A 69,249-nucleotide genomic window follows, 5' to 3' on the forward strand; every position below is an offset into this window, starting at 1 on the left:
CTGCTGGAAGGACCACACAGGTTTTCTAAATCAAGTTCACTTTATTTGAAACTTTTCACATGCCACAAATTTACATGAAAATACCCATTCAAAATGTAGCTGGAACGCGAAATTCAGGAGTGGCCTCACCAGAGGACAGGAGGTCTGTCATCAAAAGGCAGGGGACGTGTATTCGGTCGTTTAGCACCTGGTCACGCACGTGCCGTGAGAAACCCTGGCAACTCACCTCACCCCTCTTACCACTGGCAACGTGCTGAGCGAGACTGTCCGGTCAGAGGGGCAGGCAGATGGGCGATGGTCAGAGGGCAGCGGTCCCGGGGCTGAGCGCCGCCGGTGGCTGCGGGGTGCCACGTGCCCACGGCCACACGTGCGAAAGCACCCTCACCTCTCGTACCCCCGCCAGCGCAGCGGGCACAGCGGGGAGGCCTCGGGGCCGGCCGGCTTGGAGTCTGGCGCAGTGGGTGCCCTGACCCTGTGACATCAATGCAAAACCTCACACTTTACTGGCTTTTGAAAGAGCTTTAGAAAGTAATTTAGACGATGTGGGTTGGCCTGTGTCGGACCGCAGTTTGTTTGAATTCCTGTGGGTATCTGCTCATCCCGCCCAGTGGAATCCTGCGCCCTAGATGCAGACAAGACCGGCAACCATCCCCCGAGCCCCTCGGCACAACCCCGCCCCTATCCTGTCAGAGGGGGAGGGGGACTGGGGCTGAGGCCACAAGGACCACAGGGGTCAGCGTCCATGTCCCCCTCACCTCGGGTTTTGCGGCTGAAGCCGTGGGGGGGGCCTGCTGCCCCGGCCGCGCTGCACCATCCTCACCCACGAACTTCTCTTACTGCTTCTCACAAGGTCTCAGCAATTTTCAAATCCTAAAGGAACAAACAGTGAGAACAAGAGGAAGCAGGAGGCGGCCGGCTGCCCCGGTGCCACTCAGAGGAGGACGCGAGGGTGGGCCCATCAGGGCAGGTCCCCTTCCTGCCAGGCGGGGCCGGGTGGGGGAGAGGGGCCTGAGACCTGCCGCCTTCCTGGCCGTGCACCCAGGGAGGTCACTGACGCAGTAAGGCTGCGACTGCTGGCTTCAGATCCCCCGGCCAACAGGGACCCGGGTGCCCCGGTTACCCCCGCCCAACTTTCCCAGCCCTGGCCCCTGGCAAGCTTCTGCCCCCTGGGCTGGGCGGCCTGCAGCTCTGGATCCTGGCGCAGGGGGGTTAAGGGAGTGTCACCCTCAGCACCCAGCCCTGCAGACCTGCCCAAGGAGGGGCGTCGTCCCAGGCCTGAGTGGAGAGGCCCTCGGAGGCCTTGCGGAGGAGGGACCCTCAGACCTGTCTCCTTGGGTCCTCGGAAGGGCAGCTGACAGGTGGGGATAAAATCCGTCCCCTTGTTGTATGAGCGTGAAGTGCCCTTAATCCAGCCTCCTCAGCTCGGAAATAAAAACACTCGCACGTGACAAAGAGAAAAGCCACCGACAGCAGGGAAGGGGGCCTGCGGGTCTCTACTCTCCTCAGGCTCAAGAAGCCTCCCTGGGGGAGCACCTTCAGGCCTGGCCAGCTAGGCTGCCTGATGGTGCGGCGGCAAAGCCACAGCCCTGGGAGCAGGCAGGGCCGAGGGGTCTAGGGGCGAGGAGGGGGCACAGGCAGAGGGGCGGCCTCAGGAGGCCGGGGGTTTTCTCTTTTTAACAGAGAGATCTCCCTGATCCCCTCCTTCCTAATTCCCACCTCCCCCAGTGTCTGCCTCATGCACACAGCGTGCACACACACACGTGCACACCAGGAACAAGAGCCCGTCCACAGCAGACTACACTCACACGTATAGGCGCACAGACGTCCATGCATGCACCATGCACATGCACACACGCATACACACGCACACACGCATACACACACACACATGCAGGCGCCAGTGCTGACCAGGCCCCTCTCAGCAGGCAGCATATGGTCCGTCGCTTAACAGCCCAGTTCTGCCAATTGGGGACCATTAGGGTGGGTTCTTTTCCCAGCATAAAACGCTGCAGAATATAAATTGCAATTAACACCGGTGCCAAAATAGCACTTAGCGAGAATAAGCACATTATTAACATCTGGTGAATCCTGACTTGGGTGGAGAAGCAGCGGAAATTCTTGCTCTAAGTAAAGGATGGTTGAGGGAGACACTAAAAATACAAGGCCTCTTGTTTGGGGGCTGCTTTCCAAGGCAGCTCGTGCCCCAGCCTTTCGTGAACGGCCCCTCCCAGCCCTGTTTGCTGGCATAAATGACACTGCTGGTTAAAACTGCTTGCTCATGAGAACAGGCCATCCGGGCCAGAGCACGAAAACCATGGCAGCCTGTGGATAAATTCTTAGTGGAACGATCATCCTCTGGCCCGAGCCCGGGTTGCTCTGGACGAAAGGAGATGTGTACCCAGGGCCCCAGGGGTCCCGGGGTCGGCCAGACCACCTGCCCCCATCCGGGGCCGCGTCCCCCCGCCGGTCGGGCTGTAACTGGCCACGCTCCTGCTGTGACGGCAACGAGCAGTCAGTCCCCACATCACCCTCCCGGTGGTCTCAAGGCGCAACTGAAAGACATGCCCAGAAATGGGGTGGGGGACTCCCACCGCCTCTCAGACCCTCATCTACAGCGTGCGGCCCTAACGAGGGCCTTGGCCTTGTCTCTCCAGGGCCCAGGGCAGCCTGGCCTGCGGCCTGCACGGCCAGAGGAGCGGGCCCGGTTGTGACTCTCAGGCCAGGTCAGGACTGCGGAGGTGAGGGCTGCAGGTCTGGTGGGGGTCCCAGCTGGGGGCAGCTGGCAGACTGGTCCCTCTGGGCAGGAGGCGAAGAGCCGCCAGCGGCAGCTGGGGAGGGAGGAGGGCACCCCACGCTCCAGAGAGGAGACAACTGCACCCTCGGCAAGAAAACCACAGCGCAGGGGGAGGAGCCCCAGCTCCACCCGGTGCCGTGGGGAGGTGAGAGCAGGGCCAGGGCCGCGGGGACGGGTGGAGGCCGCCAGACAGACTGCGCTTAGGAAGAATCGACCGGAGCACTCGGGGGCCTGTGTGCGTCCCGAGACCCTGGCCCTACGAGCACTTCCACCATCAGAAGGCCTCCTGGACCCCCTCGGCCTGGCAGGGTGGGGGCTGCTGAACTGTCTGCCCCTTGAGAACCCAGGGAAGGGCAGGCGAACGCAGGCCCAGGGTCCAGGTACCGGGCCCTGCAACAGGCAAACTATAGGACACGCTACATGACACGGGGGCGACCATCACACGGAACAGAGTGGGAAGTGGGCTGGGCTGGGGGCCACTGAGCGGACGGCAGCCGAGACGGGCCGCAGCGGTGAGGAGGGCCTGGGGGACCTGCACCCCCAGCCCAGAGGGAGAGGGAGGCCGGGGCGAGATGGGCCCAGCCCCTGGCGCCCTGGGGAGGCAGCCTCGCGGAGACCCAGGTGCCCCCGGCTGGAAGCTGCCCCGACGCCACCCAGCCTTCCCTGGAAGTCTCCAGGAGCGTCACCGGGAGCATTGGGGCAAGACGCTGGGTGGAGGGAACCCAACCGGGGCCCCTCAGAAGCCCACCAGCCGCAGGGATGACGGCTCTGGGGGGAGTCTCGCGGCTGACAAGGCAGAAGCACTGGGCGGCACGTGGCGGGAGGCCCAGGACACTGGGAGGACATCCCTCGTTTTGGGAATAGCTGCGTTGCATTTTTTTAAAGTGCTAAATAAAGCTATCTGAAACGGGGTAATGTGATCACTCCTCCAGCCCCACGCGTCCCTTCTGGGTTTTAATATTTCAAGGTTTTCTAATGAAGCAGGTCTATCCGTGTTTCCCCAGAAACACAGACCTTCACAGGGACCTGCAGCTTCCCTGCCCAGCAACCCGCTGCCGGCCCGAACCTGTCTGATGTCACCTGGCTGGACGCATACCAGAGGCGTAACTGGGTTAAATGGAAGGAGGGGAGAGCCCCAAATCTGCCACAGCACCTGCAAGCTCCTCCCCGCCTCGGGCTCACAGCCGCCCCCCCCACAGAGCCCGGGGCAGGTGACCAGGAGCACAGGAGCGAAGGGCCACCCCTGGGGGCCGGGGGGCAGCCGTGGGGTCACGTGGCGCTCTGGGGACCAGGCCCCCAAGGAGTCAGCACCCCGGCGATGCGTGTCGCAGCCCTGGAGCACGCCGGCCAGGCCCGCAGGTCGCCCTCCCGCCGGCCCTCCCGCCGGCCCTCCTCACGCATCTCAGCCAGAGCGTCACCGAGCACAGGCTCTCCACCAGAGGAAGCCCTAAGGGCTGCGGAGGGGGCGGTGGCCCACCGGGGGTCCGGGGTCCTCGGGCAGGGGAGCAGCCGCGGCGGCCGTGGCACAGGCCGGAAGCCACACACCTGTCCGGGGCAGTCCTGCCTCCTCGGCCACGGAGGCGCAGCGGCCACAGGCGGCGACGGGCAGGTGGGGGCCCACTCCGGTCACCACCACAGATTTGGCGGCTCCTCGGCCACTCTGCTTTTAAATAAGGTGACCTCGTCCAGGTGCACCATGGGAACGTCTCGGATGACATCGGTCAGGCCCTCGTGGAGCAGAGGGAAGATGACGACGTTCAGCGCGGGCCGCTCGGCCTGGAAACTGAACCAGAGGCAGGCTGTTAGCAGGACCACGGAGTGGGGGGGGTGCCGGGCTTGGGGCGTGCAGGCGGCCAGGGCCAGGCTGCGTCCCGGAGCACCGGCCGACGCAGGAACGTGCCTCCGGGGCCCCTCACGCTGAGGCCCCAGGGAGCGGGCAGGAGGGCAGCCTGTCGGGGCGGGTCCCTGCCTTTCCGGGCAGCGGGGGTCCCTGAAGGTAACACCCAGCAGCTGCAGAAGCAGCATCTGTGGTCACTGGAGGCCCCACAGCCAGGACACCCGCAGGGGAGTGGAGAGAGGGGACAGGCGGCCAGACCCGCATGCCCACAGGCCACCCTCGAGGGACATGAACACCCAAGTCAGGTGAGGCAGCCACTCCGCCAGGAGACCAAAGCAAGGCGGCCGCCGGCAGCCACGAGCCTTTGTCTGAACACGTGACAAGGAACTGTCAGACGACCCTCCCACCTTCCGCACCCACGGGCAACAGGCTCCACCCCGTGGGGTGCGTGACAATATCCACAGAGCATCTGCCAGGCCAGGCACCACACTGGAGCTGGCCCCAGTGGCCGGCCAGTGAGGTGACCATCTCCCTTTCCATCTGGAACCCAAGGTGACTCTGGTCATGGGAGAACTTCCATCCCATGGGGCTCGAAGGGCGAGAGGCAGGAAGGTGCCCACACAATTTGCCAAAACTAAAGCCAGGTCCCAAGTCCCGCGCCTGCTTCAAGGAACAAGGAAACTGCAGTCCCAGCCTCCCCCTGCCCCCGGCCCCCCGGCAACACTGAGCTGGATTTGCTGGATTTACGACATATGTAAAATGAACGCCAGAAAGGCACTCATAAAACTTCATGTTTTGGCAATAAAAATGCCGAGGAAACACCTCCCGGTTCTGTGCGCTGCGTTCTGCTGCCGGCAGCGGCGTCTGTGACCGTGAACCGGCAAGCCCTCACCTGCAAACCCGCTGTGCGACCTACTCTACTTGAAACAAAATATTCTCAGGTGTGGGATGTGCGTGCAAGGCTCCTGCCTGCCTGCCATCCTGAGGCTCTTAACGAGCTGCTGTCAAGATGCTGAAGGGGGATTAATTTCTCACCAAAAGCCAGGAATGAGGCGGCGTGCTGTCCCTTCCCCGCCGCCCTGACCGCCGACGCGCACGCAGGGTGGAGGGGCCGCCCCAGAATCAAACTGACTTCCTTCTCAAGGCTTTCTCCACGGTCGGCACCCGGGTCAGCTCGGAGCTGGGCAGGGCTGAGGGTCCTCGCCCGCACCCGCCTCTCTGTAAAGCCCTCCCCGGCCCAAGGAGCCGGCGCGCTCCCCCAGCTGCAGCCTCTCTGTCCCCACCCAGAGTGAAGCCTGGAGTCGGTGACGGGACAGAGGACAAGGGGCAAAGGCAGAGAGCGCGATCACTCCCTTCCGAGTGCAGGGCTGGGGCTCCCCCGAGCGGAAGGAGGCAAGTTCTCAAGTTCTCGGCTGCGGCTCGTGTGCGGGCCGAGCGCTCCGCGGGTTCTGCTGCATCACCTGCACACGTGTTCTAATGTTCATTTGTGCGATTCAAATACAGTTTGAGATTTAGGTAAATAGACGCAATGAAATAAAATAAAACTCCTTCCAGCTACCCACGTTCAGAACTAGCCTGATGACCGACAGCAGGACAGGTCACCTCTTGGGACCACTCCCCTGACCAGGGCTAATCACATTACTAAAGACCCGAGGCTGCAGCCTCTGGCCTGGAGTCACGAGGACAAGGCCAGGCCTGCAAGGTCCATGGGTTCACCTTCAGGCACAGGCGTGCGTTCCCTCTTGGTGCACTCCCCCCTCCCTGGGCACCCTCCCGTACACGCACTCCCCAGGCCCAGCTCTGCACTCGGCTGCCCCTGATGCTGCCCCTGATGCCGTCCTGGGCAGCAGAGAAGGCAGAGCCCTGCCCCCGCAACCGTGCTAGCCTGGATCCCATCTGGGGGCGAAAGAGGCAAGATCTACAGAGCCCACACGCTAAGCCCGCGACAGGGGCCGCTCACTCGCTCTGAAACCTGCAGAACGAGCTGCAGACGCCACCTTGGAGACGCCCCTCCCCGAAGGGTCTGAGGGTGACTCAGGGCTTTCAAAAACACAGAGGTTCAGGAAAGTTCAACCATACTTACTCTCTGCCATTTGTAACAGCCGGAAGGGAGATACCACATTGAAGAAAATTTTCTACCTGAGGCTGTTAAAAACACACCAGGGGATTTCAAATGGGGCCTTTGGCTATCTGAAAAACCAGCTGCCCAAAATACGTTCCTTCTCTGAGCCTCCAGGAAGCAGGCAAGATTTTGCTTGTTTTAAAACCATTGTTTTGGGCTTCCCTGGTGGTGCAGTGGTTAAGAATCCACCAGCCAATGCAGGGGACACGGGTTCCAGCCCTGGTCTGGGAAGATCCCACATGCAGAACAACTAAGCCCGTGCGCCACAACTACTGAGCCTGCGTGCCTAGAGCCCGTGCTCCACAACAAGAGAAGCCACCGCAATGAGAAGCCCGCGCACTGCAACGAAGAGTAGCCCCCGCTCACCGCAACTAGAGAAAGCTTGCGCACAGCAACAAAGACCCAACGCAGCCAAAAATAAATTAATTAATTAAATTTTTTAAAAAAAAGCACTGTTTTGTTTAGGGAGAAAATACTATAGAGAAAGCGCAAAGGAGAGCGCGGGGGCCTCCCACCACACCCACTGCCCAGCGGCTCTAACAGCCCCTTCCCCCCTTCCCCGTAGCCCTACACACTCTCCTGCTGTGCTGAGCATATTCTTTCTAGACACGTCTCAAAATGTCGACAGCCTGAGTCAGGTTTGGTGAATTTCCTTGTCCACTCCGCCCCCAAAGCAACAAAACACCCCGCGACCACCTCCTCCCACGGTCCCGCCCGGCCAGCAGGGCGCCACACCTGCCTGGCCACTTCTCTAGGGGACGCAACTTAGGGAGCCCTTTAACTATCATACGGATAAACATCCTTTAATACAGCACAATCACAACTGTGCTTTGAGTTGTTTCTTCAGAATAAATTCCAGAAATAGGGTCACTGGGTCAAAATGCATGAACACTTTTACACTTGAAAAGGCAGGTCTACAAAGCACTCGGGGCCGCACTTCAGGGCCACAGCGAGAAGCCAGCTGAGCACCTGCCCCAACGGGGCCGCGAGAACGCTGCTGCAGAGCTACCAGAGGGAAGGAGGACGGGAGGGACTGCCCACTTCACGCCTGCCTGTGACCATCGTGGAGGAGCAGAGAACTGGCCTGGCCAGGAGGGCTGGGCTCCAACTCGTCACAGACACAGGCAGACGCACGGCAGCTGCAGCCCCCAGGACCTCAGGCCGGCCACTGCACGGAAGACACGGAAAGGGGTGTCCCGCACAGTCACCATGCTGGCAGCAGCTCTGAGCCCGACGCCCCCCGAGTGCGTGAAGGGGGTCCTGGGGACCTCAGTCTCTGCACCTGGTCCTGCGGGTCCCGCAGAGCTGGAAGGGCTCTGGGAGGGGCCGGCTGGGGACGCTGTCTGGAAGCAGCACTGGCTCAATCATTTAAGATCTGAACACGTGCTGGGTTTGTTTCTTTGCCTGAGAAATTAGAAAAAAAATTAAAGTTGACAGCCTCTTCCTCCGCAAATAAAGGTCTTATAGAAAAGCCAAAGTCAGAAGATATTTTATAAAAGCCACTCGCACTATGACAACTATCTTCAAGAAGCACAGAGGCGGGCGGTGGCCAAGAATAAAACATCCGTCAAAGGTTCACAGAACTCAGACAATGCCCCGGGCAGGCGTGTGGGGTGCGCCCTTCTCAGCTCCCCCCCAAACTTGCTGGGACCCACAGGGCACCTCGGAGCGGCCTGGAATCTGCCCTCGCGCAGAGGAAGGGGGTGGGAGAGACCCTCGGTGTCAGTTGTCATGGTCCGAGGCGGCCCCCAGGTCCCATGTGGGACAGGACTGTAAATCCGCGGGCCTGACCCCTGGAGCCCCTGGGGCCGGTAACTCCAGTGCGAGGCTCTGTCACCAGAAAGGCCTGAAGGACAAAGGCCAGGACAAAACAGAATACAGAGGAGCAGGTTTGGGACGTCCCCAGGGCTCCTCCCCTTCCCCCCCCACCCCCCGCCAAAGACGCTGCCAGGGCCTCTCCCCAGGAACGACAACATAGATTTCTCGTATCCTTCCAGAAACACTTTATGCACGTGCCAGCAGAGAAACAGATTACGCCCCTGCTTTTGTTTGAGGCACACTTTGAAAGATTCCCTTTGGTGACCCCAAGTGCTTCCTCGTTCTTTTATTAGCTGCATTTCATTCCATCAACTGGAGGCATCATAATTTATTTCCCAGTCTCCTACCAATGGACACTTGGGTTGTTTTCAATCTTTTGTTAAATCGAACAGCACCGCCATGAAGAGCTCTATGCAAACCCCACGGATAAGCCCGTCCGTAGAACCGAAGCCTTAAGGCGGGAGCTTAGTTGGGTCAGGGGTGTGAGTTCAGATCCACAGAGGTGGCCCACCTACCTTGGGCCACGGGCTGGTCTCCTCCCTCCACTAACACAAGCGGGCTTTGCCTGAGGGGGTGGAAAACGTTATACTGAAGTGCACCCCGGGCAGTGCAGCCCCATGGGACCAGCACCCGCACGAGACACAGGAACCATGCCCCAGAAGCCCCGGGCCCCCCGGGGCAGTCACCTCCTCGACCCCTACCTGAGCGGACCACTGCCTGCTTTTGAACTCTCCAGAAACACAGTTGTTCTCGCTGTAATTCAGTTCCTGTGTTTCTCACGGGGGAGGCTGGGTGCTTTCTCTTAGTTAAGAATCACCTGCAACCCCTGTCCTGTGCCCTCAGACCCCTGCCTGGTTTGAACGGTGCTACTGGTCCTGTCCTCACTGCTGGGCAGGCAGGAGACCAGGACAACCCGACCTCTGGCAGTGACAGGACCTGCAGATCATTCTCCTAGTTTGTCATTTTCTGTAAATGATTTTTAAAAACACGCAAAGATATTCAACTTCATTCACAAAAAGTGAGTTGAAAACCACAGTAAGTGTCAACAGACGAAAGGACAAACAAAATATGACCCATCCATACACTGGAATATCACTCGGCCTTAAAAGGAAGGGAATTCTGACACGTGCTACAGCATGGATGAACCTCGAGGATATTATGCTAAGTGGAATAAACCAGACATCAATGGACAAATACTGTAGGATTCTGCTTCCGGGAAGTACCTACAGGGGTCAAGGTCATGAGAGCAGAACGGTGCTTAGCAGGAGTTGAGGGAAAGAGGAGAAGGGGGGTATTGTTTAACGCATATGGAGTTGCTGTTTGGGACGATAAAAAGGTTTTGGGTATAGACTGTGGTGATAGGTACACCACAGCATTTAATGCCACTGAACTGTATACTTACAAATGGCTAAAATGATAACTATTATGTTATAGATGTTTTACCACAATAAAAAATTTAAAAGGAAGGAACAGAATCTGCCTTCAGAGAAATGGAGAGATGCCCAACGCTCGGAACTACCCTGGTGACCTGGCACCGCACGTCGCCCGCCCTCGCCTCCCACAGGGCTGATGCCGCCAGCTGGGGACTCATGCCAGCCTTCCGCAGCCCAAAGCCAGGAATACCAGGCATCACTGTCCCCAGGCCTTCGCTGGAATCAATCCCCCAAGAGACCCCTAAGAAAAGGGAGGTGTGCGAACCACGGCAGAGACAGGACGACAGAACAGAGCTGCGTTCTCGTCACAGAAAAGACAGCCACCCTACGCCGTCCTCGAGGGAGGGACCCTCAGGAATGCGAAGCACGGCCCGGCGTCCAGTAGGTCCCCAGGGACGTTCCGTGCTGTTGCAGCATGAACACCAGCAGGAGCCCAGAGCCTGACCGCAGATCGAAGCCTCGGGCCCGGCCCCAGAGACCTTGCCTGGAAAACGAGGGGCTCCAGTGACAATGGAAGAATTCCTCTTCTGGAGAATTCCGCCGCTCTACGCCCAAATCGCCAAGAAAGGCTGCCCGGCGGTGGGAAGAGGCCTCGTGCCCGGCAGCAGGTGCAGCCACCGCCCTCGCCCCCCCCTCGGTGGCCTGGACAGCCCTGACCACAGGAGATCCTACGCAGCGAACGTCTTCCACACTGATCAGTCGCCGGGGCTGCAGTCGCGCCCCTGACGTTCCCCGCTGGCTGCTGCACTGGGGCCCACGGCGCGCGGCCTGAGCCCTGCCGCCTCCCAGACCAGCCTCTTGGGCGTCCACCACAAATGGAGCCAGAACTCGCCGGCCAGTGAGCCCTGCGTCAAGGCCACGGATTCCCCCAGTTGAGCCTGCAGCGGCGAAACCCTGCTGGCCTAGTATTTTTTGTGGCACTCCCAGATCACCATTCCAGGCAGGAAGGACAAACGGACCCCAGAGACCCGTCCCGCGCGGCAGTGAGCTGAGGACCCAAGATGGGGTTCCGCTGCCCCTTTAATGCAATTGCGGTGGCAACACAGCACGCTAACGCTGCATTTCAGAATCCACTTTCAATTCTGAAGCTCCCAGTGTGCCCTAGACTTAAACAATGCATCCCTGTATCTGTAAACTTCGCTGGTTCTACACTCGTATCCCTGTATCTGTAAACTTCCCTGGTTCTACACTCGCGTGCAGAACACAAACACAGAGGGGCGGGAAGCGCTACATCTGGGCGGGAGGCCCTGGAGCCCAGGCGCCCACCAGCAGCACGGCTGCCTCTGTCTGCTCAGGTCTGGGCCGCTGCCTCTTGGCCTCGCGGGCCCACATTCCTCGCCGGCAGGAGACCGTGTGGGCAGCAGTCCAGGGGGAGGGGAGGAATTTCCACATGGGCTCCAGAGACGTGACCCCGTCCAGTGGGATGCTGGGCCTAGGGGGACGGAGGATCAAGCCCGCTCCCGCCCCAGGGTCGGGGTCCGCCCCACACTCCTGAGAAAGGGGGCTGCGGCCAGTCAACACGTGTGGCCTGGAGCGGACGAGACCCCCGAGGGCGCGGCCCGGGAAGGCCCCGCCTTGTGGAAAGTGCTCAGCCCACTTCAGAACCAGCGCGTCCTCACCCCGGATGGCTCGGCTCAGACAGGGACACGTCAGAGTGAGAGCCTTTTCCTCCCCACCATCCTGCTTCCTCGAAATAAGCGCCTATGCCCCTCGGACTGGGCTCCGTGGGTTATTACAGGAGGTGGCAGAGGGTGGCAGAACGCCTGCTGGGCCATTTGCCCTCGGGACGGGACGACCAGGACGCCCCCAAACCTCACGGAGCTGGGCCGCCTCTTCTGTCAAGGGGGGAGAACGCACCGCCACCAGGCGATCGTAGGGGACCCCGAGCAACGCCACCAAGGCGGGCACAGACAGTCGGCAGCGAGCCACCACCAGGAGACAGCGGCGCCGGGAAGCAGGGACGATGGCTGCTGGTTTACAGACAGGACACTGGTCTCAGAGAGGGAAGTGATGGGTTCAAAGTCACAGAGCAACGAGGCCAGGAGGTGAGCATGGCGTGGGATCTGAGGGTGCAGGGCGGGTCTGACCTCAGCGGGACACCACGTGTCACCCCACGTACTACTGACACCGCCCTCACCCAGCCCAGAGTTCACGAGGCCTCGCAGGGAACTTTCAGGAATGTGAGAGTCAAAGGAAATCGAGAAAGCTCTGAAATCCCTGGGAAGGGCGCCCCACCCGCTGCATGTCCAGGAGAAATTGGACAGCAGAGGCGTGGCTGGGTGCACAGCACGGAGACGCCCAGGGCACCCCCGCGACGGGCCACAGGGCCCGGCTCCGGCTCCTGACCGGGCCAGACGGCTCCTCGGTGGGTCAGGCGGTACTGACTTGGCCAGGAATGGCGACTCAGGGTTCCTAGAAGAGACAGGAAGTGAAACAGACAGAGAGGCTGGCTGTGCTCACTGGGGAGGGTGTCCCCGAGGCCAGGTGGTCGGGGGAGCCCAATGGGAACCCAGGGAACTCAGGGTGTTCCCAGGGCAGGAGCAGGGAGGGAGGCCGGCGGGAGAGCTGCTCCCCGGGGCAGCCACAAGGCGTCGCTGCTCTCAGCGGCACTCGCCCAAACGAGGTCCAGCCTGGCGCTGGGGCCACCAGAAGGGCCCAAGGTGAGGGAAGATGCAGAAGAAAGCTGCTCCAAAACCTCGTGGAGGCCGCCTGCCACCGGACGTCCCGAGAAAGGTCCAGAGGCTTACGTTTCAAACTTGAAAGAGCAAAGTCAAGATCCAGGAGATAAAAAAAGAGAACGAATGCTGATCAGGACACCACTGTACACACAGCACCTCCCACCTGGGCCTGCCGTGAACTCACATTACGAGGGAGGAAACTGAGGCAGCCCATCTGAGGCCACCGCCACCTGAGAGGTCCCGGCGGAGCAGGGACCCAGAGCTGCAGGTCTCGGTGCCAAACCCACAGAGGGCACGACAACAAGAAGAAACAACTGCCGATGCCCACCGGCTGAGACGTATCTCCACGTGGGGCAGGCATGGGAACCGGAAGGAAGTGCTGACCCGGGGAGAGGCACACCTTCCTAGGGACAGGCCTGCAGACACAACACCAGCCCCACTGGCTGAGTCACAGGAAACAGGGGGGCCTCTCAATGCCACACGGGTGAGTGGGCAGGTGCCTCAATAGTCCTCTGAGCTTGAGGCAGGGAAAAGGGTGAGAAGAAAGAAACGCATCAGAAAAAGTGACAACAGGGGTTTCCCTGGTGGCGCAGTGGTTGAGAATCCGCCTGCCAATGCAGGGGACACGGGTTCGAGCCCTGGTCCGGAAAGATCCCACATGCCGCGGAGCAACTAAGCCCATGTGCCACAACTACTGAGCCTGCGTTCTAGAGCCCGTGGGCCACAACTACTGAGCCTGCGTTCTAGAGCCCGTGGGCCACAACTACTGAAGCCCGCGGGCCACAACTACTGAAGTCCGCGCGCCTGGAGCCCATGCTCTCCAACAAGAGAAGCCACCGCAGTGAGAAGCCCGCACACTGCAACGAAGAGTAGCCCCTGCTCGCTGCAACTAGAGAAAGCCTGCATGCAGCAACAAAGACCCAACACAGACATAAATAAATAAATAAATAAATTTATTTTTTAAAAAAGAAAGAAAAAGCGACAACAACTCCAGCCTCTCCTTTTCATGCGCCCCCGGGGTGGAATGCGGGCCTGCTGTGAAGCCCCGGAAGCGCCAGGCAGGCCGGTTACCGTGAGCCACAGCACCACCTGCTGGGCGCCTCGCAGAAAAGCAGCTGGGACCCCACTGCACCACAGCAAAGGCCTGAGGGGAACACAAACACTGTCCTTCCAGTGCTGGGGTCCTGCTGCACCATCACCAGCCTCTCGGAGCCTCACTTTCCCCACCTGAATGCTGGGGCTTAGGGCGTGTAGCTCAAAGGGCTTTTGGAGGTGAGAACAACAGAGAGTACACAGCACCGGCACCAATGGAGCGCTGGTGAAGAGGCACTAGCGCGGCCCCTGGCATCCAGGACAGGGCCCAGGGCAGGGGCTGGAAGAATGCTGGCTGGAGGGGCCCACAAAGGGGGCCATGCCCCAACACACACAGGGCTCCCAGCACCTCAGCCGGCACCAGGCGCTCAGAGGGTCCCCGCCACGGCCCAGGCCTGTGCCAGGGCTGGGACACGGGGGACAGAGGGGCTGGCACAGCTTCCGCCCAGGAAGTCCACTTAACCAATGCCAGCCTCAGGCCTGGTCTCGAATACCGTGCACCGAGGACCCAGAAGGAAAAAAGAGCTATTGCACGCTGGCCTTCAAAAAACTCATCATCTAAAGGGGGATGCAAAGAACGCAATAATTTTGGGGGGAAAGTGCTATGCGCCCTAGGAAAGGGGCAGGTGTGTGCTGTCTGAGAGGCCAGAGGAGGGAGCTCCCAGCCCAGCGAGAGGCTGCACTTGCGTGGGCCCCGCAGACAGGAGCAGGCTGCAGGCAGGAAGAAGGCTGGCAGACAGGGACCTCGTGAGCACAAGACTCCCAGGGCAGGGACCCACACCTAGTGCCAAGTCCGATCAACTGGCCTGGAGCCCTGTGTTGAGATGGATTCTGAGGATCAGGAAAGGACAGAGCAGCTTCGTCAGCCAGCAACGCCCGTGAGGGATGCTCCCACCCTCCCCTCTCCATCACAAGCACAGCTCTTCTGAACTGCCTGGTGACCTTGGATGTCCTCCACTTTGGGGAAGGCTCCTGTGTGTACACACGGTGGGAAAACCAGCAGTGCCCAAAGCTGGTCCCCCCACTGCAGGAAGTCACCCTTCAAGGCTGAGAAGTGACCGAATCCTACACGGGTCTCGGAGCCCCTGGAGCAGAACTCATCCACCAGGGAGGTGTCAGCTCCCAGGAGAGGAGCCCCCGTGAACGTGACCTACTGCAGGTTTGCGAGGGTGAGGGGTATCAAGGTTCCTCCCAGCCGCTTCGAGGGCAGAGGCAGGCACAGCAACAATGACGTCACGATCGCCACACCCGAGAAAAGCAGGTTCCACCTCCTCACACACCCATCGCCAGCCCAGTGGGCAGAGAGCAGGAGGGAGAGAGCGCTGGGAGGAGCGGCCACACCACCTGCCCGGCACCCTGTTTTCCAGACAGCTACCGTCTGTCCCAGAGCCCGCGTGCCTGGGCGCCGTACAGCCTGTATCCACGTAGCCCACCAGCTAAATTTAGCATCAGCTCCATCGCAGAAAACGGGGACGCCGAGGGGTGGATACACGACGGTGAGCGGTGAGCGGGCCCCTTCCCCAGGGGCCCCAGTCGGGAAAACCCAGGCCGAAGTAAAGGAAAGTCAAGAGTACGCAGAGTTAGCTGTGTCGGCCAGACCAGAATCACCACAACGTCCTGTAACGGATACCAAACGGCATAAAAAATAACTGTTTGCAGCTTCATTTAATGACACAAAAGACACCCATGATGTAGTGTTAACTCAAAAAAAATCAGAGCACAAAGCCATACGATAACTCCAGCCTGGATATTCTGGCCATGCTGGCTGGTGGAGCCAAGGGGAACTTTCACTTGAAAATAGCTTGATGCGTAGTCTAAATTTTTTTTTTAGTATTTATTTAGTTAGTTGCGACGTGTGAACTCCCTAGTTGCGGCATGTGGGATCCAGCTCCCCGACCAGGGATCGAACCCGGGCCCCCTACATTGGGAGCGCGGAGTCTCAGCCACTGGACCACCAGGGAAGTCCCTGAATTTTTAGAGATATTATAAACACCAGGGAGGGGAAAACCTTAGCTAGGATTCCTCCTGGGAAACTCAACAGCAAACCACGAGGACAGGGGACCACCACGAGGACTGTCCGGCAGGGTGGCCGGAGCCCTGTGACTCCGGAGACCCCCTGGCGATGGCACTTCTGTAATTCTGTGACCAGCTGGGCCTCGTCGTGGTCATGTCCCGCCACCCGAGGGACACGGAAAGCTGGGAGAGGAAAGCTGCGACGCTCTAGGCCGTGCCTCAACGAGGCGGCCACCCTCAGCACTCCGCCAGGGGCACCGCTGACGTCGGCGGATTTCCGCTCCAGAGGCTTTAAGTGCTTCACGCCCCTGGCGACCTGCTCAGGTCACATCCCCCCCAGGAAGCGCTGCTCCAGGCCTGCACTCCAATCCTGGGCACTTATCTAAGTTCTAGCTGGACCAACCATCAAACTCCAGGAGCCACTAGGGGAAGACGGGGCCTGGTTTGAGGCCGCACGCCTTCCGCAAAGGCCCCTGACGGAGGGCAAAGGGCGGGGGGCACTGCCCCGGAAGGAGGGAAAATTGCTTTAAACCCTCTGCCTTTTAATCCCCACAACCACTCGAGCAACCGCTGCCCCTAAATGCAAACAAAGTGCAGAGACACAGGAAATTCAGAATTAAATTTGCCTCAGTTCACAGAAACAAAGTGGAATGAAGGTCCCATTGTGAATGTGCTCAACGCCACTGAACTGCACACCTTGAAACGGCTAAAGTAATAAACTTTAGGTTATGTGTATTAAAAGGTCTTTAAAAAATACCATCTCCTCTTATTAAGTAAAAAAGACCTGGCATCTCAAGGGACGTCAGCAGAGCTGACCAGCGGACGCATGGCCATCAGCCCTCACGATGTTTGACTCCAGATGAGCCATCTGAGGTCAACCTAAGACAGAGGTAAGTGACCTGATATCAGGGAGCTGCAGTCAATCATTCTGAGACTTAAGTTCCACCCCCTCCCCGACTTCTCCAGGGTGAGTTGGAAGGCTCAGAAATCCCAGGGGTCTCTGCACTTGACATTAGCGGCCCTCACACAGGCCACCTTGGACCAGGAGAACTTCCAGAGCACTGCAGAGGCACGCAGGTGAGAGAAGTCATAGAATATGCAGCAGCCCGCCCGAGTGGACCCTGCGGACACCACCTCACTTAACTGCTTCCCTACAAATCCTAGGCAAAGCCAAGTTCACCACCTCCTGCTGGACAGACAGTAAATACTCACTTGACCAAAGGTATCTGGCAACTTGCTCAGTTAACACCCAGCGGGACCTGCGTTTACAGGAAGTCTTTGAACCTTCTGCACACGCAGCAGTCAAGTTAACGTCTGGCAGTCGCCGGGGAGATTCCCCGTAGCCATCACTCAAAGCCCACGGAGCTGTACTTTGCACACAAACCAAGAGGCTTTGCTACCTAGGTTCTCAGACCAAGGTACAGGACAAGTGGCAGATTTAAGAGGAAGCTTAGGGTGTACTGGGGCCAGTGCGGGATGTCATTAAACCCACAGCCGTAACCTGAACCGACGGTGAACACAGTGGGCAGGGAAAGCCGGGAGGAGAGAAGCAGCCTCAGGACCCGAGACCGGGGGCCCACGACGGGCGCCAGCACAGGCGGCCGCAGCACAGGCTTGCTGGTCCCAGGCCCCCCGCCCCCTCCCGAAAGGAACCCCACAGTAGAGTCCCCAGGGGATGTGAAGAGATGATCACAAACGAGGAGACGATACCGGGCAATTAGCCCATCAAACGATGCTCCTCGCAAACAGACGCGACGCAAGCTCGCACGGCAGGCGGACACGCTCACCCAGGAGCCCCGGGAGAGTCTGGCAGTGTCTCGCACGGGCAAGGACGTGGGCCAAGAACTCTCACACCCACAGGGGAAGCCGGGCTTAGGAGAACCGTCCTGGAGAGCAAGCGACTGGGCCATCTCCCGAACACACCCCGCACCGCCGCCTCTAGGGACCTGCGCAGCTGCACCCAGGACAGCCCGCACGAGGATATTCACTAGAGCAGAGACACACTGGAAACAACCAGGCTCTCCCTCAACAGGACAGACACACAGCGTGATGAATCCGCTTGCGGGGCTGCCACACACAGCGCCTGGCAGGAGCACACCAGCTCTACGGGAGCCACACATGGCAGATCTCAAAACAATGCTGGGTGGACAACACGGGCTGCACACCCAGATGCAACATTACACATTCAGGGACGCTGGGAACACAGGAAACAAAACACTGTGCTTCTCACGGACACTTGGATGGATTTCTAAAATTTAAAAAGTACACTCATACTGGAGGTTCAGGGAGCCAAAGTGGCTTTATTTTAATCAATATATGATGATCCTTTATTTCTATCTTTTAAGTCTCTCAAATGTCAAAAGCAATACAGAAAAAGCCAGACGCAAAGGACAAACGCTATATGGTTATACTTATAGGAGGTCCCTGGAGTAGAGACAGGAAGTAGAAGGGTGGGCGCCAGGGGCTGGGAGAGGGGGAGGGGGGTTAATGTTTAATGGGGACAGAGCTTCAGTTCGGAATGGTGAAACACTTAAAATGGAAAGAAAACAAAACCGTGAAAATGGTAAATTTTGTTATGTGTACTTTACCAGAATTTTTTTTTATTTTTTTTTAATGCAGAGCTGTCAAAAGAACGAGCAAGAGCTGGATGAACTGAGAATGAGCCATTTCCAAGATACGTTATTAAGTGAAAAAGCAAACTGAGTATAAGAAAGAAGGGGATCGGGCTTCCCTGGTGGCGCAGTGGTTGAGAATCTGCCTGCTAATGCAGGGGACACGGGTTCGAGCCCTGGTCTGGGAAGATCCCACATGCCACGGAGCAGCTGGGCCCGTGAGCCACAACTGCTGAGCCTGCGCGTCTGGAGCCTGTGCCCCGCAACGGGAGGGGCCGCGATAGTGAAAGGCCCGCGCACCGCGATGAAGAGCGGTCCCCACACCGCGATGAAGAGGGGCCCCCACTTGCCGCAACTAGAGAAAGCCCTCGCACGAACCGAAGACCCAACACAGCCAAAAATAAATAAATAAATAAATAAAGTAGCTATAAAAAAAAAATTAAAAAAAAAAAAAAAAGAAAGAAAGAAGGGGATCGGGAAAACATTTGTGTACCTGCTAATCCTACAAAAGAGACATAGGAAGGGTAACTGAGAACGGGAACACTTGTCTCTGGGTACGGGGCGGGGTGGGGGGGGACAATGCGGGGGGGGGGACAATGCGGTGGGGGGGGGGGACAGGAAGAGGCTAAGCGGCGGCGCAGCTCCACGCACCCCTCACACACAGCTCTGACCCTCCGACTTCAGTAAGGCTTCGAACGCCAGAAAAACAAGGAAGCAAGCCACGCAGGACGTGGGGTGAACACAAAGTGGAGTCCGAGGCAGTGGGAGCAAGGAACATGGCCAGGCTGAGGGAGACGGGAAGAGGCCGGCCCCAGGTCACTCGAAGACGGTGTTTGATGGGGCGACCTGGGTGCCACTCCCCAGGAGCAGAGCAGCTGCCCCAAGTGCACACCGGGGGGAAGGGACAAATCAGCAAACACAGCTCAGGGAATGGAGAGCCAGGCCGTCTGCTGCTGAAGGGAGAGGCTGCGAGAAAAGAAGGGGGCAAAGTGTGATGAGCTCTGCGATGCAGGGTTGGAATCAGAGGCGCAGGATGAATGCGCTGTTTTTAATAGAAACGCGGACACCTGGCCAGTGCCCTCCAAGTGTCAAGGTCACGAAAGCCAGGGAAAGGCTGCGCCCGTCACAGCCTAGAAGGCCGAGGAGACCAGGCGTGGGGAGGGCTCTGAAGCGAGTCCTGCACAGAACAAGGACGAGACGGGGAAACGGACGGGATGCTAAGGGCTGCAGGTGAGTGGCAGCACCACGCGCACTCCCGCCTCTGACAGCGGTGCCAGGGGAACACGTGAGGGGCTGGATGGTGAAGAGGGTCCCGTCACGCTCGAGGGAGAGGGGGCTCCCGCTACGCAGGAAGCTGAGCCCGGGGCAGACAGAAGGCCGGAGGGAGGGGGTTCGCTCCATCACCGCCCAGCACTTTCTAACTCCGAGAAATAACCTCTGGGCCCCCAGGGAAGCCGAGGCAGGAAGAGCGCCCGAGCCCCCGCGATGCGCACTCACCTGCGGAGGAGGGACTGCTGCAGGCTCCGGCAGGTGCTGAGCGACTCGCCGGTGAACAGGTGGCACACGACCACATGCAGGCAGCGCGCCATGAAGGCCAGCACGGCCTCGGGCTGCAGGGTGCCGCTGCGGGACACCAGGCACAGGCGCTGCAACGCAGAGCACTGGCTCAGCGCCTGGAAGAACTGGGCGTTGGCGCTGAAGTAGGGCTGCTCCAGCCTGCAGGGAGAGAGGACGGACGGCGTGAGCTCGCGGAGACGGACGCACGCTGAGCGGGGCTCCTGGTCCAGGGCCCAGACCGGCTGTCCCCAGGCCCATCCACACCACAGCCCCCAGGGGCTCCGGGTGAGGACTCAGACCCCTGGGGTCTCCCTTGGTGATCCTGACCTGGGGGGAGACCCTGCAGGCCCGATGCAACCAGGTGCCCACAGACCCAGCCAAGCTGCTTCGTTCGCTGCTCTGACTGCTCGGTGCGCCTATAGGCCCAGAAGAGCGCGTGGCAACTGAATCGTGTCCCCCAAAAGATCTGTTGCATTCCTAACCTTGGTACCTGCACACGTGGCCTTATTTGGAAGCAGGGTCTTTGCAGACTGAGTTAAGATGAAGTCACGCGGGACTGGGGTGGGTCCAATGAGCGGTTCCTTAGACGCCTTGTGACGGCACAGCAACACAGGAACACGCAGGGAGCTCGGGGCGGACTGGAGTGACACGTCCACAAGCCAAGGAACACCTCACACTGCCAGCAGCCGCCGGAAGCCAGGGGACAGGCCTGGAACAGGCCCCCACCCAGAGCTTCCAGAAGGAACCATCCTGCCGACACCCTGACCTGGGACTTCTGACCTCTTAACTAGGAGAGGGTGACTCTCTGTTGTTTTCAGCCACGTGGTTGGTGGTCATTTGTCAGGGCAGCCCCAGGACACTAGCACAGAAGCCAGGGAGAAGGAGCTGGAGCAGGAAGAGAGCACGGAGATCGTCTCGTGGTAAATCACACACAAAGACCAAGACGGCCTCACAGACAGAGGTCAAAGTGGACCCTGTTCACCCAAAATCTTCCCACAAGAAAACCTATTAACAAGGGTTATCCCTGGAGATCAGCACCAGGCTCGGCAACCGTCCTTATTTTATAGCACTCAGCGGTACCTCGGTCCTTCTCAGGCATGTACGTGCCTCACTTGACGCTTTTAAAACCGTTCTGACTGCTGCGCGGAGGCCCGGTTACCCGGCCAGAGCCGATTCAAGGCTGGCAGCACGAGCGGGAGAGGCCAGGCAGAGATATCCACCCAAAGCATGTAGAAGGCACACAGGCACTGCAGCGGGCGGGAGAAGGGCTTCACGGATGACGGAGATCTGGGCATGTGTGCAGGAAACTGCAGTTCGGGGGCTACGTCTGAACCCGATGGCTGAAAAGGAGGATGCTTCAAAGGGTGGCCACTGGGCACCCGGCAAGGCTCTCTCAACGAGCCATGAAGGCCTCTGATGGACATCGTGCCAGCCACGTGGGGCCTCAGCCCTCCGAGCGAGCCGGCCGGCCCGGGAGGACAGCGCCCTGCCAGGCTGCGCCCGAGCTGCGGGAACAGTGCCTCAGGACAGGGTGATGCTGTCCCCTGAGGCCGGCCACCCCCAAGGCCCAGGCCCCGCACAAGTCACTCCCTGCACAAACATGCCGTCTTGCCCGGGACCGTGAGTCTCTCTGAGCTTCAGCTCTGCCCACGGGACAGACACGGACCCTCCGGGTGGGCCGGGGCAGCTGGCAAGACCCCCATCTCCGTGCAAGACCCCCAGGGAACCCCAAGAGGCCTCTGTCTCCCTGTAAACTGATGAGGCCGAGTGGGTGACTTCCTGGGACGCCCCTGAGAGGCTCGTCTGCAGCTGTAGGTTCTCTTCATCAAAGGAGAGAAGCTTCCGGGGTGAGTGGAAAGGCCCACCCCCATCCCCGAGAGGCAGCAGGCCTGCAGTGGGGACAGAGTCACCACCACCACCCCCCCGCCAGGCTGAAGGAGGGCCCAAGCGCTCTGGACACAGCGACGCCCCGGGCAAGGCTGACCTGGACGCGGGTGAGGGGCCGTCCACAGGCCCAAACGAGAGCCGCGCGAGCCTCGGACACGGCCTCCACGGCCCTGACACCCGGGTACACTGACAAGTCACAGGACGGGGGAGGGGTTTTAAAATCAGGCCTGCGGTGACGGCATGTCTGTTCCAAGCCATCCTGTACAGGAGCCACCAGTCACTGAAATGCAGCAGTGAGACTGCGTTTTTATTTTAATTACACGTAAGCAGAAGTTCTAGCAAGCTCCTAAAACTGTGGGGGGAACGCGGGTCTCTCTGGGGTATGATTCTGAAAAGCCTCACGTTCTCTCCCCGTCGAGGGTTCCGGGTGCAGCAGGACGGAAGCCCCCGGGCAGGGCTGCTCGGGCACAAACACCAAGGAAAGGGCTCCCCAAGGGCCGCAGTGGTCAGCGATGCCTCACCCCCTGGACGCCACTGAATGAATTTCATCCCTAAAGAAACGGGGAAGAAGTCAGGGAGCCGCGAGCCGGGCCTCTCAGAGCTGTGAGCCAAGGACCCGAGCCCCCTGAACCCCCTGGGCCCAGAGAGTAAGCAAGCGCCTCTCGCCCATGGGTGTGAATGTTCCGAGAAGCTTATGTTTCTTAAGAAAATGTCTGAACACATTATTTGGTTCTATCTTTTTAAAAGATCCTAAGGTAAGCATACTGTGCCGACCTGAAAGTGGGAAAACTGGAGGGGGGCGAAAAGCGCTGACCCGCTAGTCGTCCCTGGAGCAGTGAGGAAGCTGGGCCGCGGGCGGCGGGAAGGACAGGCCTGCGGCGCCTCGGTCACTAGGTGGCGATGCGGGTCTGCGCTACCTGCTGGGGATCTCACCACTCAGGCAGACAGAGGGGAGAGACAGAGGGAGCTGCGTACTACACGCTTTTGAACAGTTTTTTTCGGCGTGCCAGCCACTCCAGATTCCTCCCCCTGAAGGAAGCCCCCATCATGGGTGCTCAGGGCAGGCGGGTCTGGTGGGCCGGGCGAGGCTGCAACGTCCACACTGTCCCCCGCTCCTCCGGGCGGTGGGCTGGCAGAGCTAACCTGACACGAGTGACGGGCAGTGTCTTTGCTCAGGGCAGAGGAGGAGGAAGGGGCGCCTCTGTGACTGGCTTCGCCCTGGGGGGCGGGCCTCAGCCTTCCGACCTCGAAGGGTCTGGCCTCCGATGCTTGCTCTCTGAGAGGCTCTGTGGGCACAGACGGGCACTTGGGCCGCCCCTCATCTGCCTGCCCACCTCTCAGGCGCCCCTCCGAGCAGCGCCTGGGCCTGGAGGGTGGCCCTGGCATAGCCTCCAGGGCCTGGCTCCAAGAAGCCCTCAGGCTTACGCCCAGACGCCGCCCCAGTTCCGAGGTCAGGGGCAGCCCAGGGTGACTCAGGGTGACACTCTCCCTTCCCCTCTCCACCAGGCAAGGCTTCATCAGGTGCCCTGCTCTGCCCAGCTTGGCATCCTGCCGCTGGCGAGGTGCACCACAAATCCAGAGGCAAATCCAGAGCCTGCGAGGCCCCAGCGGGACGACGTGTTCCCGCAGGAGCGGCCCTGGCCCCAGCTGGCAAAGAGCTGCAGTTCATGGGCCTCGCTGGTGGGGACGGCGGAGGCCGCCCGGGGAAGTGCGGGAGCTGTCCGGGAGGCCGCCCTGGCAGCGGTGTGGCAGCGTCTGCAGTGCCTGCCCATGGCAGGCAGGCACCATCTGCTCCTTCCCCTCCATCCCCCCGGGCTCCGCTTGCCACAGAAGGCAGGAATCCAGAGGAACGGGGCCATTTGGCCAAGTTCTAGAAACTGGTGTTTGTTCCGAACAGGCAGTACCCGGCTCCGATGAGGTGTGGTCTCAGCAGCCGCGTGCACAGAGAGCCCATTATGAGTGGCAGCCAGGTTCTCAGGTCGGCCCACAAAACCCACACTGCTTGCACGACCCTGCCCCAGGGGAAGGTCTGGGCCACAAGGATCACGTCCGAGGCCCTGGAAGTCACCTGGTGACCACTAAACGCCAGGTTACCCCATTTGACATCCAGCGACCCCACGAGACAGGACCCGCTCCCAGCTGCCCGCAGACCAGCTGTGTCTCCTCAGCAAGTTCATTAACCTTCTGGGCCCCACCTTCCTCATCTGCAAAATGGGACAATAATATCGACACTCCCAAGGTTGCTAAAATGTCAAAGACCTGTAAGCACGGGGAGAGCACGTGGCGGCCGTACAAATACAAGCCAACGGGGGCAGCCACGGTCCGCAGCAGTCTAAATAAAGGGCAGTCTCTCCCTTCAGCTTCCACACACCCCCAGCCCGCCTCCTCTCTCCCGGACAGCTCCTGCCCGGTCTCTTCTACCAAGCCCTCATCCTCCTGACCAGTTCCTGTTGGGAGGCCTCTCCAGTCCAAGCGCCAGCTGGCAGACCTGGGAGACGGCCCCTCCTCTCTGGGGGCTGGGGGGAGGGGCGGGGGGGGGGTCCAGGCTTCTCCAACCCACACGTGTGCAGCCTCGCCCCTACCTTCCTCTCTCGGCTGATGGCAGCCACGTCAGCTCAACGGCTCAGGCCAGAAGCCTCGGCACCGCCTGGACCCACCTAGCCTCGACACCCATCCCATGCACCCAATCAATCAGCAGATTCCCTGTGAAGTCAGAACCTGGCTATTTCTGGCCATGCCCCAACCCCTGCTTTCGCCTGGCTGCCCCCTGCATGTCTGACATGCCCCTGACAGTGGCCCTGCTGCTGCCCCCAGGCCGCTTTCAGCACAGCAGCGTGACCTGCCCTGCTTCCATCCCGGCTGCTCCTGAGACCCTGGCACACCCATCTCGGGGCCCTGTGCTCTCAGCTCTCCAACAGAACCTTCTGGGCAGAGGGGAGTGTCTGTATGTGCTCTGTCTAGCACAGTGGCCACCAGCCCACGTGGTTACTAAGCACCTGAGACGTGGCTGATGCCATCAAGGAACTCGATGCTTGGTTTTATCTCATTTTAGTTCATGTGAGTGTAAGTCACCCTGTGGGTCGTGGACACTGTACTGGCTGATGTGACTCTACCTGCCTGGCCCGGAGCACTCTTCCCCCAGGTTCTGCTTTCTAGCTCATCTCCCTGAGTTCTCTGCTCAAAGCTCACCTCCTGCATGAAATGTACCCCAACTGCCGCCCCTGCACCCAGGCATCCCTCGCCCTGCTCTGCTTCTTCTCCCCGGCATTTGTTACTGTCTAATATACCATATACTTCCTTACACTGACTGTTGGTCTATTTTCCCCACTAGAATGTAAGCTCCCCAAGGACAAGGATCTTTGTTTTGTTCAGTGTCCTGGGTGCCTGGAACAGTGCCTGGCATAACAGGTGCTCAAATACTTGTTGAATGGATGAAGAACCATAACATGTATTATAAGTGCCAAGTCCTGTTCTAAGTGTCTTATAAGGATGAATCCCTTTGGTCTGAACAGCCCCATTTTACAGAACAAGGACCTGGGCACAGACAACCCAAGGTCCACCCAGGCCTTCTGACTCTGAGGCCCCCTGCTGTGGGTCCTGCCTGCCTCCACCCAAGGCTAGGGTCTATCTCCTGGACGAGGAGACGCAGGGACATGGGACCAGTTTGGACGCCACGCCCACTCCCCTCTCCTCCAGGCAGAGCAGCCCTGAAGGGGCCGAGCACAGGCCTCGTGCAGGGAATACAGCAGCCCAGGTGAGCTGGGAGCACCTGCCGTCTCCATGTGGCTCTGCAGGCAGCAGACATTTGATATGGCCCGGTGGGACTTCCCTGGTGGTGCAGTGGTTAAGAATCCGCCTACCAATACAAGGGACACAGGTTTGAGCCCTGGTCCGGGAAGATCTCACATGCCGTGGAGCAACTAAGCCCATGCGTCACAACTACTGAGCTTGTGCTCTACAGCCCACGAGCCACAACTACTGAAGCCCACGCGCCTAGAGCCCATGCTCTGCAACAAGAGAAGCCACCGCAATGAGAAGCCCGGGCACCGTGACGAAGAGTAGCCCCCGCTCGCCACAACTAGAAAGAAAGCCCGTGCACAGCATCGAAGACCCAACGTGGCCAAAATTAATTAATTAATTAATTAATTAATTTAAAAATATGACACTGTGGACATGAGGCAGAAAGGACGTTGGAGAGAGAAGGCCAGTTTTCATTATCTGCCTTGAAGCCCTGTGACTTTCTATTTTATTTTTATTGTTTTGGCCGCATCGCGCGGGCACGCGGGATCTTAGTTCCTCGACCAGGGATTGAACCCGCACCCCCTGCAGTGGAAGCGTGGAGTCTTAACCACTGGACCACCGGGGAAGTCCCGTGACGTTTTAAACTACGTGAATGTATGACTTTATTTTACTTTCACTGATTTCTCTTTTGATCAAACACTCCTCAATAATCGGCACGTGGTTTGACCACAGCGTGGTTAGAAAAGGTGCCAGGTTTAACAGGGTAGCAAGAAAGCCAAAACACTGAAGACAAAAATGACAGATCCAGAAATACTCTGGTTCTGAGTTTAGTTAAATTAGAACTCAAATGCTCCCTCAGGCTCCCCGAACTAAGGAACACTCATTCCTGATCACGAGAATCCAACAGGGTAACAGGACAGCAGACCTGGTGGCTTTTCATCTGTTGGATGTATTTTGTGGTCCACCTGCAGCTTCAAGTTACGCATGGCCCACTGACCACTCACTTCACAACAGTCCTTCCGGAAAGGCCACTGATGTGACAGTGAAGGCACAGGAGGGGACAAGGTGGGAGGGGGCGCTGGCTGGAGATGAACCAGTGAAAAGAGAGGGAGCCGAGAGGGATCTGGGCAAGAAGGGCAGCATCGTCTGAGATGGCAGCCCAGGCTCACCCCGTGAAGGGCGAGGGGCAGGGGCTGCGGTCAGGGCCCCTCCCCACTCACTCACAGGTGGCGCCCCACCCCACAGGGCAGGAGGGGGCCAAGCCACGTGGGAGGCCAGGCTTGGACCCCGGGCCCCAGCCCTCACACCGGCAGGGACCGGGCGGGGGGCCCGCAGCGTGTGTTGCCCTGGGGGCGGCGGGCAGCCTGGCAGAGAAGCTCTGGGAGGCTCCAGGGCCGGGGCAGCAAAGCTCCAGCTCAAATCCGGTTCATTTCCTGCCTTCTAGGGGGAGAGTGGAGGTCCAAACAGGACATGCTTGTCTCCGTTTTGTGTGGCTCGGGTGCCCAGGTCGAGCTCTGGGCTTCGACGACCCGGGCGGACCTCAGCTCCTCCCTCAGGCGTCCGCTGCCTCTCCATGAAGCAGGAACGACGAAGGGCCCAGTGAGGGGATCAGACCAGACAGCGCCAGAGAGCTCCCAGCCTGGTGCCCGGCCCGCAGCGAAGACACACGGTGAGTGCTCACTGGTGCGGCGATGAGGACACACGCGCGTCCCCGTGCCCCGATGCCGCCCTCACCCGGCTGCCCTACCAGCTACAGCCTCACGGAGACCAAGCCCAGCGGCCACCTCCTCCCCCACCCGAAGCCCTCGCAGAGCTGAGGTCTGAGGCCACCACGACGTTTAGGAAACTGCAGTTTTTCAAGATCAGATCTGTAGACATTCTCAAATCGGCTCAGGTTAACAAAGGCTGACCCTCTAAATGCTGGGCCCTCACGAGAACAGCCTTCACTCCACAGCATGAGTCGCCGGGGATCATTCCGCGTCGGGGCCCGGGAAATCGCCAGTGGCCCTCCAACAACTGCCTGGGTGGGGGAAGCCCTGCCGAGGTCCGTGGGTCCCACCACCCCGCACTCTCCTGGGGCGGCCACTCAGGTCAGCCCGGACGTCCTGCTCCGGGCACCGCCACGTCTCAGCAGCGTGTGGCCCCCTTGTGAGCCCGCCTCTCCACCCCCCCTCCCCCCGGCCTGGCCCCTCCAGTGCAGGTGGGAGGCCAGAGGGACCTCTCCACACTGGAACCCGGACCCCCCCCTCTGCGGGCTGAAGTCCTTCGGCACCTTCGCCTCACCTGACGCCCCCGTGCCCCCCGATCAGAATCATCTGGCTTCTGAGCACGCTGCTCGGTTGTAAGCCTCTGGGGCTTCTACACACGCTGCCTTCTTTCCCGGAAAGCCTTGCGCCTGCATCTCCTGGCTAGCCCCGACTCATCCTTCAAGAGTCGCAGAGCTAGGCTCCACTCCCGGCCCCCACTTACCAGCTCCGTCGTCTGGCAAGAACAGCGTCCACCTCGTGGGACGGGCATGAGGATTAATAAGGTCACGTACGCAGCAGCGTCCTAGAGCCCAGGCACAGAGACAGCCACAGGCGACGAGGACGACGTGCCAGGCTCGGGCGGCACCACCTCCCGCACACCCTCCCTGGGCGCCGCCAGCCGCTGCTTCCCGAGCCCCCACACCCCCCGAGCCCCGCCACCATGCACAGTCCCTTGTCAGTGCCCCGCAAGACTCTCAGCCCCTGGAGGACAGGCCTGCACCCCGCTCGCCTCAGCAGGTGCACAGCGGGTACGCCAACACCCGCCGAGCCAAAGGCCATGTGCCTCGCTTCCCCTCTGCGCCCCGAAGGCCTCCAAAGGGCCAGCGGAGGCCACGGAGGGACGGCGGGCGCCCTCACCTGAGGTCCTTCAGCCGCCTGCAGTGCTTCAGCATGTCCGAGAGGGCGGACATGTAGGCCACCTTGCCCATCGTGCCCAGGTGGGCCAGGGAGAGGGACTGGAGCTGCTGGCACTGGAGGCCGATGCTGACCAGCCCGGAGCCTGTCAGGATGCTGGGCAGCTGGGCCAGCGTCAGGTGCCTCAGGAAGGCCAGCTGGCCGATGGCGGCCACCTCCGAGTCCCCCACACTCTGCGCCCGGCCGCAGGGGGGCAGCGAGTTGCGGATGGCGGGCTCGTTGCGCGGCATGGCAGAAGAGAAGTTGGACCCGATCAGCTCGAGGCGGTCCAGGAAGGGCACGCTCTTCAGCAGCGACCAGAACACAGAGGATGGCAGGGGGCCCGCCTGCCCGGAGAAAGGGTCGGGGCCAGACGGCACGCCGATGCGGACCTTCTTGCCGAAGCCGCGGGGCACGGCGTGCGTGGCAGGCTGGACGGGCGCGCGGTCGGCCCGCGGCGCCGAGTCAGCGACGGCGCAGACGGGCAGCGACAGGGAGCGCAGGTGGCAGAGCCGGGCCAGCAGCTGGCACAGGTGCCGGCCGGGGCCCTCGGGGCTGTGGTGGTGGGCAGCCGAGAGGTTGAGGTGCCGCAGGTTGCCGCAGGCCGCCACCAGCGTCTCCAGGATGCCACTGTCGATGTCGTCCTCCGCCTTGCGCAGCAGGGAGTCGGGCGCCAGGCAGTGCGCACAGCCGCTGAGGTTCAGGCCGGCCAGGCTCCGGAGGTCCCTGCCGCCGTCGATGACGCGCCGGATCAGGTGGCCACCGGACAGGGCACAGCGGCTGAAGCTGAAGTAGAAGGGGCTGCTGAACTTCATGTGCTGGAGGAGGGCCGAGCCGTTGAGCCAGGACTTGGGCAGCTGCAGCGCGTCCAGCGCCACGTTGCGGGCCATGGACTCCAGGAGGTTCTTGGTGGCCCCGCTCTCGGCAAAGCTGCCGGGCACGGAGATGAGGAAGGCGTGCAGGTTCTCGGGCGTGCGGTCGCTGAGCACGGCCAGGTACAGGCGCACCACCTCCTGGTTGATGTAGCCGGGGGCCAGGCGGGCGTAGAAGACGCGCAGGTGCTGGTAGCGCGGCACGTTGCTCTGGCCCACCATGAGCTGGCCCGAGAGCACGGCGCCCTCGCGCGTGCGGTCCAGGATCTCGAAGTACAGCAGCAGCTTCTCGAGGCTGGTGCAGCAGGGCACCACGCCGTACGAGGGCGTGTACAGCGTCTGCTTGAGCTCCCGCACGCGGCTCAGCGTGGCCTTGCACTCGCCGCTCAGCTGGCTGGCGTCGAAGCCGGGGCTCACGTCGATGGCCAGGGAGCGCAGGCGCTGCAGGGCCGACAGAACCTTGGAGAGGCGCAGGGAGGTCAGGTGGCAGCCCGAGAGGTTCACCTTCACCAGGCCGCGGCAGCGGGCCACGTGCTCCACCGTGCTGCCCGACAGCCAGTAGCAGCCGGCCATGCTGAGCTGCTGGACCTCCCGGCCGATCTCCGTCACCAGCCGCTTCACCTTGTCCTCGCTGGCCTGCGGGTGGGCGGGGGGGCGAGAGAGGGGCTGCAGGCACCGGCGTCTCCTCCACCCTCGCCCCCCAGACCGCGCCTTCCCCTGTGACAGTCAGGGAGCCGCGGGGGGCCCGGCAGAGGCCCCGCTCCAGCTGAGGAGGGACAATGAGGGCAGGGCTGGCGCCTCGTCCCTCCCCGCATGCTTACCTTCCACCGACAGTCAGGAGTCTCGGCCAGGCGGGAATGGAAGATGGGGCAGCCCCTGTGGAAAAGTCTGGTGGCTCCTCCAAAAGCTAAACAGTTACCACGTGACCCACAGTTCCACAGCCAGGTGTGCACCCAAGGGGACTGAAAGCGGGGACTCAGACTCCTGCACGCCCATGTCCACGGAGAACCGTTCACAACAACCGGAAGGTGGCAACAACCCAGCTGTCCATCAACGGATGAACAGATGAAGGCAGTGGGGTCCATCCATGCAGTGGAATTCTACTCGGCATGGAGAGGAATGAGATCCTGATGCTGCCACGGCATGAGTGAACCTTGAGGACATGACGCCCAAGAAGCCAGTCATAAAGATCACATATTGTACGATCCCACTTGTATGAAAGATCCAGAACAGGCAAAATCAGAAAGAGAAAGTAGAGCAGACGTTACCAGAGGCCTGGGCAAAGGGGAAATGCGAGTTATTGCTTAATAGTTCCAGAGTTTCTGTTTAAGGCGATAAGAAAGTTTCGGAAAGAGTGATGATGGTTGCATAACGCTGTGAATGTACTTAGGGCTAACGAAATCGTACACCTAAAAGTGGTTAGGGGACTTCCCCGGTGGCGCAGTGGTTGGTTAGGAATCCGCCTGCCAGTGCAGAGGACACGGGTTCAAGTCCTGGTCCGGGAAGATCCCACATGCCGTGCAGCAACTAGGCCCGTGTGCCACAACTACTGAGCCCGCACTCTACAGCCCACGTGCCACAACTACTGAAGCCCGCGCACCTAGAGCCTGTGCTCCGCAACAAGAAAGCCACCGCAATGAGAAGCCTGCACACAGCAACGAAGACCTAACACATCCAAAAAAAAAAAAAGTGGGCTTCCCTGGTGGCGCAGTGGTTGAGAATCTGCCTGCCAATGCAGGGTACACAGGTTCAAGCCCTGGTCTGGGAAGATCCCACATGCCGCGGAGCAACTGGGCCCGTGAGCCACAATTACTGAGCCTGTGCGTCTGGAGCCTGTGCTCCGCAACAAGAGAGGCCGCGATAGTGAGAGGCCCGCGCACCGCGATGAAGAGTGGCCCCCGCTTGCCGCGACTAGAAGAAAAAAAAGCCCTCGCACAGAAACGAAGACCCAACACAGCCATAAATTAATTAATTAATTAATTATTTTTAAAAAAGTGGTTAGGATGGGAAGTTTCATGTTAGGTGGGGTGTTTTGAAATCACATAGTGGAATCACGCCCTGGAAGCGTTCTTTGGCTGTCGCTTTCCTTTACATCACGTGCACTTTCATATCATTAAATATTCCTCAAAAACCTGGCCTGGACGGCCTAGGGAGCCGCAGGACGTCCAGTCGGGGGCCCAGTAGCCACCGAGGCCTTCGGACGACACAGCACCGAGCATCCACGTACATAAGGCTTGTGCACGTGATCACTTCTCTACGGCAAATGCACACACACAGAACTGTGCAGACGAAGGACACACGTTCTAAACGCTCCAGACAGACTGTGCACCTGCCCTTCCTCTACAGTAAAGAACCCTCGTGGGCAGGAAGCCTGGCCTCAGCGCTCTGGGGAGTGAGCTCAGCTCTCCATCAGGGAGGAGCACAGAGCTCTCACAGAAAGAGGTTGAGCTCTCAGGGGCCTCACTCTGGGTTTCAAGGCATCACTGCCCAGCCAGCAACAACAGGAGGAGCCCCTCCAAGTCCCCTAAAATTTGAGTTAAGGGCAAGGCCTCTGTTTATCTTTAAAATAGGTCATCAACTGATTTTCCAGGTTGCAGGCAATTTGGCGAGGATAGGATAATCTTTTCAGTAAGTAGTGGTGGAAGGCGTGAATAGCTGTGTGCAGAACAGTGAGCCTCGCCCTGACCTCACAGCATATGTGGAGATGAACACAAAAGAGTCACAGGCCTGCCATAAGAGCTGAAACTATAACCTTCTATAAGACGACATAGAAGGGTGCCGGGAATACTGGACAGCCACAGGCAAAAGAATGAAACTGGACCACTATCTTACACCATACACCAAAATTAACCCAAAATGGATTAAACACTTGAACGTAAGACCAGGAACCATAAAGCTCCTAGAAGAAAATATAAGTAGTAATAAGCTCCTTGACATCAGTCTTAGTGATGATTTTTTTAAATCTGACACCAAAAACAACAAAAGCAAAAAAAAAAAAACAAGAGGAACTACATCACCTGAGAAGCTTCTGCACAGCAGAGAGAACCATCAACAAAATGAAAGGCAGCCTATTAAATGGGAAAAGAGATTTGCAAATCATATATCTGATAAGGGGTTAATATCCAAAATATACAGAGAACTCATACAACTCAATAGCAAAGAAACAACCCTATTAAAAAAAATAGATAGAGGGGCTTCCCTGGTGGCGCAGTGGTTAGGAATCCGCCTGCCAGTGCAGAGGACACGGGTTCGAGCCCTGGTCTGGGAAGATCCCACATGCCGCGGAGCAACTAAGCCCGCAAGCCACAACTACTGAGCCTACGTGCCACAACTACTGAAGCCCATGAGCCTAGAGCCCATGCTCCACAACAGGAGAAGCCACCCCAATGAGTAGCCCCCACTTGCTGCAACTAGAGAAAGCCCGTATGCAGCAATGAAGACCCAACACAGCCAAAAATAAAATAAATAAATTTGTAAAAAACAAAACAAAACACTAACTCAAAAAGATATCTGCACCCCATGTTCATAGCAGCACTATTGATAATAGCCAAGATATGGAAACAACTTAAGTGTCCACCAACAGATGAACGGATAAAGAAGATGTGATTGGAATACACACACACACACACATACATACACACACACACACACACACAATGCAACATTACTCAGTCATAAAAAAAAAAAGAAGAAAGTCTTGCCATCTACAACAACATGGATGGATTTGGAGGGCATTATGCTAAGTGAAATAAGTCAGACAGAAAAACAAATACTATAAGATCTCATTTATATGTGGAAATAAAAAAAAACTCTTATAGGGATATAATATACAGCACAGGAATCTAGTCAATAATATTATAATAACTTTCTATGGTATGCAATGTATAGAAATATCAAATCACTACTATGTTTTACACATGAAACTAATATAATACTGTAAATCAACTATACTTCAATAAAAAATAAAAATTCTAAAACCAAGCTCACAGATACAGAGAACAAGTTGGTGGTCTGGAGGGAGAGGAGTCAAAAGGTACTAACTTCCAGTCATAAAATAAATAAGCCTGGGGATGTAATGTAGGGCATAGGGACTATAGTTAATAATACCATATTATTATTGCAAATATGCAAATATATTGCATATTTGAAAGTTGCAAGAGAAGATCTTAAAAGTTCTTATCACAAGAAAAAAATTATAACTATGTAAGGTGACAGACGTACCTTGACATGACCATTTCGCAGTGTATACAAATATCAAAACTTTACATTGTACACCTGAAACTAATACAACGTTATATAAGAAGAAGAAAGAAGGGCTTCCCCAGTGGCGCAGTGGTTAAGAATCCGCCTGCCAATGCAGGGGTCACGGGTTCAAGCCCTGGTCTGGGAAGATCTCACATGCCTCAGAGCAACTAAGCCCCTACGCCACAACTACTGACCGTGAGCTCTAGAGCCCGTGAGCCACAACTACTGAGCCTGCATACCACAACTACTGAAGCCTGCGTGCCTAGAGCCTGTGCTCCGCAACAAGAGAAGCCTGTGCACCACAATGAAGAGTAGCCCCCGCTTGCTGCAACTAGAGAAAAGCCCACGTGCAGCAACAAAGACCCAACACAGCCAAAACAATAAATTAAATTTTTTTTAAAAGTTAAAAAAAAAAAAGAAGAAAGAAGACAACATAGGAGAAAATCTTCATGACCTCAGGTTTCACAAAGATTTCTTCAACGGAATACAAAAAGCATGAACTCAAAATTTCAATAAATTGGACCTCACCAAAATTAAAAACTTACGCTCTTCAAAAGACACTATTAATCAAAATGAAATGGCAAGCCACAGACTATAAGAGAAAACATTCACAACACATCCCACAAAGGACTTGTACCAGAATATATACGGAACTCCCAAAACTCACTAAGAAAAAGATAGACAATAACGATTGGGCAAAAGCCTTGCAGACACTTCTGAGAAGATACACAAATGGCCCGCGCACCTGATGAAAGCATAATGGACGGCATCCTCCATCAGAGAATACAAGTTAAAACTACAACGAGATACCACCTCCCATGCATCAGAACGGCTAAACTGAAAAGACTGACAACACCAAGTGTCGACGAGGATGCAGAGCAACCAGAGCCCTCGGATGCTGCTGGTGGGGAGAGGTGGTGCCTCCAACTGCGCTTAACTCCACAGGAAAGCCCAACACTGGCAGTGGGCCCGCACGTCCACTCCTGGGTACCTATCTACCAGGAAGTCAGTCTCCCTCCTGGCCCAGTGCCAAGGCCCCAGACCCTTCCAGAAGAGCGCCTGCTCTACCTGTGCCCTGGCCCAGACGGCACGCTACCTGCACGTTTGGGCCCCTGGCTTTTGCCGTGTCATCCCTGCAAGTGCCCCACCACTGCCAGGCTGTGCGGGGCCTCAGTCGGGCACCTCGGTTGTTCCCCATCTCTGCCCCCCGCATGCCAAGCGCCACCCCCAGGCCCCTCACCTCATAGTCCTTCTGTAGCAGCACCGTGTGGGTGAGGCTCTTGTCCAGGCACAGCGCTGCGAGCTTCCGGCAGGTGCGCCGGACGTTCAGAATCAAGTCTATGCTGGGGACGTGGCTCAGGATGTGCAGGAGGATCTCATCCGAGAAGCCCAGGAGGTGGGCATCATCTGCCACCGCGGCTGCTGCAGGGGGTGCATCGCCGTCGTTGGATGTGTCCTGAAAATAAGGGGCACCAAATTCCATGGGATCCCCCAGGGTGGCCCGCAGGCAAGGGAAGCCTTCACCGCAGTCCACGGGGAAGAAGAGGCTGTTACCAAAAATCTTAACTGCGGAGCAAAAAGTCCCCAACATTCTCCGAAAGCCCCTTTTCAATCTGCACACCAGGATCGCTCTTCAAAAGTAACAGATTTGAAATTTAAGAGAGATTTTTCCTACTGAAGGTCTCCAGCCAAGTCTGGCAGGTTTCCAACTCAACTCATGACCATCAGCTGAGGTTGTTCATTTGTAAAAGCTGCTATTCCCCCCCCGCCACCCCACTCTGCCCCGAATGTCAGGCTGTATTCTTAAAACATCCTTGGGCAGGTGAATTCCATCAAGAAACAATGATAGGGGCTTCCCTGGTGGCGCAGTGGTTGAGAATCTGCCTGCCAATGCAGGGGACACGGGTTCGAGCCCCGGTCTGGGAAGATCCCACATGCCGCGGAGCAACTAGGCCCGTGCGCCACAACTACTGAGCCTGCGTGTCTGGAGCCTGTGCTCCGCAACAAGAGAGGCCACGACAGTGAGAGGCCCGCGCACCGCAATGAAGAGTGGCCCCCACTTGCCGCGACTAGAGAAAGCCCTCGCACAGAAACGAAGACCCAACACAGCCATAAATAAATAAATAAAATTTAAAAAAAAAAAAGAAACAATGATAATTGGTCTTCACCAATAACAACAGTGCCTTCACCTCCCAGGGTTGCTCTGACGGGTAATGAGTTACCATTATGTGTATGATATGTGTATCAACTCTTCAGGACAGCGCTGGATGGGGAAAGGACGAGTCAAACGAGAGAATGAAACTATGAGGCCCTTATAAATAAGAAACAGCACCTACCAGACCAATGACATTTTTAAATCTCAAGATTCGTAACAAACAATAGGAACGGCACAACTCCTCTCCACTTATCAGACTTTCTGGTTAGAAATCCATGTTGGGGACTTCCCTGGTGGTGCAGTGGTTGAGAATCCGCCTGCCAATGCAGGGGACACAGGTTCGAGCCCTGGTCCGGGAAGATTTCACATGCCGCGGAGCCACTAAGCCCGTGCGCCACAGCTACTGAGCCTGCGCTCTAGAGCCTGCGAGCCACAACTACTGAAGCCCGCGCACCTAGAGACTGTGCTCTGTAACGAGAAGCCACAATGATGAGAAGCCCGCGCACCGCAACAAAGAGTAGCCCCTGCTCACCACAACTAGAGAAAGCCCGCACGCAGCAATGAAGACGCAACACAGCCAAAAATTAAATAAAATAAAAAATAAAAAAAAGAAAGAAATCCATGTTGGTATTTCCAGTAAGATGTCCACTCATCTTATTGTTTCATTCTGCTTTTGCAAATATCTACAGAAGGTTTTCTGCCCTAATGTGGGCTTCCCATCTTACTGACCAGTGCCTGTACAACCAAGACAAAGAGGGGACAGACCTATGTCAGTGTGCCGTGAAATCCCCAAATCAAGGCCAAAGGAACTGGGATGCTCTAAGAAAAGCCCATGGTGGGGAGGAATCCCTGTATCTTCCCAACACCTCCTGAAGGGCCCCTCCTGCCTTAAACGTCCTCACTGACGGGGTGCCTCTCTGACACTCCCAGGAGAGTACCCAGGACTATTTCTACTGCCTTTTCCAGGGATTCTGTCTACGAGCCCCGCCTCCTCTGTCCTGCCTCTTTTTCCATACATATTTGCATGGATGGAAGCCTCCAGGCTTGGAAAGCCCTGCTGCTGCCATGGCAACCGTTAAGTCCAGGGAGGAAGGGCCTGTCTGCACACCCCACACAGGAACCAGGGGTTTCCCCGGGAGCTCTGACTGCGACACCCCTCCAGCCCCTGCATCCGGCCGAGCCCTTGCCAGGCCAGGAAAGGTTTCCCCGATTACTGCCCACCCTTTCAACGGCATCGGCCCCTCCCACTCTCCCTTCTTCCTGAGAGGCAGCAGGCAGACTTGGCTTCCCTTCCCTCCTTCCTTCTGAAGTGCCCTCAATCCTGTCTCCCTCCTCCCACCTTTACAGGGGCAGAAGGCAGCCATGAGACCCAAGTCCATAGCTGCCCTGGGTCACTGTATTCTGGGGTCTAGTGTTTTGAACCATACGTGACTTTCCTGAGAAATTTCCCAGACCCAATCATCTGGGATCATCCCAGACACCTGTTAAAAAATCAGATTCCCAGGCCACATCCTAGACCTAGGGACTCTATCTCCCGAGAGAGAGGCTGGGACCAGGGGCAGTCCTTATCAGGCAAGCTTGGTATACAGGGCTCCTGGGCACAAGTGGGAAGAGCTGGGCCTGAATTCCACTGAGCAGCCTGAGGCTGACCCCTTCTGATGCCCAATTTGCAGATTTATCAAAGTAAGAACGCCACTGCAGAGCAAAGAGAACACAGGGCAAAACACTCCCAGACACTCCAGCATCATGTAATTTCCAGTTACAGTATGGAATACTGAATTTCTCTTAAAACCACCTAGAAATTACATGAATTAAACAAAAACAAAACAAAACAGGAGGTGAGTTGCAGCTTCCTCCGTCCAGTCTCAGCACCCCCGACACGATCATCTTCTCCACATGCTGTGCCCCAGTGCTGTCCTTAGGCCAGCACCCCGTCCTGGGACAGGCGTTCAGGGCAGCAGGTCATATTGGTTCCCCCGGGTCTCCCGACGGCCAAGCCTGGGAGGCCCAGTCACGCTGGGTTTCCAACAGTTGAGTCTTTTCCCTGGAAAGGAGGCTTCATTTCTAAGTCCGTGCACCTTCCCCCCAGGAAAGGCAGCGAGTTCTGCAGAGGTAACGGCAGATAGGGGGCCGCCGCCAGGAGGGAGGGAGGAGGCCATCAAGCTTCTTCACCTCCGAGCGGGGCTGTGTGAGTAGCCCCCGCTCGCCACAACTAGAGAAAGCCAGTGCACAGCAACAAAGACCCAATGCAGCCAAAAATAAATAAATCAAATAAATAGTAATAAAATTTTTTTAAAAAGAAATAGAAAAAAAAAACTGGGCAATGAGTACATAGAGCGAAGTTCATTACAACATTCTTTTGCAAGTGTGTGGAATTTTACGTTTTACTTTTGTTTTTGGTGTTTTTGACCACAGGAGTGACCTGAGGGATACTTCTCACATTGTCCCTCTTCTTAAGCCTCTGCTTCTCCAGTTGGCATTTTCCGGAATGTCCCCTGATACACAGCACTCAGGCCTCCAAGCCTTTGCACAAGCTGCCCCCTCCACCCAACGTGCCACCACCCAAAAGAAACTGCTACTCTCGGAACTTCAGCTCAAAGGCTCCGTCCCCAGGAAGCCCTTCCAGCATCCCCCAGACACACTTAACTCACCCTTCTCCTCCACTGCCGCCCCAGCTTACCCTCCTCCCCCTCCAGTCTCCAGCCTCATCAGGTGAACTATACTGGTTTGTTGCTTGCCTGTCTCCTCCCAAGGCCAGGAATGGCTCCTGAACAGGGATCACTTTTTAATGCCCAAGGGAAAGAGCCATTGAACTGGGTGTCAACGAACCACGGCTTCAGAATCATTTGAAGAGCTATTAAAAACGCAGAGCCCGACTCCTCAGAAACTCAGGGAGCGGTCCTAGACATCTGCATTTTAAGCCCAGCAAGGACCCCCAAAATCAGACCACCCCATTCTGAAATCAGAGAGTGGGGATGGTGGCACAACCTTGTGAATATATTTTAAAACCACTGCATTATACACTTTAAAAGTAAATTTTGGGGGGCTTCCCTGGTGGCGCAGTGGTTGAGAATCTGCCTGCTAATGCAGGGGACACGGGTTCGAGCCCTGGTCTGGGAAGATTCCACATGCCGCGGAGCAACTAAGCCCGTGAGCGACAACTACTGAGCCTGCGCGTCTGGAGCCTGTGCTCCGCAACAAGAGAGGCCGCCATAGTGAGAGGCCCGCGCATCGCGATGAAGAGTGGCCCCCGCTTGCCACAACTAGAAGAAAAAAAAGCCCTCGCACAGAAACGAAGACCCAACACAGCCAAGAATAAATAAATTAATTAATTAATTAAAAAAAAAATATTAAAAAAAAAAAAAAAAGTAAATTTTGGGACCTCCCTGGGAGCCCAGTGGTTATGACTTCGTGCTTCCATTCATTGCCGGGGGTGTGGGTTCGATCCCTGGTCAGGGAACTAAGATCCTGCATACCACACGGTGCAGCCAAAAATTTTAAAAAACTGAATAAAATAAAAGTGTAAATTTTATGGTATGTTAACTATATCTCAGTCAATCAATCAATCAATAATTAGACTGTCCCAGACACTTCCCTGGTGGCACAGTGGTTAAGAATCCGCCTGCCAACGCAGGAGACACGGGTTTGAGCCCTGGTCCGGGAAGATCCCACATGCCGTGGAGCAACTAAGCCCGTGCACCACAACTACTGAGCCTGCGCTCTAGAGCCCGTGAGCCACAACTACTGAGCCCGCGTGCCACAACTACTGAAGCCCGCGTGCTTAGAGCCCATGCTCCGCAACAAGAGAAGCCACCACAATGAGAAGCCCGCGCACCACAACGAAGAGTAGCCGCCGGTCACCGCAACTAGAGAAAAGGCCGCATGCAGCAACGAAGACCCAACACAACCAAAAATAAAAAAATAAATTTATAAAAAATAAAAAAAATTTAAAAATAATTAGACCGTCCCAGAGAAAGCTACCTTGATCATGTCCAGGATAGAGCAAGACTCCCCCTTTCTCCTCTCAAGTCAAAAGACCCTCACGATGGGACAAGAGGCCTCACTGGGCAGGGCCCCGACATACGATTCAAGGAACAGAGGGGCCTTTGCGCCAGGACTCCTAAGACCAAGGTGCCTGACAGCGCCCCCCGCCCCCCGCAAGCACACGCGACTAACGGGAATCCGCTAACGCAGCCAGGCTATATCCCCAGGATTCTTCCTGAGGGAGCTGGTACTCTCTGGCCCTTCAATCCTACTACCAGCGAGCAGGTGGGCCCCACACCTTCCCCCTCAATCAAGGGGCCACTTCCAAGCCAAATCCGCTTCAAATGAAGAACAGCTACCGGCAACCCCAGCCGCCTCCCACGCACTCATGCCGCACGCGCTCCTGCTCCCCTGAGCACGAGCAAGCCCGCAAGGCTTAGGGAGTACGCTCGACGGCCTGAGTCCCGGACGACAAGTATAAATACACGTGCACACAGGTACACAAACAGGTAGGTGGTAATCAACAAAAGGGAAGACCCTAGTCACTGTCCGGATCCCCCATTTCCTGGTCTACAGAGAAAATTCCCTGCACCCCATTATAGGAACTCGGTGGGTTTCTCCGTCGGACCCAGATTTGTGGAGCACTGGGGAAGAAATTCAGGGTGAGTCACAAGTCCCCCAGGTGAAATGGCTTTTCCTCCACCACCCCCCAAGTCACACAACAAGCAGGCTCAGAGGAAAGTGGGCTGGACTAAAACCGAACGTTCAGCGACACAGGATGGGATGGGAAGGGAAGTGGGCAGGGAGGAGGAACGTCTCAGAGCTCCAAGGGCTGAGCCAAGGCACAGGGGCATGGGAAGAGGGCCTGGGAGACCTAGAGGAGCTGGAAACTCTGGGGAAGGCGGGAGAGGGGGAGAAGTCCGCCGATGAGGAATGCGGGACCGGCAAACGGATGGAAAACCGAAAGTTGGGAGAGCTTATGCCTTCGGATACAGGATGAGGTCCTAGGAAGCGGGATGGGTCAAGGATGGGGGATGGGGGATGGGGCAAGGGGCAAGGGGCAAGGGGCAAGGCCAGGGTAGGGGTGGGAAGGACGGGGCGAGGCCAAGGCCAGGGTCGGGGCAGGAAGGACCAAGCCAGGCCGACGCCAGGGTCGGAGTGCGAAGAACTGAGCGGGGCCGCGGCGGCGGGGGTCAGGATGGGAAGCACAGAGTCAGCAGAGGTCAGGACGGGAAGGATGGAGCGGGAAAGGGAGTGAGACGGAAAGGACGCAGGGGAACAGGAGTCGGGGTGTGGAGGACCGAGCGGGACCAAAGCCGGCGGGAAGGGAGGAGAGTAGAGACAGGCGCCTGGCGTACCTCTCCGATACTGGCCATGTCGAGGGCGAGACGAGCCGCTGCCGCCGGAGCCAGAGCTCCAGGGCCTCCCGCCTGGCTGGCCAGGGATGCTCAAAGCCGGCGCGTCCGAGGCTCCACAGAGACCCGGGGCAGGGGGCGGGGCCTCTCGCCACTTCCGGCGCCCGCCGATACGCACTTCCGCTAGCCCGCTGGCGGGTGCCGCGCGGCCGTCATGTTGGGTGCGGCGCGCAGCCAAGGACCCGGTAGGGCTGGGTAGAGCGCGGGCATCCCGGCCGGGCCGCACTTGCTCTCCGACGTCATGTCCCGCTCCTCGGCTCTCTGCACGCCCCTTTCCAGCCACACAGGCCCCCTCTTGCCGGCCCAGCACTCTCCTGACTCTAGGCCTTTGCATTTGCCGGCCCCAGTGCCTGCAGTGTTCAGAAACCACCTGTCAGAGAGCCGGTCCCTGAGCCCCTTGCAGAAAATAGCATCACCCCCTCCCCATTCTCGCAAACACACACCTAACCTAACAAATAACCTTGTCCTCTGTTATTTTTCTCCATAACTCTTTGCACTATCTGATCCACTGTACCTTTTTTTTTTTCCCTGTCCTCCCCAATAAACTGTAAACGCCCTGTACCTAGAAAGCTCCCTGACATGGGCGCTGAATAAATATTTTCTGGGTAAATTAGTGTATGGATGATATGCTCTCATCTGTAACCTTTTGCATTTACAAATCATTTACTAATAAAAATTTGTGGGGAAAGAAAGAACTGGATATGAATGCTAGAAGTCAGAAATGAAGACGTTGAGGCTTCCCTGGTGGCGCAGTGGTTGGGAATCCGCCTGCCGACGCAGGGAACACGGGATCGAGCCCTGGTCCAGGAAGATCCCACATGCCCGCGGAGCAACTAAGTCCGTGCGCCACAACTACTGAGCCTGCGCTCTAGAGCCCGCGAGCTGCAACTACTGAAGCCCACGTGCCTAGAGCCCGTCGACCGCAATGAGAAGCCTGTGCGCCGCAACGAAAAGTAGCCCCAGCTCTCCGCAACTAGAGAAAACCCCTGCGCAGCAATAAAAGACCCAACGCAGCCAAAACTAAATAAGTAAATAAATTTATTTAAAAAAAAAAAAAGAAATGAAGATGTTGACTGGGCCATGCTCCCTCCAAAGACTCAAGGGAAGAATCCTTCCTTGATTTTTTTAAAATATATTTTATATTTTATTTAATATATTTTAATATATTTTAATTTATTTATTTTATTTATTTAAATATAAATTTATTTAAATTTATTATTTATCTTGTTTCCAAATAAGGTCACATTCTGAGATTCCAGGTGAACCTGAATCTTTGGGGGACGCTATTCAACCCAGTACATCAAGCTTCATATCAAACTCTCCCTGGGCCTCATTCCCCTCCCACCTCACCAGGTTGAGCCAGTTTGTATCCAGAGAACTCTGATGGCTCCAACTGTGGGCGGACCACCATGGGGACAGGCACAGTCCTTGCCTCAAAGAGCTCATGGTTAGGTCAAAGGTTAGGAACCACTTGAGGCAAACACGTGTTAACGGGGTTCCCATTGTTTTTTGTTTACTATCAAAACCTCAACAGTGAAGCCCAACTCTGACTCAGGCAGGCATCTGGGGGTTTCACAGAGGCCCAGGTTCTTCTGACTCCCTGACCCATTCCTTTTCTTCCCCTATAAGCCATAATCAGGTATGTTTCTCATTGTGGCAGATGTGTTTATTTTCCCTCCCCCACTAGAACAGGGCATGGCTGCAGCAGACCCTTGATCAACATTTGTCAAATCAATGATTGATTAAATGAGATTATGCAGGTACGTATCCAGCAGAGAGGAGCTATTCAATACACAGAAGCTGTAACCTCTACCACTCTTACTCTTTCTAATGAGGAAGGAGTCTCACGTTTCCTGGGCATATCCAATTCTGAGGAACATTTGAGTTGGAAATCATTGCGTGTGGGGCGGGGGAGTCAGCCCCGGTGCCTCACTGCTCTCACTCTGTCACAAGCCTTTCCAGGTTTCGGTGACACTTCCTCACAGCGTCCACCGAGAAGTGTAGGTGAATGGATAAATGAACTGTAGTCCATCTGAACCGTGGATAGTATTCAACACTAGAAAGAAATGGGCTACCAAGCCATGAAAAGACATGGAGGAGGGACTTCCCTGGTGGCGCAGTGGTAAGAATCCCCCTGCCAACGCAGGGGACACGGGTTCAAGCCCTGGCCCGGGAAGAGCCCACATGCTGCAGAGCAACTAAGCCTGTGCGCCACAACTACTGAGCCTGCACTCTAGAGCCCGCGAGCCACAACTACTGAAGCCCACGCGCCTAGAGCCCATGTTCTGCAACAAGAGAAGCCACTGCAATGAGAAGCACGCACACTGCAACGAAGAGCAGCCCCCCCTCGCCACAACTAGAGAAAGCCTGTGAGCAGCAACGAAGACCCAACGCAGCCAAAAATAAATAAATAAATAGATAGATAAATTTTTAAAAATAATAATAAATAAAAAATTAATTTAAAAAAAAGACATGGAGGAAACTTAACTGCATATTACTGAGTGAAAGAAGGCAATCTGAAAAAGCTACATACTGTATGATCCCAACTACATGATGTTCTGGAAAAGGCAAAAATTATGGAGATAATAATAAGATCAGCGGTTGCCAGGACTTAGGGAGACCAGGGCAGGGAGGAATAGGCGGCGCACAGAGGATTTTCAGGGCAGTGAAACTACTCTGTATGATACTGTAATGGTGGATGCCTGTTCAAACCCATACAATGTAAACACCAAGGGTGAACTCCAATGTAAATTACGGGTGATACGATGTGTCAATGTAGGTAACCCTGTTTCATCAGGGGTAACAAATGTACTGCTCTGCTCTGCTCTCTGGCTCTAGCGGGGATGTTGATGGTGGAGGAGGTTATGCAAGCCGGGGGATGTATGGGAAATCTCAGTACCTTCCTCTCAATTTTGCTGTGAACCTAAAAATGCTCTAAAAATTAAATTTTATTACTTTTGAAATATGTATATCTGACCTGCTCACTCCTGAAGGCGCTCCCTCTGCCTTTGCCTGTGCTGTTGCCTCTGTCAGGTGGCTCTCACCCCAACTCTGACTCATTTCTCAACATCCCTTCCACAGAAAACCTTCCCCTCCCCCCGACCAGGTCACTGTTCCATTATTCTCTGTCACCATTCCTCCAAGTATTTCTTGAAGGCATTTATCCCAGTGGATAATTAAGAGCCATCAGTATGAGTTTTTGGTCCACATCTGTCCTCCCACCAGTCCAATGCCATCCACTAGAATTTTCTACAAGGTTGAGAATGTTCCATACCTGTGCTGTCCAATGGGCACTTGAAATGTGACTTGTGCAACTGAAGAACTGAATTCTTGTAATTAATCTAAATATAAATAGCCATGTGTGGCTCGTGGCCCCTTAGGGGACAGTGCAGCAAGATTGGAAGCCCTGGGAATTCCCTGGCAGTCCAGTGGTTAGGGCTCCACGCTTTTACTGCCGAGGGCCCAGATTGGATCCTGGTTGGAGAACTAAAATCCCACAAGCCGTGTGATGCAGTGGGGAAAAAAAAAAAAAACACTGGCAGCCCTGTGAGGGCAGGGACAATGTTGCAATACTACTGCAGAACTCCCTCCCTCTAGAACTGTGGGGCTGCTTGAAATGTTAAGTTGAATGATGACTAAGGTGAATGAGTGAATGAAGGCGCCAAACGTGGCTCTGAATGATTCCAGCTCCCGAGTCCCTTGGGTGATTCCAGGCTAGAGGGTGTGTTCCAATCCTGCCACTGGCCCCTCAGAGCTGCCTCACAGCCCCAGGTCCCCCCAGAGAAGACGACTGGCCTGCAGAGGATCCAAGCATCCTCCCTGTGTCCTCACTGCTGGGATCCAGGAAGATACGTCAGGATGAAAGGAACCACCCAGGGTTCTGAGCCCCCGCACTTGCCAAGACTCCCCTCCTCTCAGGGCACCTGTTAGGGTGGAGTTCCATCCAGGCAGGGGGTGCTTCACAGAGGAGGGACATTCCAGCGAGAGATGGTTTCAGCTCCTTAAGAAGGTGAACCTCAGGTGGTCAGAGCGGCCTCATGGGGGAGCCAGCCACCTGAGAAAGCAAGGAGCCTCCTGGCCCAGGGCAGAGGTGGCTCGAGGGTCAGAGTGCAGAAGCCAAAGTTCTGTAAAGGATGGTTGTGTTGGGCTGAACCTTGCCTTTTCTGGCCTGTTGCTCTGTTGGGCTTCACAGGTATTAGGGTCAAATTCCAGCTTCCTCACTTATAAGGTGGGTAACCTGGGGCCAGCGCACCTGTCCTCCCTGAGCCTCAGTTTCCTAATCTGTAAAATGGGTGCTGAGAGGAAGGTGGCAGGTAATGCAGCACCCTCTGGCTTAGCCCAGATGATCAGCCCAGCTGTGGCCCCGGGAGGAAAGGAGCAGCACCTAAAGGGTCAAATGTGTGTCTCCTTTCAAAGGAAAAGACTGAGGGAGCACCAGCTCACAGCACCCCTCCAGCTATTACTGACATTCCCATTTCTCAGATGGGCATGTGGACAGTAACGTGACTTCCCAGGGCCACATAGAAAAGACACATAGCCCCATCCACCCTCCCATTCATCCCCGGGCCTCTGCCCTCAGCCAATCAGGGCCTCTGCCTAAGACATGCACGCCCACACTTCCACCTGCCCAGGCGAGTGTCCTCTGGCCAGCTCCCGCACCCCTCCCACAGGAAGCCGTCTGAAGAACCCTCCTGCTCAAGAGCCACGGATACCCCCATCCCCCCATCAGCCAGGTTTATGGTCCTTTATTACCTTATTTGTTGGAAAAAGGCAAAATGATGACTGCTTTTTTTCCTCTTTTTTTAACCTGTATTTCTTAGGTTTTTTTCAGCTTCACTGAGGTAGTTTGATGAGCTTTGATGTATGTCTACACCCGTGACACCATCACGCATCAACATGATGAATGTCTCCATTTTTCCCAGACTGACACGCAGCTGCTACTCTTTCTTCTTCTCATTATCACCACTGGTACTGGTACATTCCTATTTATTCTGTCTTGCCCAGTAAGCTGGGCACCTCGTGAGGGCAGGAAACACACCTGATTTCTTCTCCACTGCATCCCATAGCGCGGCGCAATGCCTAGCACAAATAGTGTGAGGGAGGAAGGGAGGAAGAGAGAAAGGGAGGGAGGGAGAGAGGGGAGTCTCCAGATTGACAGCTTCTCCAGTGCAGGGTCTGTGTCCAAGACATCAGCACAGAGTAGGTACTCAACTCTTATCGGTGGAAACTTACTTGCAGCTCCCAGAGCCCAGGGCTCACCACCATCCCTGAATTAGACCAAAAGAGCTGGAGCTGACCGGGGAGGGACTTCCTTTCCTGGTTCCCGGGCCTCTAAGACTGCACAGGGTCAGGGCGAAGCATCCTCGGTGCTCTTCCTCTGGGCCAGCTGATAGAGGGCAGCGCCCTGGGGAACAGGACACCTTCCGGATAGCACATTCTGCACCCGCCATGCTGTTTCATGTACTGACCTAGGAAAATCTGCCCAGGTTAGCCCGGGGACCGCGGGCTCCCCTTTGGTTTCTGAAGCCATCAGGAGGTCGGACAGCCCTCTTCCCACCACACACCCCCAAGATGCTGCACAAAAGGTGCCTTTCTGAGGGTCTGCACTGTCCCTAAGATGGGAGGCGGTGGGTCACCCCATCCTCGCGGGCCACAGCTCCCACCGTCCCCAGCGGAGCCCTGGGGGAGCCCCAGGTTCATGGAGGGGAGGGGGCCCCCCAAGGCCTCAAATCTGGATCGACTTGGGGGCCAGTTTCCGTGTCTCACTACCTCTGGCGGTGTGGGAGAAGCCTCACCCACTTTCCCTCCATGTCAACCACAGCTTCTAACAGAGTGGAGGCCAGCCAGGTTTGGAGAAGAGTCCCAAACTGACCCCGTACTCCAGGCTGCTTCCCGGGGAAGGTTCTTGGGAGAACTGGGCCAGATCTGCACTTGAAACTGGGCCCCAAGAATAAAGGATGGCGTCCACCCTCTGGTCAGAAAGATGCAAGCCTCAGCCATGCCCCCAGCCAGAGACAAATAGGGCCATCTCTGCCGACCCCACATCCCCTTGCCCACAGGCCTCGGATGGGTGGCGCTGTCCCTTCTATGGAGGTCACTCCAGGTGAATGGGCAGGTGTTAAGTTTGAGACCCTACCCTCAACCTCAGAGCCCCTGGCTCTCCCCAGGTACTGAAGGGAAGGTGAGGACAAAGCCTGTGGCCTGGGAGACCCCACTATCCCAAGAGGACAGTGAGGAAGCAGCACTCACAGGGACGAAGGTCCCCACCCAGTTCTGCGAGGTGGGTACAGGGACCACAACTCCCTAGCTCCCCACTCTCCCAGCATCTGGACCTCAGAACCCAGCGAGAAATACAGGGGAACAAGGGCCAGGCAGGGAATTCACTTACACAGGATTAGAGGCCAGAATCCCTAACTCCTCCCACATAACCCCACTCCCCAGACCCTTCAGGGTGAGAGGCGCCTCAGAGCACCCCCCGTGCCCCAGCCTTCTCCCCAACATCCAACAACGCCAGCCACAAGCCACGTGTTTCTTTAAGGTGTGCACTTTATTGAACTGGTCTCAAGTCAGTGTACAGGTTAAGCCCTGGCTACCTCCGCACCTCAACCCGCTCCCAGGGGGACCAAAAGCCTTCATACATCTCAAGTTGGGGGACAAAAAAGGGGGCCACGATGGCTGACCATTCAAAATAAAACAAACAAAAAGAACAAGTATTAAGGCAAAGATTAAAAAAAAAAAATTGTGGAGTACATAATTTACACAAAAGCAATGCTATCACCCTCCCCTATGTGGACTCGGGCGAGGACTGGCCCTTCTCCTAAGGGAGAAGTGGGGCGGTTTTTGGGAAGGCAAGGGACTTCCTGTAACAATGCATCTCACGATATTTGGAATGACTATTAAAAAAAAAAAAAAAAAAAAGAACAATGTACAATCAAAGTCCTCGGCCACATTGTAGAACTTTGGGGACGCTCCATCCAACCGACTGCTGTCACCTTCACCGTTCCAGTTTTTAAATCCTGAGTCAAGCGCAAAAAAAAAAATCAAAAAAGACAAAAAAAAAAAAAACAAAAAAAAACCAAATAAAGCCATGCCAATCTCATCTCGTTTTCTGCACAAGTTAGGTTTTGTCAAGAAAAGGGTGTAACGCAACTAACAGTCCGCCTAGAAGCATTTGCGGTGGACGATGGAGGGGCCGGACTCGTCGTACTCCTGCTTGCTGATCCACATCTGCTGGAAGGTGGACAGCGAGGCCAGGATGGAGCCGCCGATCCACACGGAGTACTTGCGCTCGGGCGGGGCGATGATCTGGGGAGAGAAGGGGCAGTGAGGGCTCCGGCCGGCCCAGCCCTGGTACACCAGGGGCCTACAGCAAAGTGGCTGCCTTGACAACCACCACGCTCATCTGCACCCCCCAGGCGCCCAGGCCAGCTCAGGCCAGGCACTCACCTTGATCTTCATCGTGCTGGGAGCCAGGGCGGTGATCTCCTTCTGCATCCTGTCGGCGATGCCTGGGTACATGGTGGTCCCGCCAGACAGCACCGTGTTGGCATAGAGGTCCTTGCGGATGTCGACGTCACACTTCATGATGGAATTGAAGGTAGTTTCGTGGATGCCACAGGATTCCATGCCTGAGGAGAAAGAGAAGCCAGACTTAGCTTCCAGTGTGACCAGAGTGACCCTCGTGTGGGGCGGGCATGAGACCTCCTTACTCACCCAGGAAGGAAGGCTGGAAGAGAGCCTCAGGGCAGCGGAACCGCTCGTTGCCAATGGTGATGACCTGACCATCGGGCAGCTCGTAGCTCTTCTCCAGGGAGGAGCTGGAGGCCGCGGTGGCCATCTCCTGCTCGAAGTCCAGGGCGACGTAGCAGAGCTTCTCCTTGATGTCACGTACGATTTCCCGCTCGGCCGTGGTGGTGAAGCTGTAGCCACGCTCCGTGAGGATCTTCATGAGGTAGTCCGTCAGGTCCCGGCCAGCCAGGTCCAGACGCAGGATGGCGTGGGGGAGGGCGTACCCCTCGTAGATAGGCACCGTGTGGGTGACCCCATCACCGGAGTCCATCACGATGCCAGTGGTGCGGCCAGAGGCGTACAAGGACAGCACAGCCTGGATGGCCACGTACATGGCTGGGGTGTTGAAGGTCTCGAACATGATCTGCACAGAGAGATGGACCATGTCACACCTGAGAAGCCACCAGGAGCAGTCAGGCCAGACTGGGCAAAGATTAAAAAAAGATTGCAAAGACATGCAAAGAGTGCAAGGAACATGACTAAGTGTGCTGGGGCTCCCAGGACGGGGATTCACTTCAGATCTATTGTGCACCTACTGAATACACACGCCAAGGCCACTTTAGAGCAGCCTCGTCGGCTTTGTCACACGAGCCAGTGTTAGTACCTACACCCACAGCACTTTATGCTTTCAACACCTAGTCAGAAAAGCAAACACGAGAAAAGGATTCCATCTGGGAAAAAGCAAATAGAACCTGCAAAGTTCCAAAGGAGACTCAGGTCAGAGAAGAAAGTCCTAGGAAAATGGCAGAAGAAAGAACAAGTGAGAAAGGGCGTGGCAAAGAAGGGCAAGAAACGAGGTGCAGGGGGGCGCCCAGGCGAGGCCGGCGGGCCACTGACCTGGGTCATCTTCTCACGGTTGGCCTTGGGGTTCAGGGGGGCCTCGGTCAGCAGAACGGGGTGCTCCTCGGGGGCCACACGCAGCTCGTTGTAGAAGGTGTGGTGCCAGATCTTCTCCATGTCGTCCCAGTTGGTGACGATGCCGTGTTCGATGGGGTACTTGAGGGTCAGGATGCCTCTCTTGCTCTGGGCCTCATCACCCACATAGGAGTCCTTCTGGCCCATGCCCACCATCACGCCCTGCGGAGGGAGGAGCAAGGCGCCTTCAGCTCAGGCACTGGCCCACCGACCCTCACCCAGAAAGACGAAGGCCTCCCCCTTCCTCCCTCCGCCTGCTCCCGAGAGGGGAGCTCCACCCACCAAGTCAGACCCGAGGCGGGCGCCTTACCTGGTGCCGGGGGCGCCCCACGATGGAGGGGAAGACGGCCCGGGGAGCATCGTCACCCGCGAAGCCGGCCTTGCACATGCCGGAGCCGTTGTCGACCACAAGCGCAGCAATATCGTCATCCATGGCGAACTGCGGGGAGACCAGGACCATGAGCCCTGCGGCCGCCCCCGCCCTACCCACTTCCGGCGCACCGCGCCTTCGAGCCGCCAGGGGGCGCCGGCGCGCGCCCAGATTGGGGACAAAGGAAGCCGGCCGGCCGCGTTATTACCATAAAAGGCAAACGCGGGTTGGAGGCGGCCCCGCCGCTCGCGGCAGGAAGCCAGGCCTCCGCCCCCCCACACCGGGCGCCGGCCCCGCCCCGCCCAAAAAACACCACCCGGCGAACGCGCAGCGGCCACACCCGCGGGAGCCGGCGGCGCGAGAAGGAAGTGCGCGCAGGCGCTCTCGCGCCGCGGCGACCCCACCCCTTCCGGCCGGCCGCCCCGCCCTCGCTTCCCGAGCCTAACGCGCACACGCACGCGCACTGGTGTCCCCAGCCCCCACCCGGCCCTGCTGCCCCGCCGCGCCCACCCACCCTCCCGCCTCGCCGCCTCGCTGCCCCGCTGCCCCGCCGTCCCGCCGGCGGAGCGAGCCGCCCGCTCGGACAAAGACCCGCGGCCGCCCCGGTCCCGACGGAAACATTCTGGGAGCGCGCCCCGAGCGCAGCTCCGGCCCCGAGCTAGGAGCGCATGAGTTCACTCCCCGCAGCCGGGAGGCTGTCCACGGGGCCGGGATCGCGGGGCTGCCTGCCCGGAGGAGGCGCGGGCCCAGCGCATCAGCGGCCCGGCCGGCGCGGGGCCCTACCTGGTGGCGGTGTAGACCGGCGGCGAAGGCGGAGCGGCGAGGGCGAGGGGCCTGTGCTGGCGGAGTGGACGCGGTCTCGGCTGTGGCTGCGCGTCGCGCCGCCGGGTTTTATAGGGCGCCGCCGCGGCCGCTCGAGCCATAAAAGGCAACTTTCGAAACGGCCAGCGCTGATTGGCCCCGCGCCGCTCACTCACCGGCCTCGCCGCACAGTGCAGCATTTTTTTACCCCCTCTCCCCTCCTTTTGCAAAAAAAAAAAAAAAAAAAAGAGAGAGAGAGCGATGGACTGGGAGAGAGCGAGAGCGAGATTGAGGAAGAGGAGGGAGAGAGTTTTGGCTTTGGGTGCTGGGCCCGCGGGTCGGGGGGTGCGAGCCCTGGGCCGCCGCCCCGCTGAGCATTGCCCGGTCCGGCCCCGCATGGCCAGGCCTGCACCCGGCCTGCCTGCCTCTCCGGATCCCCCCCACACCGGGACCCTCCGGATGTGGATGCCCCAGAGCAGTGAGCGACCCGGTGGGCAAGGGTCAGCACAGATGCGAGGGTGCCTGCTTGCTGTGGGCGCATCCTTAAGGAACAGTTGTGGGGGGAGGGGTGGGCAGCGAGTCACCCCCCTTGCCCACATTAGCTCCAGTGCCCAGAAAGCCTGGGTTGCAGGGGGGCCTCTGACTGGGGGTGCTGAGCTTGATGAGTGGGATTCTCCGTTTGCTAAGGGGCACATTACTACTCAGAGACCTGGGGATGAGGACCATGGTGTTTCATGGGGGAGTCAGGGTGGCTGGTGACCATTTAACAGGGGCTTCAAGACCACAGTCCCCAGGGACAGGGCCGGCCCCCAGGGGCCAGCAGCTAGAAGTTCCCTGTGAGGAGGGCTCCAAATCTCCCCTGCTGCAGACCTGGGGAGTGGTGGGCTCTGGAGCAGAGAAACTGTTCCCATGGAGCTGGGCTGCCTCGGAGCTGCCTGGTCACGCCCAGCCAAGGCCAAGCCTGGGCTGTTGGCCGGCGACCCGGGCAGCTGCCGGCCACTGCTGGGCGCAGACAGGCAGGGCCGTTCGTCACAGCTCTGGGGCCCGGGGCCCACCATCCATCGTCTGTCATGTGCAGCCACAGCTGAACTGCCCTCCTGGACCATCTGGAGGCCACCAAGGACTGGGGAAGGACACTCAGTGTGCCAGAGAGGAGTGAGGGTGAGGGGGTAGAGCGGCCGTGACAGTGGCTGAAGGCCAGCTGCCCTCAGAGAAGACCCTCCCACAGTACCTGCTCCTGCCCTGGGTCTCTCCACCAAACCCTGGGGCAGACCTGGGTGCTCCACAGTGTTCTGGGTGGTTCCCTGCTCTGAGAAGTGCCAGGCCGGCAGGGAGAGCCTGCCACCCAGAGGGTGGCCGACAGTGGTCACTGTGTGGTAAAAGGAAACCCAGAGGCCATGGAACCCCCAGAGGGGCATCTGGCCCAACCTGGAGGAGCATGCATCCTCTCGGAGGTGGTGACAAGCTGAATTTTCACACAAGGGAAAACGGGAAGGGTGGTCCAGGTAGGGGCCCTGGCCTGTCGCCCGTGGTCTGTGTCCAGGCACCCCAGGTCTGCCCAGGGCTTTGCTACACATAGTAGGTGCTCACTGAGCGTGTGTTGAAACCAGCAAAAGATTAGTCCATATATGGAGGTGGAATCTGGCCAGGGCAGAGGCAGCTTGGTCCAGCCCACTGCAGGAGGCTAGTGGTGGCAGGGCTCTTTGAAGGTTGCAGAGGCCACAAACAGGTAGAAAGGGTGACCGTCTCCCAGCTCACAGCAGAGCGCACGGGCTCAGAGCCACCTGCCAGCGTTCCCAGGGATCTGCTCTCGGTGGCTCCCGCAGCCCCGCCCCGGGCCTGGGCAAATGTCCCCAGCCCGTGCACTCCCTGCTTCCCAGGGGCCGGACTGCCCCGTCCCTGGCCTTGTGTGTCTCATTCACGGGCGTCCGGCCAGCCACCCTGGGACCTGCCAACCCTGTGATTCAGGAGCTGTGGTGGAGGGTGGGGGGTGGGGGGGTGACCCTCTTTGCTGCCGGTTGATGAGGGCTGCTCCTGGCTGTTCACTGAGCCTGGTGGGTGCCGGACAGACTGGGACCAGGGCTGCAGGGCAAGGCGTGGGAGACTCGGGTGGCTCTAGGCAGCTACGTGGGATGGAGAGCAAGGCTGGTCCCCAAGCAGGGCCTGCGCTGCCAGCTCGCCGCTTCTCAACCAGGGGCCGGCCGAGGGGCAGGCAGCAGCTGGGTAGTCTCCTACGCATCCTTCAAGGCCCATCCCAGAAGGCCCCTCCTTAAGAGTTCTTTGGCATCTGCAGTGTATCCCCCCTCCCACCAAAGTCCACTGCACATGGCCGGCATTTATAACTGGGCCTCCCCGACCAGTCTGTGAGCCCTTTCGGGTCTCTGGCCCGTCCACTTCTGCCCACCGTACCCTCCCCAGGGCTCTGATCTGTTGAATGAATAAGTGACCACTTGGGTGTCCTAGGCCCTGAGAAAGGACCCTGGGAAGATGGAGGGTTGGGGGTTGGGGGCCGCAGGCCTAGGGGTATAGGAGGAGCTGAAGAGAGACAGCCAGCCAGAGGAGGAAAAGAGGAAGTGGAGGGGCCAGAGGAAGAGGGAGGAGACCTCCGGAGAGGAAGTGAACAGGTTCTTTGCTCTCGCTCTCCGAGAACTTTGCCCTTGCAGGGAGTTTTCAGAGCTGTCACCCGGGCAGGCACACAGCCCCCGGGGCCCTTAGCCAGCTCAGCCAATGGGGACTTCACTTGCGTTTCTGGTGCTTTTTTTTTTTTCCTCTTGCGGTTCCCCTCCCTGCGAGGCCTCCAGGCCAGGGGACCTTTACAGCCCATAGCAAAGGACCACTCCCCACCTTCCTCCAGAACTGGCCACCCAGCCACCTTGCTCTGGGTGTTCGGGCCCCACTGCTGCCCTGACCCGCGGGGAACCCAAGCTCCATTTTTCAGAGGAAGAAACTGAGGCAGGACAGAGAAGGGGAGGAGACCTTAGGAAGACCTTAGACTGTTGGCTCCAGGAGGGCAGAGCCCCTGCGCACTGTAGGTCCTCACTGAGGAGCAACTGATGAGCAGCATTCTAGCAAATACACCCCTTGCTACAGATGAGGAAACTGAGGCCAGACTGGAAAAGGGCTCGGAGTCCGGTGTGAGGGATTCCAGGTGTAGGGCCTGGAGGCCTCTCACTGCCCCTCCCTGGGTAAAGTGTCCCCTGCAGTGTCCTCAGGGACTGGGACCAAAGGCTGTTCCAAAGTCTAAGTTCTTGGGTCCCACCTCTGTCCTCAGTGCTTATCTCCTGAGGCCCAGAGAAGACAGCCACTGGCCCTTGGTTACGCAACAGGGGGTCCTGAGGCCCCAAGCCTGCACGCTGTCACCACCTCTTTCCCCTGCCCTCGTCCCCTGCTCCCAGGATGGTCTCAAGAGGCAATTCTGGACTTCTGGATTGCTAAGGTCCTGGGAGGGACTGCGCTTGGGGTGCCTTTGCCTCCTGCCCAACTTATCCTCAGCCTTCAGGGCCAGCTCTTGGGCTGCCCCCTCCAGGAAGTCTGCTATGACTTCCTCCCTCCTCGACCATAACAGCAGTAAGCTTTCCTGCCCAGAGAGGGGAATTGACCCAGCCAGGATTACACAGCAAGAGCACAGGCAGGAGCTCAACATCCTGGATCACACTGCTCCTGCATCCCACACACCAGCACCGACCAGCCAGACGTGCTTCCAGAGAAGAACAGCACCAGACAACACACTGAATAAAGCAGGTGTGATCCCTGAGACAGACCTCAAACAAGAGAGCAAAAGAGAACAAGTGCTGATGCCCAAGAAGGAAAGCAGCGGATTTTCTCGGGAAGGAGGGAGTCAGGGAAGGCCCTCTGAGGAGGTGCCCAGCCAGCTGAAGGGGGCCCCGGAGGCGGGAAGGATGGGCTGGGCCCTGTGTGCTCTCCTGGGCATCAGCCAGGGCCTTGGTCCCCATCCTGGCCCGGCCTCTAGCCAGAGTCTCTCCCAGGGCTGTAACTGGGCAGCCTCCAGCCCCTCAGCCTGCCCTGGGCCTCCCCTCCTCCCTGATAGAGTTATCCGCCCAAGGGGGATCCCTGCCCCGGAGAAACTGGGAACTTCCAACACTTCTTGGGAGTGTTTTTAAAAATCCTTAAAGACTACCCTCTCTCTTCCTGTCCCCCAGGGCACCCAGAGAAACGCCACCCTCCTGGGGAGTTCCCAGCCTCGCTTATTTGATTGAATTTTTGAGAAATAGACGTAAGTTTCCCTGGGCTTCCCCCGCTACACACACCCAGCTGAGCCCCTTCTGCCGATCCTGGACCCTTCTGCTGGGAGGGCTGGTTGTCCCCGTTCTCCAGATGGGAAACCGAGGTGACCCAGGCAGACCCTGAGTGCTGAGAGGGAGAGGCCCCTTGGGGCCTGACAGCCGTTCAGGCAGACTGGGGGCATCTGGCCTCATGCCCCCCGCCCCAGTTGTGGTCCCAGGCGGCCTTTGAGGTCCACTCCTCACCTGGGCCCACCTCAGCCCACCGGGAGTGGGTGGTGACCTGGTGACTCGGAGCCCTCAGAGGCCAGGTTCCTCTGGTTCTCCAGACAGAGGCCCGAGAAGCTGGGGGACAGGTTGGGCCAAGTGGGGTGGGGTCAGCAGCGATTTCAAGTTCAGGCCAAGCAGGGTTCCGGAGCTCCTGGGCCTGACGCCCCAGAGTGTTGGCAAACACGCCCACGGGAATGGCACAGACAGGAGGCCACGGGGACCCTGCGCCTCAGGCCTCTGTCCCCGGGCTGTGGAAAGGGGCAGGGGGGCATCTGGCCCCAGGGGGACCAGGAGCAGTCAGTGACATGGGGTCTCCCATCCCAGGCACTCAGGGTCACTGGTGTGGGCTCAGCCCCTTCCTGGCAGGGTGGCCTTGTTCCTGCTCCCTTCCTGGCTGAGCCAGGGGCTCCGAAATGCCCTAGGAGCTGCGGGAGCTGGGGGAGCGGAGGTACAGCTCCCCAGCTGGAGGGGCCAGAGGAAGTGAAAGGGGAACAGGAAGGGGGAAGGGAGGTGTTGGGAAAGTGCAGGCGGGTGGGCGGGGCGGAGGTGACTCAGGAGCCTCAGGCTCAGCTACCTCAGGGGGAAGCCCGCATCTGCATCCACGAGAGGACGAGAGGACGGGGAAGGCAGAGTCCCCAAGGGCCCGCGGGAAGCAGAGCCGAGACCCACCTGTGCACACGGAAAGCTCACCGCACCCCTGCCGGCCAAGCAGGAATCTCCCCATTTCTCAGAAGAGCCAACTGAGATCAGTGAGAGCGGAGAATCAATTACTGATTACCGGAACCCAGGAGTCTGGGCTGGAGCAGGGCGAAGGCCCACAGCCAGTCTCGAGGGAGCCCCCTGAGTCCCTGAGCCTCCAGGGGGCTGCTGTTCTCAGGTGGGCAACCCGAGGCTCAGGGTGGCCAGTGGGCAGCGCAGAGCGGGCTCCCTGCTTGGCCGTGGGGCGCACCTGGGGCCCCCCGTGGGGCCCTCCTGAGCTGGCGCTGGCTTCTCCAGCCTGGGGCCTGGGGCCCATCCAAGTGGAAACCCAATCAGCTGGGCCGTGCAGCCGCGTAACCAGGCTCCTCGGCCAGAAATCTCAGCCGCCGGCTGGGCTGGCCAGGAACCTGAGCCGGCCCGGTGGCCTGAGCTTCCTGATGTCTCCCCTACGCCCAGCCCTGTGCCAGCTGCCGGGGAGACAGGGGACCAGCTCCCCCCCTTGGCCTGCACTGTCCACTGGGACACAGTCCTGACCCCATGAGACTGGTTCTGTACGAGCCCAGAGAAGCCCCATCTCAGGCTTGGGTGTGATGGGTCAGGCGGGGAAGGGGTTTCCCCGGGCACAGCAGCCCCTATTGGAGACCGGGGGCAGTAACCAGGGTTCCCCCTCCCCAGAGGGGCCCTGCTCCCTCCATTTCCCAGGTCCCCAGTGAGTAATTTGGGCTGTCTGAGTCACCCGGGCTGCTGAGACCCCTAGCACTGGGGGCACACAGGTGCACCTGAGAACACGTGTGCCCACACCTATGACCCAGAACACACGTAGTGGCCAGGCTGGGGCGTTGGTCCAGACCCAGGTAGGACTCAGCAATAAACCCACTGTGCACAGGGCCAGGGGGCTGCATGCTGTGCCCTCTTAGCTAAGCCAGAGTGAAGGGAGCCCCAGAGCAGCTGGCAGCCTCTTCCCGCCGCGAGGCCCCACAGAATGGTCAGCTCGGCGTCCCGTCTTTTGGGGACCCTGGTCTTTCCTTTTCTGATCCACTTTCAGGCTCTGTGTTAAGTAGGACTCAGTTCTATCACTCACCCCTGGATGTCCTCGGAAAGGGACTCAGCATCTCTGAGCCCACCAGGGGCAGCAAGACCGAGTGTGGATCGTGCCATCTGGGTAGGCCTTCTGGACCTTTCAGGGGCTTGTCACAGACAGCCTGGAAGGTGGCCATCACCTGCCTACTTACCAAAGGGAAAACCGAGGCCCAGAGATGGGCAGAGTCTCAGCCAGCATCACACAGCACATGGGGCAAGCCAGAGCCCAGGCCTGGAGGGCTGGGGCTTCGCATTTTGTGTGCTGCCAGGATGGCACGGAGGATGCTAAGACTTCTGCCGGGAGAACCAGGCTGGTCTGTCCAGGATGGGTGCAGGACCCCGCTCCCCTCGGCCAAGATGGCTCTAAACACAGCCTGAGCAGGCCGACCTGCTGGGACAGTGCAGAAGCCGTGCAGGACCTGCTCCTTCTGGCAGGAAGCACACACCAGCCCAGTGGTCCAGGTCTGGCCAAACGCAGCCCTGCTGACTTGCATCTGACCAGGATGAGGGCCTGGTCCCTCATCCCTCCCTGAGTCAGAAGGACTCCGGGTCCCTCAAAGGGCCTGGCTCAGGGGGCCTCCTGTCTGCCCCTACTTGCTCCCTCTCTGTGGGTGGGGGGACCCTGGAGGGCAGGGCCCAGGCTGGGTCATCCTGGTTCCCAGACACATAGGCAGGGGACTGCAGAAGTGGGTGGAAAGTTATGTGTCCAGCTCTGAAATCTCCGCTCTGGGGACACAGCTGAGCAGGTTGTGCGTTGGTGGCCTCGGCAAACTCACTCACCTACATCGCAGAGCTGTAGGGAGGGGACAGGTGAGCGAACAGACACATTGGAGCCGGGCCTGCTCGGAGCCAGTACAGGGTGGCCGTTGCTGGCGACTTGGGCCAGGCGTGCCGTGTCTCTGTGACAGGAAGGCCATGTACCACATCTGGTCCGTCCCAGGCTTACTGGGGGGCTACAGGAAGGGCGGAGGCTCCAACAGGGGACGTGTGTGCACAGGTACAGCACCGTGCCTCTCCCTGGTCCCCGGGCCTGTCACGCACAGAGCAGGGGCCCAAGAGGGGTGGGTTGCAGGGTGGAGGGAGCCTTCATCTCCTTCTGGATTATTCTTCCACCAGAGAATACCGGCATAGCCTTTGGGCAAGAAAGAGAGGGGAAAGGCAGGGAGGGGAATGAGAAAAAGACCTGAAGGGACATTTTATTTATTTTTATTTTTTTAGCCATGCCACAAGGCTTGTGGGATCTCAGTTCCCCGACTAGGGATTGAACCCAGGCCACGGCAGTGAAAGTGCGGGGTCCTAACCACTAGAGCACCAGGGAATTCCCATGAAGGGGTATTTTAAACAAGAGGCCACCCAAATCTCCACATCGCCAGGAAAGATAAAAAGAGGCTCGACATCACGGGTCATCCGGGAAATGCAAATGCAAACCACAGTGAGATCCCACTTCACACGCAAGAACAGATTCTCTATGATCCTGTGTTCACAGAGTTCAAGGACAGGGGAGCGAATCTGTGTGCAGAAGTCAGGACAACGGTGCCCTTTGGGGAGGACCAACTGGAAAGGATGTGATGGAGGCTTCTGGGACCTGGACATGTCTCTTGATCTGGGTGCTGGGTATGTGTGAGTGTTCAGTTTGTGGCAATTCAAGTAGCTGCACAATGATAATGTGCGTACTTGCCTAGACGGCGGCTAGTTTGGGAGTGTGGCTGCCCATCCCACCGCCCCCCACTCCCACCAGCCTCACTCTACACTCCAGACAAGCTGGCCTCTAGCCCTTAGAGCACCAAATTCCCGCCTGCCTCAGGGCCTTTGCACTTGCTGTTCTGTCTGTCTATAATGGACCCTTCTCCCCACACACATCCTTTCTGCTTCTTTAAGTTCTGCTTATCCTTCAGGGCTCGGTGTAAACATCACCTGGTCCAGGAAGCCCTCCAGGATCCCTAGACAAGGGCAGGGTTCTTGTGACTCTTGCACTTCTTTGTCATGCTCGTCACAGCCGATTATTGGATGTATCTGTGTTATCATAGGTTTATTCTCTCCCTCCATGCTGCACAGGCAGGGACCACATCTGTTTTGATCACTGTGGGATCCCCACCTCAGGGTGTATAGTCAGTACAGTTTTGGGCTTCTTTTTTTTTTCTTTTTTTGGGTCTTTGTTGCTGCGTGCGGGCATTCTCTAGTTGTGGCGAGCGGGGGCTACTCTTTGTTGCGGTGCACAGGCTTCTCACTGCGGGGGCTTCTCTTGTTGTGGCGTATGGGCTCTAGGTGCACGGGCTTCAGTAGTTGCAGCACACAGGCTCAGTAGTTGTGGCTCGCGGGCTCTAGAGCACAGGCTCAGTAGTTGTGGCGCATGGGCCTAGTTGCTCCGCAGCTTGTGGGATCTTCCCGGACCAGGGCTCAAGCCCATGTCCCCTGCATTGGCAGCTGGATTCTTAACCACTGCGCCACCAGGGAAACCCCAGCTTTGGGCTTCTATCATCTGATGGAAGGAAGGAAGGGAGGGAGGGAGGGAGGGAGGGAGGAAGGGAGGAAGGGAAGATGGATGGATGGACCCAGTTCTCTACAGAAGGGACAGAGGTCACAGGAATGGATGTGCTGGCTCTCAAGGGTGTGAGCGCCCTGTGCCAGGAGGGTGTGGGCACAGCCCTAGCAGGAATGATGTTCCAGGACTGCCAAAGCTGATGAGGAACAGGCCTGGGGAGGAAGGGGTTCGGCCAACTCAGGGCTCACACCTTCTAGCGGATGTTGACGGGAGGGGTGTATGGGAGGGTGGGTGTCACAGGAAGTCCTCAGGTCTCTGGGCTGCAGCTGACTCACCCAGTGTCTGATATCACTCACAGGTCAGACTCATCCTTGTTCTCCAGAAGTCCCCAGGGAAAACAACTGTTTGATATCCTGAACATGTGAGGAGCTGAACTGGAGGAAGAGCAACCCAGCCTGAGGATCAAGCAAGGCTTTCCACAGGAGGGGTCTTTTTGGCTGGGCTTTGAAGTATGAATAGGAGTTCACAAAGGAGACAATTTAGAGAGGGCTTGACAGAAGGTATGTTGGGAGAACTGCAAACATCTGAAGTGGCTGGGAACTTTGTTAATCGAGTCCATAGAAACCTTAATGGGGAGATCTGGGCTCAACACCATTTTTGTTCTGGCCAACACTCAGTAGAGTACATGGAGGCCCCAGCTAAGAAAGACCCCAACTGGATGAGCAGGATTGGGGTGGGCATGGGGTTGGTGGAGCCCTCTTAGCACAGCTCAGCGGGGGCTGTGAGTCCTTACCCATTGGAAGGAATGTACTGGGCCTTGAATTCAGGTCCCATTGTACAGGTGGGGAGACTGAGGTAGGCAGGGTCAGAGCTAGGCTCGAATAGCTGGGTTAAGCTTGGGTTCTGGAGCCCAAAAGGGCAAGAAACAGGCCCTCCTGGAAGTTGGACACCCTGCAGACGCAAGTTTACAGGGCCAGCCTCTGGGGTCCAGCACTGGGGGTACCATGACACTCACCAAAGAACTGGTTGGAAACAAGGAACTAGAACTCTGCAACAGGTGACAGCTGCAGGGCCTCTGTGCTGCCCTCCCCCAAAGCTGTCAGGTGCCCCTTCCTCTCCTAGTCAGCCTCAACCTTGGCCCCGAGAAGGAAAGCGAGATGCAGGGCCACACAGCAAGAATGTAGCCTTGGAACTCAGCCAGGAGGTGGGAAAGTGCTTCCCAAGTCTGGAGATTTGCTGGCGCCCAGGATGCCTGGGGTGGGTGTGTTCTCAGAGGACTAGCGTGAACTCAGGAGCTGGGACTTTGTCCGCAGTGGTAATGGGGAGCTATAGAGGGTGGGGGAGTGGGAGAGGGGAGGGCCATGTCTGATGTTTCAGCAGATGGCTCTACATTATGAAAGGGCCCAGGAGGCTCCAAAACAAACTGTAGCCTCAGATTTCAGATTTCTGTCTGTCTCTGGCCAAGTAGAAGTTTGTATTAGAAATACTAGGGCTATACGAATAATTATAATAATAGTAATGAGAATAATAACCTATGTGTCTGTGATACTCTTTCATTTTTCTGATGTTCTATAATTTGATTTTGTCCCCATGGCGACCCCAAGAGGTAGGAAGGGCAGCTTTCATCATGATGTTTTAAGTTGTGGGGAGCAAAGCTGACAGTCGAGGTTGGGGACCCGCCCGGGGTATGGGGAGCATGCAGCTCACTCACGTTCATGCAGGGCCACGCTTACCTGGATGAGGTGAGGTGGTGAGCCCCCGGCTGGGACCGACTGTCCCTACATGCCCAGATGCCCTTCATGAGCCTCTAGGAGGCAGGCCCTGTCCTGCTCACTCCCCATTAACTGCCCCATGAGGCAGGGGCCTTGATGTTTCCCCAAATCCAGGTGAAGCCCAGAGGGGTGAGGGGACATGCCCAAGGTCACACACAGCCAGGGAAAGATGGCAAGAGGGGGCATATCTGCCATCTCTGGGACTCTGGGCAAGTCACTTTACTTGCAAAGGGCCTCAGTTTTCTCACCTGTAAAATGGGGGTGAGGACTTCCCTGGTGGCACAGTGGTTAAGAATCTGCCTGCCAATGCAGGGGACATGGGTTCGAGCCCTGGTCCGGGAAGATCCCACATGCCGTGGAGCAGCTAAGCCAATGCACCACAACTCCAGAGCCTGTGCTCTAGAGCCTGCGAGCCACATCTACTGAGCCCTCATGCCACAACTACTGAAGCCCACGCGCCTAAAGTCTGTGCTCTGCAACAAGAGAAGCCACCGCAGTGAGAAGCCCACGCACCGCAACGAAGAGTAGCCCCTGCTCGCTGCAACTAGACAAAGCCCGTGAGCAGCAACGAAGACCCAACACAGCCAAAAAATTAATTAATTAATTAATTAATTATTTTAAAAAGGGGGTAAAAACTGTGTGGGGCTGCTGGAAGGATGAAACCAGAGTGTACGTCAAGGGGTCAAAAACATGCAGCTGGGGCTGCCCTGGAGGCTCAGTGGTTAAGAATCCGCCTGCCAATGCAGGGGACACAGGTTCGAGCCCTGGTCTGGGAAGATCCCACATGACTCAGAGCAACTAAGCTCGTGCGCCACAACTACTGAGCCTGCGCTCTAGAGCCCGTGAGCCACAACTACTGAGCCTGTGCGCCACAACTACTGAAGCCCGCGCACCTAGAGCCTGTGCTGCGCAACAAGAGAAGCCACTGCAATGAGAAGCCCGCGCACCACAATGAAGAGTAGCCCCCACTGGCCACAACTAGAGAAAGCCCGCACGCAGCAACGAAGACCCAACCCAGTCAAAAATAAATAAAGAAAATAAATTTTTTAAAAAAATTATTTAAAAAGAAAAAGTATCCACCTGCCAATGCAGGTGACACGGGTTCCAGCCCTGGTCCGGGAAGATCCTGCATGCTGCGGAGCAACTAGGCCCATGCACCGCAACTACTGAGCCTGCACTCTAGAGCCCACGAGCCACAACTACTGAGCCCACGTGCCACAGCTACTGAAGCCTGTGAGCCTAGAGCCCGTGCTCTGCAACAGGAGAAGCCACCGCAATGAGAAACCCGTGCACCCCAACGAAGAGCAGCCCCTGCTCGCCACAGCTAGAGAAAGCCCACGCGCAGCAACGAAGACCCTATGCAGCCAAAAATTAATTAATTAATTTAAATAAACAAAAAATAAAAACCACCACGGAGCTGGACTTCCCTGGTGGTCTAGTGGTTAAGACTCCGCTCTCCCAAGGCAGGGGGCACGGGTTCGATCACTGGTCCGGGAAGATCCTGCATGCCATGTAAGCGCAGCCAAAAAAAACAAAAACAACACGGAGTTGCTGGGCTGTGGTTACTACCGCTCTTGTTCCCAGGGAAGAACCGGGGGCCCGTGGCCTCTCTGTGGTACCTGCTCATGGTTGGTTTTGGGGGAGGGGGTGGGGGGGTGTAGGGAGGAGGAGAAAGGTGTTCATGTATCAGCTGATAAGCTAAGCTTCCTGGTTCTGCCCTAGCTCACTCCCAGGGTCCCTGTGAGCGGAGAGCAAAGGACAAAGTGCAGGGGCTGGAATCTGGCCTCTCCCTGTCATCCAGGGGCACTTGTAGGCATATCTAGACTTAATCATGGCAGTCACCTTTCCCCAAGGGTGTATGGGGTGTGCTGCCAGCCTTCCAGCTCAGGAATCTGAAAATATACGTGTACACCTCCGCCCACCTGTCCCTCCCCTCCACTGAAATGTCACCCCAGGCCTGGGGGCAGGGGCAGGTATCCACTATGGGCCTAGAGACCTTAGGGGCCCCCACCCTTAGGAAGGGCGGTGCCAGGACTCCTGGCCAGGTCTTGCTGACCCCGGAGGAGGGAGGGGGTTGTAGAGCGTTTGCAGCGGGGCTGGACCAGGGTCTTCAGGCCCTGCGGCAGCCCCATCTTCTGCCGCTTAGCTCCTCGGGCCTGTGAAATCCCTCCAAGGCCTGGCGATTTCTGGGGGGGGGACTCAGGAGAATCTCTTCGGGCATAGCTGGTACAGCATTCCCCGTGTCCAGACCCTCTGGTCGGGGTTCATGAGGCCCCACAACAGAAGAGCAGAACCCTTGCAGCACCCTGAACCACGCCCTGCTGTCTCTGGCCCTCAGTGTGCCCACCTGCAACATGGAGCCCACTGGCCTCAAACCAGCCTTGCAGGGTCCCAGCTGGACTCTGGACCACACGGATGGGGTGGAATACTGGGTTCCCAGAATCCCACAGCCCATCCCGGCCCTCCTCCCGTAAAGTGGCCAGGGCTGGAGCTGGTGGCTGTTGAAGGTGGAGGAGAACTTTGTTGGGAGTCTGGACCGAGAGACACTGAGCTGCAGGACAGAGGCCCTGACTCTCCCAGGTCAGGGGAGCGGGGAGGGGGGAGTCTAAGTCAAATCAGAGGGTGGGAGCCCATCTGGACACCTCAGGTAGGAACTGTCTGGGGTCCCAAGGTGAGCGTGCTCAGACCCATCCCCAGGCAGGTCGTAGGAGCCCAAGGCCAGGGCCAGGCTTGGCCGGCAGGGGTGCAGGCTCCGCCTCCCCTGGGCTCGGCCGCTGGGGGTCGGGGTGGGGTGTTTATTATCTGGCGTTCCCAGGCCCGCGCGGCTCACGTGGCCGTGGCTCGGGGCCTCCCGCGTCCCAGGGCCGCTCGGCGGGCTCGGAGATAAGCCTGGTGCTCCCAGAGCGTGTCCAGCGCGGGCTGGGCCGGAGCTCCAGGTCCCCACCCCGCCCCTCGGGCCGGCCCGGCCCACTTGGCCCAACTTCCTCTCCATAAAAGGCGAGGTTTGGGAGCGCCCGGGGAGGGGGCGCTGGCCTCAGAGGCCCGACCGCCGCGGAGGTTTGCCTGGGCCGCCCCCCATGCCCCTCCCCGCAGGGAGCTGTCGCGGGCCTGAGCGCCCCGGGTTGGGAGGGGGGCACAGCCCAGCGCCCGGGTGTTCTAAATCCCTGCCTCTCTCCTCCCAGACCGTCACCCCGAGCGCGCTCCCCCCTCCAAGCCGGACCCCCTGTACTCTCCGCATTTTGCGTTTGAACAAACTGAGGCCCACAGCGTGGCAGGGCCGGGGGCGGGGACTGGAGACCAGCAGGAAACCGCACACGTGCCCCGAGGGTCGCGGTGCAACTCGGCTCCGCACAGACGCACGGGAATTCTATTCCGTGTGGGGCGTATGTGCATTCTGACGCCCCTAGGATTGGGGTACCCGCTCCCAGACATACTTGTGTTAGGCCCCTCGCATTGCTACTTAGCTCCCTGACCTGGAGATCACAGCCTCAGTTTACCATCTGTTAAACCGGGAGATGATTTTCATCTCCCCGCAAACGTAAAGTACAACAGCCAGCCAGGGGCAGGTGAGGGGGAGGGACAAGGGGGAGCTGCTTCTCTCCTCCGGGGAGAGCCCTTGTCGGGCTGTGGTTCGCGGACCCAAACCCGCCCTCAAAGGACTGCTGTGAAGCCGAGAAATCTGGAGGCCGGGAGACAAACAGTGGGTGCTCAATAAATGCAGCTGCGCGCCCTTGGGAGTGTGTCATCTCTGTCCTGGCCCTGGGCTGGGAAGCAGGGCCTTTGGGTGTCATCGGGTGCCACCCTGCCGTGGTGCGATGTTACTTTGGCAGGGCTCCGCCCCTCACCGGACCTCAGTTTCCCTCTCGGTAAATCTGGGAGGCTGGGCCTGGCCAGCTGGGGGTAGGGGTGGGGTGGGGGAGGTGGGAGGAGAGGATGGGCGGCCCTCGGGGAAGCGCCCGCAGCCCCCCGCCGCCGCCCGCCCCCTCGCAGTCGTGCCCTCAGCCCCTCGGCCGGGGGTGGGGGGGGGGGCGGGGGGGGCCCGGGCGGCCACGTCCGCTGCCGGCGAGTCCGCCATAAAAGGCAACCGGCGGTGGGGCGCGCTGCCAAACTTAGTCATCCGGCCCGCGGGCCGCCCGGCGCGCGCCGCGCTCAGCTTCCTCCCTGAACTTCCCGTGTGCCGAGGGGCCCGGGAGGGGTCCGAGGTGCGGCTGCGCCTTTCGAAACGTACGCGCTTCTCAAAAGGGCCGGCAGCGGCTGGGCCCTGGGGTGGGGCGCCCTCGGGGAGGCTGGGAGGCTTGGCCTGGGGGGTCCCGGGCTGGGGACCCGCCGCGGACGCCACCGCCCCGCCCCCCGCCCGCGCCCCCACCCAGGTCGGTCTGCGGCGCTTTAACCCCGGAGCTGCTGGACAGTCTGGCGCCGGGGCGGGCGGGCGCCTGGGCCCCGCAGGGTGACCTCCAGAAGATGCCTGCGAGGAAGGCCGAGGTCGCTGCCCAGATCAATCTAAGCGAAGCCCCGGGGAGAAAAGTGCAAGGCAGTCAGGTCGAGTTTGTAAAATGTAAAAAACACTTTGTGAAACCACCAAATACCGGCCCTCAGGAGCAGGGATAGATAAGAGGGGTATGGGATGAAATACGTGCAAAGTCAGGAGTAACTAGTCAGAAGCACCCACGTGCAGCAGCCTCAGGCTGTCTGGTTCAGGTTCCCCTTACAGTCAAAGCTAACTAAGGGTGACAGCAGTCAGGATGGTGGTCATCCAAGGTGGGAGGTAGGCTATGGGGGGCGGTGCATGGGGAGCCATCCTGGGATGGAAAAGTTCTGTGTGCTAACCCCACTGCTGTACACTCAGGACCCAGCTGTACACCCAAGGCTGGTGACCTCTACTGTAGGTAAATTACACCCCAATACAGACTGTAAAAAGGAATGCGCACACAGGACACTCCCATTTATCGTTTAGGGACATGTAGGTAGGGACAAAGGCCATGGAAACAGCTGGGAAGGGGCCACCACAGCTTCAGGGTGGAGGTGGGAGGGGGCAGGAAGGGTGGGCATCCACTGATTCTGATATCCTCTATTTCTTTGAGAAAACAGAACTGAAGAAAATATGGTGAAATAATTACCGGATCTGGGGGTGCATTATATTCCTCTCTATACTTTTCTGTATATTCGAAATATTTCACGCTTTTCAAAAAGGAGGGGGGAAAAAAAAAAGGAGGGGGAAAAGCGCAGAGCCGGTAGTTGGACATGGTGGTCAACCTCTTTGACACTGAGTTTCTTCTTCTGTACAGTGGGCCAATCAGTAATCCCTCTGGGGCAAGTATATTAGAACTATAAGAGGTGGGGCATGCAAAGTGCTGAACGTGAGCCCCAGGCACACAGTAGGTGCTCGACAAAGGGCGCAGGTGTGGGGCTCCCCCTTTCCTCAGCACCCCTGGGAGAAGGAAGGACTTGCTGGGGTGTGGGCCCAGGGTGGGAAGGTCTTTAGGCCATAGCTCCCTTAGGCTAATGGCCTGGCCTGACCTGGCCTGGCTGGAAAGGCTTGTGTTTCTGACAAATGGGGCCAGCCAACCCCATGCCCTGCTGTCCTGTCCTGTCCTGACTGTCCTGTCCCTGGGGCGAGGATCACTCCAGGTGAGGCTCAGGGCCAGCATACTCAGCAGGACACGGGCCTGCAGGTCCCCTGGCCTCAGATTCCAGGTGGCCGGGGCCACAGGCAGCCTCCGTGGCGGTGAGGACACACTGGATGGTGGGTGCCAGACGGTGAGTCCTGGAGCCCTGCCCTGGGAGCATGGCGCTAAGGGCTCCAGAGCGCTGTGGGCAAGCCTAGCCAGCAGGGAGGAAGGGGGTTGGGCGTGGGGGTCTAGAAAGGGCATTCGGGAAGGAACAGGGAAGAGAAAGCAAAAGGAGAGTCTGCCTTTCCTCCCATGACTTAGGGGCACCCACCGGTGGGCACTGCACCCGGGTGCTCCGATGGAAGCCACCATGACCCTGACGGGGAAGGAAGACCCCCAATGCAGTGAGGTTAAGTGACTAGGTCAAGGTGACCCAGCTGAGAAGGGCAGGTATGAGCAAGAGAGAATTGACAGAAGCGTGGCCAGGGGACGACAGAGTAGGTAGCGGGCATGAAGCAGCCCAAGTGAAGGGGAGGCCCTGGGAGTAGGAAGGAGGGGCGGGGGCCCAAGGAAGGGTGGTGGTGGGGGTGGTGGTGGGGGTGGGGGAGCAGAGAGAAGTAAGTGAATGACAACCAGCTGGGGCCGGCCGGAGGGCAGGAACCACGGGAAGACACTGCTCTCGGGTGCCCTCTAGTGGGGACATTTTCTTCCCTGGCCAGGTGGACCTGTGCTGTCCCCACACGATGAATTAGGGGCTGGCTGGATTCTCCCTGTACGGCCCAGACCTCCATAGGCACCCCCTTCATGGCACCCCTTTCCCAACCCTCCCTCACCTCCGCAGGCCCTGCCTCCCCCAGGCCTTGCTGGACAAGAAGTGGCCATGGCAAAGTATCAGGCAAGAGGAGCGTCCTTAGCTGCCCCATGGCCCAGCCGTCATCCACCCACCAAACGCTCCAGCTGCAGCCTCCCAGCCACACTGTTGGGGCGGACATTTCTCTCCCCCTTTTCCGGATGAGGAAACTGAGGTCTAGAGGGTACCAGGCATGCCCACCTCTCATGCACACGAGTGCACGATGGAACTGGGCACCCTGAGTCTGCACACCTGGGTGGATGCAGATGAAGCCGAGAATCTGGGTTTCTCAGCTTCCCTGGCTGGCAAAAGCGGCCCCTCCTGCAGTATCTGAGGAACCCAACCTTCCCTGGCTGGAAGGTGCTTTCACACCCTCACCTGAAGGGACCCTCTTACAGGCTTTAGCTCCACCATCGCTGTGGCCTTCAGCCCCAGAACTAGGGTCAGATTTCAGCATGCCTCAGGGGCTCAGAGGTCAAAGTTGACCCCGGAGGAAACAGCTTATACTCCAAGAGAGACAAATGTTGCTAATTTCCATCAACAGAAACCTGGGGCTCTATGGAGATGGACTCTACAGGTATTAGGCCCGTGGGGGTGACACTGGGGCACTGTGACACTGGATTGGGCTGGATTTACGGGCATGAATGTGCATCCCAGAGAGTCAGAATGTAATGTGTCAGCTGGTGCAGCTGAAAGGGCCTCCAACAGTTTGCTTGGTCTGTTGTCTGAAGTTGCGTCCCATCGGTGGTCTACATGCAGTGAGGCAGATGTACCAGAACTTCCCAGGCATAATTGAAGGAAGAATCAGAAGAGAGTGATTTGTCACGTGTGACCTGCATGTCTCTGAGAAATATAGCGGCGAGGCCGCGCCAGCATCCCCAGGCACCAGCGGCCATCCTCTGTGGGCTGGCGTGAGGGGTGGCGCTGCACTGCCATGGGCTCCTGATCTCGGCGGGCTGATGGCACCCTGAACGGCAGAGGCTGAGCGGTGACCCTTAAGCGCTAGAGACAAGGTGAGCAAATTACACAGAGATGGAGCTATTTCCAGAAAGTTCTGGCCTGCAGGAATTTCTGATGGAGGCTAATGGATCGTGGTGTTCTTAGGAATGAAGTAGATGGGCCACATACTAACGTATCACTTGAGCTATAAAATTGGAAAACTCCAGGTCTGCTGGACAGAAATCCCACTGGAGTCC

General features: G+C 57.9%; 2 protein-coding genes across 7 annotated transcripts; both read right to left on the reverse strand.

The window, feature by feature from the left end:
* Positions 1–2,075: 2,075 nt before the first annotated feature.
* On the reverse strand, positions 2,076–41,273 carry FBXL18 (F-box and leucine rich repeat protein 18). Of its 5 annotated transcripts, none has more exons than XM_007186770.2 (5): positions 41,120–41,273; positions 34,863–35,078; positions 28,470–30,013; positions 19,897–20,115; positions 2,076–4,577 (listed from the first exon to the last, which is right to left on the reverse strand). In XM_007186770.2, exons 1-5 carry the CDS (start codon positions 41,135–41,137, stop codon positions 4,421–4,423), a joined length of 2,154 nt encoding a protein of 717 aa, XP_007186832.1. In that variant the 5' UTR covers positions 41,138–41,273; the 3' UTR covers positions 2,076–4,420. The 5 variants fall into 5 exon arrangements, with proteins under 5 accessions (XP_007186832.1, XP_007186831.2, XP_057385064.1 ...); XM_007186769.2 differs by lacking the exon at positions 41,120–41,273 and adding an exon at positions 30,199–30,587 and having other exon boundaries at positions 34,863–34,974; XM_057529081.1 differs by lacking the exon at positions 41,120–41,273 and adding an exon at positions 30,199–30,530 and having other exon boundaries at positions 34,863–34,969.
* A 6,431-nt stretch (positions 41,274–47,704) lies between these two features.
* Positions 47,705–51,158, reverse strand: ACTB (actin beta). Of its 2 annotated transcripts, XM_057528486.1 has the most exons (7): positions 51,033–51,158; positions 50,190–50,318; positions 49,802–50,041; positions 48,890–49,328; positions 48,623–48,804; positions 48,331–48,481; positions 47,705–48,192 (listed from the first exon to the last, which is right to left on the reverse strand). In XM_057528486.1, the coding sequence occupies exons 2-6, from the start codon at positions 50,310–50,312 to the stop codon at positions 48,338–48,340; spliced, it is 1,128 nt and encodes a 375-aa protein (XP_057384469.1). In that variant the 5' UTR covers positions 50,313–50,318; positions 51,033–51,158; the 3' UTR covers positions 47,705–48,192; positions 48,331–48,337. The 2 variants fall into 2 exon arrangements, with proteins under 2 accessions (XP_057384469.1, XP_057384468.1); XM_057528485.1 differs by having other exon boundaries at positions 47,705–48,481.
* Between the last annotated feature and the right edge of the window lie 18,091 nt (positions 51,159–69,249).

The sequence above is a fragment of the Balaenoptera acutorostrata genome, chromosome 15 (genome assembly GCF_949987535.1).
Source record: "Balaenoptera acutorostrata chromosome 15, mBalAcu1.1, whole genome shotgun sequence".
Taxonomy (NCBI): domain Eukaryota; kingdom Metazoa; phylum Chordata; class Mammalia; order Artiodactyla; family Balaenopteridae; genus Balaenoptera; species Balaenoptera acutorostrata.

Coding starts and splice junctions, on each gene's coding strand:
- ACTB (XM_057528486.1), bottom strand. CDS start 50,312: ATGGATGACGATATTGCTGCGCTTGTGGTCGACAACGGCTCCGGCATG. Junction 50,042..50,189: donor TGGGGCGCCCCCGGCACCAG/GTAAGGCGCCCG, acceptor CTCCCTCCGCAG/GGCGTGATGGTGGGCATGGG. Junction 49,329..49,801: donor ACCGTGAGAAGATGACCCAG/GTCAGTGGCCCG, acceptor CTCTCTGTGCAG/ATCATGTTCGAGACCTTCAA.
- FBXL18 (XM_007186769.2), bottom strand. CDS start 30,462: ATGGACCCCACTGCCTTCATCTGTTCATCCGTTGATGGACAGCTGGGT. Junction 20,116..28,469: donor AGGCGGCTGAAGGACCTCAG/GTGAGGGCGCCC, acceptor CTCTCCCTGCAG/GCTGGAGCAGCCCTACTTCA. Junction 4,578..19,896: donor CAGCAGTCCCTCCTCCGCAG/GTGAGTGCGCAT, acceptor CCTCTGGTTCAG/TTTCCAGGCCGAGCGGCCCG.